This window comes from Bos taurus, chromosome 18 (genome assembly GCF_002263795.3).
Source record: "Bos taurus isolate L1 Dominette 01449 registration number 42190680 breed Hereford chromosome 18, ARS-UCD2.0, whole genome shotgun sequence".
Classification (NCBI taxonomy): Eukaryota; Metazoa; Chordata; class Mammalia; order Artiodactyla; family Bovidae; genus Bos; species Bos taurus.
Window position 1 is genome coordinate 46,161,559 of NC_037345.1, and position 66,991 is coordinate 46,228,549.

Below are 66,991 nucleotides of genomic sequence, written 5' to 3' on the forward strand. Positions count from 1 at the left end.
GTATGGATGTGAGAGTTGGACTATGAAGAAAGCTGAGTGCCGAAGAATTGATGCTTTTGAACTGTGGTGTTGGAGAAGACTCTTGAGAGTCCCTTGGACTGCAAGGAGATCCAACCAGTCCACCCTAAAGGAGATCAGTTCTGGGTGTTCTTTGGAAGGAATGATGCTAAAGCTGAAACTCCAGTACTTTGGCCACCTCATGCGAAGAGTTGACTCACTGGAAAAGACTCTGATGCTGGGAGGGATTGGGGGCAGGAGGAGAAGGGGACGACAGAGGATGAGATGGCTGGATGGCATCACCGACTCGATGGACATGAGTTTGAGTAAACTCTGGGAGTTGGTGTTGGACAGGGAGATCTGGCATGCTTCAGTCCACGGAGTCCCAAAGAGTTGGACACGACTGAATTGACTAACTGAAGCTGTGTTCTTACCAAATGGAAACAGAGAACTAAGAGATTAAATGGTCCTCACTGAGCATATGCCCCAGAATGAACCTGCAATTGCCTCAGATCCAGATGCCTCTTATAGTTTGAGCATCTTGCCACACCAAGGGTGTGTTTAAAGATAGTCTTCTGGTGTTTAAAGATAGATGCTTTTACATAATGCCTCTAAACACACGCCTATTGTTTCATGTGCACAACCCAAGAAATTCTGTTCACATTCTGGAGAAAAACAAACTGGGTGTGCCACAGGCTGCTCAATGTTATGTAGCAGCCTGGACAGGAAGGCAGTTTGGAGGAGAATGGTTACATGTATACATATGGCTGAGTCCCTTTGCTGTCCACTTGAAACTACCACAGTGTTGTTCATTGGCTATACTCCAATATAAAATTAAAAGTTAAAACAAAAACAACTGGCCGTGCCGGGCTTATGATTATTTCCATTTGGCACCTTCCTGATTTTCAAGGGTAATTTTGGCTTTACATGATTTATGCTGTAAATGCTAATCTAGAGTCTACTGTCCCTCTCTCCCAGCTCTCTCCCTTTCCCCCATTTAAACTGCCTTGGTGAGTTTGTGTTTCCCAAGTGTCCAGTGTCCAGTGGTTGGGCAGGTTGGGAAGAGAGGCATAGGAGGATCCTCATTGGCAGAGAGAGTCCCCAAAGTTCAGTTAATGGGACCCTCAGCAGGAGGATCTTCCCAGGTTCAGCCTTGCTTTGACTGCATCCCACAGGGTAAGTGGAGTCAGGCAGAGTCACCGAGCCTGCCTCTGTGTCACCCCAGCCCCAAGTCTGGTTGATCTCCTAGTTCTCACTCCTAGAATACCAGTAAGCCCCTGTTTTCCCACAGGCCATGGCTTCCCACTCCACCCCAAATCTGCCAGAACTTGAGTGCGGGTGGGAAGCGAGGCCCAACCCTGATTGCTACATTACAGACACACCTAGGGGCTGGGAGTCAGCCTCCTTGGGCTCAGGGAAGGGCTGCATGCTAGGGTCTCAGGGTCTTGGTGAACATCGAGGTGAAAAGCCTAGAATCCTTGGAGAGAAAGGGGCCAGGGTATGAGGTATGGGGTATGGAGAGGCAGAGCCCAGGGCATCCCTGTCTCATCCTTTCCTCCCTGGGTCGGTGTTGTGGTCACATCCAAGAACGCAGTCACGTTGCCCAGCAGGTCTGGCTTCTTCCCTTGCCGCCCACCCTCTGCTCTGTGTACACTTTGCTTAAACTTCTCCCAGGAAGACTTCCTAGATGAGCCCACTTAATTCTTTTTTTTTCCTTTTTCAAGAAATAGAGTTTTATTTCATTATGACAGATTCAAACCAAGGTTATAAAAGCCCGAGGATAATGACTAACACATTCCGTGAAAAGATTTTGTTCCTGCTTGACAGTGACCTGTGCCAGACAGATACCAGAATTACTTTTGTCTTTTCAAAAATATCAAACGACGACCGAATTGGAAAATTTTCATGCAGTTCTCGTGGATGAATATTCCCAGAATACAATATAAAAGCTGACCAACTTGGAGATAGACCATCTCATTTACCTACTTTATCTCGATACTTCTTATACCTTATAAACTACGTTCACAAGTGGCTGACAGAGGCTAAGACTTCATTGAACCCACTTAATGCTGACCCCTCTTCCATTCTCTAATTCCCAAATGTTAAACAGCTTTTTGGCTCTTGGTGCTGAGGATTCGAGATGGACAGAAACCTGTCCTGTGAAGCTTCTGTTCCATTAAAGGAGACAGATTATAACCTAACCAAAAAAAGTAAGAAACAAGATCATTTCAGAGGATGACAAGCTCTGTGAAGAAAATAAGATCAGGTGATGTGAGAGTGGTTGGGGAGGTGTCCTTGGTTAAGCTGGCTTGGGGATTTGCATTTAGACCAAAAGTCATTAAAGTTTTAGCCTTTCGATGATCCGGGGTTTCAGGGATAGGTAACAGCAGTGTTCTTTGGGAAACTGTCCAAGCACATCTGGGTTGACATTGGACAGAGAGACCAGAGCCAGAACAAGCTGAGCCGTGCTCAGGGGTTGAAATTTTATTCAACAGTTAATTGAATTTGTGGGCTTTCCTGGTGGCTCAGCAGTAAAGAACCCGCCTGCCAATGCAGGAAACACGGGTTCCATCCCTGAGTCTGGAAGATCCCCTAGAAGGAAACGGCAGCCTACTCCAGTGTTCTGGCCTGGAGAATCCCACGGACAGAGGAGCCTGGCGGGCTACAGTCCATGGGGTGGCAAAAGAGTCAGAAATGATTTAGCCACTAAACAACAACTGTGGGGTTTGTGGGGGATTCTGAGCAGGGGAGCCTCCCTGGCTGCTGTGGGAGAATGGATGTTAGGAGAAACTCAAAAGTCAGAGGCTACATCAAGAAGCTGCTTCAGAGGTCCCGGCAGGAGAAAGGGCTGGCCTGCTGTTTTGAGGATCCTTTACACCAGAGGGCCTCAACCTGCTTTACCCAGTGCTTTAAACTTTAGAGGGTGGCTTTCAGCCCTTTGGACCATGAACGCCCCAAGTCCAGAACTATGTTGACCACCTCGATCCCTCAATCCCCAGCTTCTCCCTCAATCCCTCAGGGATTGGCAGGAGGCAACGTGAGGTCCAGCAATTTCTGTCGCTCACTCACACTCCCTGAAGGAAGCCAGCTGTCAAGTCAGCTGGAGGGACAGAGCGGCAGGCCCGGGACAGACGCGCTCTCCCCCCTGTGGCTGTGAGGAGGTACTGCAAGGCCCTCCCTAACCAGGTGAGATCCGGAAAGTGTCAAAGTGTTCCTGGCTCAGTCGTGTCCGACTCTTTGCGACCCCTGTGGACTGGAGCCCGCCACACTCCTCTGTCCATGAAATTCTTCAAGCAAGAATACTGGAGTGGGTTGCCATTCCCTTTGCCAGGGGATCTTCCTGACCCAGGGATCAAATCCAGGTCTCCTGCACTGCACTCTTTACCCTCTGAGCCACCAGGGAAGCCCCTGAGATTCAGAGATGAATATAAAGCAGGAATCCCGGCTTAAGGACAAACGTGAGAAACGGATGCACGTCAAGTCATTTCCCCTAAGTCCGCTTTGGGCCCGGCTTCTTTCATTTCTTCATCAGCTATTTGGGGCCCACCCTGTGCCAGGCCCTGAGCTAAGCCCTGGGAACTGAACCTCCCCTTACCCCTCATGTCAGTCATTTTGTACACCCCTCTCAGGAGGAAGGGGCTTCTCCAGTGCTGCTGCTGCTGCTGCTGCTGCTGCTAAGTCGCTTCAGTCGTGTCCGACTCTGTGTGACCCCATAGACGGCAGCCCAGTGACTCAATGGTAAAGAATCCGCCTGCAATGCAGGAGATGTGGGTTCGATCCCTGGGTGGGGAAGATCCCCTGGAGGAGGGCATGGCAACTCACTCCAGTATTCTTGCCTGGAGAATTCCATGGACAGAGGAGCCTGGCGGGCTACAGTCCATAGAGTCGCAAAGAGTTGGACCCGACTGAGTGACTGAGCGCACTCAGGAAGAAGGTGAGTTACTCGCCCCAAACCCATCTTCCCTCCTCCCTGACCCAGACCATCAGTGCTGTATTAAAGAATAAAATCTGCCAAAGTATTAGGGATACAAGATTCCTGTTTTATTTCCACAGAGAAACTAAAGTAGGACGCTCCTTCTGAATTTTCGTCACGGTGACTTCAGGTCACAAAATGGAGCTGGTGAAGAAACAGCTGGGGTACCCACTGAGACTGGTGGTCAAGGAGACATCACCACAGTGTGTGGGGGGAGACAAGGGACAGGCAGGCAGGACCCCAAGCTAGAAAAGGCAGGTGTTGGCGCTCAGACCAAGAGCTGGGGCCCGGGCACAGTCTGGTCCCTTGACAACCCATGTTTCTCAGGGCCTCAGTCGCGGTCGGAAGTGCTTGCCTAGAAGAAGAGAACAGAGAAAAGGGTAGAACACCAGCCACTCCCAGATCTGTTGAAACCAGGCGTTCTCTCATCTCCCCCAGCTGCTGCACGCACAGTTCCCTCGTGTCCTGCCCATGCCACCTGCGGTCTCCTCTCTCTCCTCCCTAAAACAAGTATTACCCCTCCCACAGCCCCCTCCCCCTTCCACACACAATTCCTATCCTGTTCCCACTCCTTACTCTAGTGTTCGTTCCTGTCCTTGCCTGGCCCCATGAAATACTCAGAGGGTGCATTCCCAGTGTTCTAGGTCATTTTTAAAAAACTCTTCCAAGTATTTATTTTAACTGAAGTATATTCTTCTTTTAATTTTTAAAAACATTTTTTGGCCAAGCCATGCGGGAATCTTAGTTCCCCAACCAGGGATCAAACCCACACCCCCTGCATTGGAAGCTCAGAGTCTTAACCCCTGGACAACCAGGGAAGTTCCCGGTCACTTTCTTATGAGTCTTTCTCCACACGCCACACTTGGGTGTCTCCTCCTCCTTAATACCTTTAGCATGTTCTTCTAGAACAAAGGGAATGCCCAGCCCCCAGCCCTGACCCCAGGTGACTGTGCCTCAGCTCCTGATACTCACCTACCAAAACTTCACCCACTGCAGCAGGCCAGGGTATGTCCGGGAAGCCTGTGGGGCAAGGAGAAGGTCTGAATGGACAGCGCATCGTCCCCCATGCACCCTCTGGCCTCAGACCCCTTCTCTCGAGAGCCAAATTTTCTCTGGCCCAGAACTTACCGAGGAAGAAACCGTGACTCCCCCCTGTAAAGAGAAGATCAGATGAGGTGAGGTGAGGGCCTCCATGACTGCTCTGTATCAGCCATGTCCTCAGGGCTCAGGAGGGGCCGGTGGCCCCAGCATGTTCAGACCAGAGTCATCCCAGAGATCCTTTGGTCTGACGGCAGCCTTTCGGCCACAGCCAGTTTCTCATCCTGCGTGCATTTTACCCAAGATGATACTGAACGTGGTCTCTGAGCGTGCACTGATCAAGGGGAGTGAGAAGAGGAAAGTTAGGTCTCCCTCTGCCTGCCCGGGGGATGAGCAAAGTGGATACCCACAGGAGTATTAACTGCAGCTTCACCTCCTTTCAATCAGCAGGCAGTTTCTGATCTCTCAGAAGTCCCAGAGAGCAGGGGCTTTATTATTCCAAGAGATGGAGGGCAATACTGGCAGTTCGTTTGTTTGTTAACCAGCCGAATTAGTATTCAGCATATTCCTTTACTGAATTTATAAAATTGTTTCTTTGAGCCTGAATAAAGCAAAATCCTCACTTTTCTTTCCTGTTACTTCCTTTATGAAAAGCTTTCATTTTCCCACCAATCAAGAGTTTCTGGGCCAGCCTCCTCTCCCCCAGAAAGGTCAGCAGTTAGAGATAGAGAGCAGATTTGCCGTGGGTCCTGTAATTTTTGAGAAGGCTTATGTTCCTCACTGAGAGGATCCCAGTTTTCTCCATGGCATGCGATGTAGTCACGGTTCCCCTGTAAACTCTTCTGAGTGGGTGGGCAGTTGCAAGTCTTACCTTAGCGGGTGTCTTGGCTGGGTACTGCCCGCCAAGGGCTGCAGGAGGTCCCTGCTGGTTGTAATTGTAGTTCTGTGGAAGGAAACAGTGGGGGGCGTGGGTGGGTAGGGGGACAGGAGAGACGGGATGAAGGCATTTTACCCCCAACCCCCTGCTCTGGCTGGACCTTTCTCCAAGCCCGTGCCTCCTCCCCTCCTCACGTCATGTGTTTGCTTCTGTAGCATCTCCTTAGCCACACCCATGCCTTCACCTCACTTCACCTCCCAGCCCAGATGGCCTGGCCTCCCTTGTCCTTCTCTGCCTCTCCCAGCATCTCAGGTGTCACTGAGGAGGTGGGCAGAGGAGACCAAGGAAAGAAGGGAAGTCTGAATCAGGTGGTCAGGTGGCAATTAGCTCACCTTAGCAGTCCCAGCTACTGCGTCTTGCCATCCTGTGCCAGGCTGAGAAAATGATAGAACCAGGCGTGAGGAGGGAGAATTTCAGATGGGCCAGACCAAGAGCCAGGTGGGCTTCCCGGTGGTGCTAGTGGTAAAGAACCTGCCTGCCAATGCAGGAGACATAAGAGAGGTGGGTTCGATCCCTGGGTCAGGAAGATCCCCTGGAGGAGGGCATATCAATCTACTCCAGTGTTCCTGCCTGGAGAATCCCATGGACACAGGAGCCTGGTGGGCTGCAGTCCATAGGGTCACAAAAAGTTGGACACAACTGAAGTGACTTAGCATGCACAAGAGCCAGGCGGGAAGGGGCCATGGGCCTTCTAGGGCATTCTGAGGGAGGGACTCACCTGGCCAGCCCCACCTGCCCTCTTCTGAAGTGATGGCAAGTCCTCGCCCTGGAAGGAAGAGGGAGTCAGAACAAGGGCAGCCTCATGGTCCTTCAGGCCTTGCCGGACTCTCACCACCCAGGCTCTGCCCTCCTTCTGGAGGCCAGCATCCCACCCGGCCCACCCACCCCTCTCGGGGTCCGTGATAGGTGCTGCCTATGGTGAAGGCGGCGGGCCGGGAGGAAACTGATGGCCCAGATAGATAGAGGACAGGTTGCCACACTCAGTGGGCAATGAGGAGGAGAGAACAGGTTTGGCAGCCCCACCATCACCCAGGCACCTGCAGTACTGGCCTGAGCCAGAATAACAAGTGAGGGAACCTATGCAAGCTCCCAGGGCGGAGCCCCTGCGTCAGCCCCACCCATCTTCAGCCTGCAACACACCCTGCTCCCCTCACAGGCCTGGTGATCCCTCTTCCCAAATGCTGTTCTCTACCGGGTCTTTGGAAGGCCCGGCTGCTTCCCACGGAGGCCAAGTCAAAGGAGAGAGAGGCAAAGGAGAAATACAGGAAAGCAGACAGAGCCCTTAAGAAGCACTGCAGGGACTTCCCTCGTGGTCCAGTGGCTAAGACTCTGCACTCCCAATGCAGGGGGCCCAGCTTCGATCCCTGATCAGGGAACTAAGATCCCACATGGCTCAACTAAGGGTCCCCATGCCAGAACAAAGATCAAAGGTCCTGCATGCCGCAACTAAGACTCAGCACAGCCAAGGAAATGAGTAAATATTTTTTAAAAAGAAGAAGCACTGCAGATGTGCAGGCCACGTCCCCTCCTCTGATCAAGGCAAGGGGAAATCTTGCCTGTCTCTTTCTCAGGCTCAGGATCTTCTCCCCAAATCTGGCTCAACACTCCACCTTATCTATACCTGCCATTGACTTCTTTTTCGTTCTTTCTGTCACTAACTTCTAACCCCACTACTAGCCCCAAAAACGTGGACACAAACTGGAGGACCTCAGGCCTCCACAGGCATTTTTTGGCTTGGTCCACATGTGTAAATTCAACTAGTTGTGAACAGTTGAAAGCCCTAGCTTTTCTAGAAAAAATCAAGACAACGTGTCCCCATCTGTCCAGCCTCACGTGCCCACATGGACAAGGGAGCCGGCGGCCCTGGCCTCAGTGCCCAAGAGTCCTGATTCCCGAAGGCCACTAGCCCCATGAAACCCAAGTGTGGCCTTCAACAGGACGCTAAGGCCCTGCCCGTCCTTCCCAGAACTCAGATAACCAGACCCCACCACCCCAGCACCTGCCTGCACGCGACCTTGACCCTCCCTCCTCCTCCTCCCCTGATAGATACTACCCTCCTGCTGCCCTTCAGCTTTCCTCCTGAGTGACCCCGTTCCAGCCCTGAGAGTTGAGCTCAGCCCCAGGCCCCTCCATCTCCCCCACCCCATGACCCCTGCCCCCTGCTCCCCCTGCAGTACCCACCCAGCTGTGGCTCCCCCCGAGCCAGGCCACACACAGCAGGAGCAACAGCAGAGATGAGACAGTGGCCGACTTCATGATCTCCCGCCTGTGGAGCCCTTGACTCGCGACCTCGGCTTTTATTCCCGGGAGGACCTCCCACCCAGCTCCTTCTCCATGACTCACAGCTTCCCTTTCCCACCCCACCTCCACTGGGCACACACACAAGGAGGAAAGAAGGGACTGAGGGAGGCACCTTCCCTCAGCAGGGAGGAAGCAGAACCGAATCTCCATGCAGCTGCCCTGGGGCCCCGAACCCCGTGTCCCCAGAGCTGAGCGTCCTGACCCCTAAACCGGGGGTTCTACAGCCCTTACCTCAGTAATGACTTTCCAGTTCAAGAAAGGAGTGTTGTGTTTGAAATCCTGAAGGAAGAAGGAAAGATGAGTGGGCCACAGGGAAAGAGGATTCAGAGGGTGGAGTGTGGCAGCCTGTTGTGAAAGTTTCAAGATCACGTGCAAGAACGAGTTTTGGCGCCTGGGTGTAGTTTGGGGTTAGATGAAGATAATCCTCCAGGAGACTGAGGGTGTTACATTGCTGATGCTACTGGTGATAAGACTTGGGGGAGATGATGCATCTCAGAAGTGGGAAGAGGGGGAATTTTGTGACAGGTAGACTGAGGGGTAGCTGCCTTGACGGAGGGAGGGAAGAGGGACAGGATCACCAGGATTCCCAGTTCTTCAAAGAGTGAGAGTTCTCCTACCTCCCAAAGCCGCCTGAAGTAGAGGAGAGCACGAGTGCTGGGGGGTGGGGCTTGGCCCTGTGGATGGAAGTGGGGAGCGAGCCGGTGAGCAAGGCGCCTGTCCCCAACCCACCCTCACCTGCACCCTGCTCCTGCTTCCCTCAGCCTCCAGAATTCACTGTGACTGAGGTCTGGGGGTAGCTGGTGCCTCTAGGGACACCAGAATACTGTTTTGGGGGACAGGGAGAGGGAGGCTTAGCCACGCCTCCGTCACCCCCACAGCACACGACAGCTTTCTTCTCTAGCCCAGTTCCACCCCCTCCACCCCCAGCCTCAGGGAGAACACAACCTCAGGTCCTGCCCCCTGGACCTTTCCACCTTACTACCTGCCCACCTCCCAGAGATGTGGAGCCGAAGTACCCCCTTCCAACCACCCCGCCCCCTCCCCATCCCCCAGAACAACAGTGGAGACGTTAAGAAAGGAGCAGAGACCAGGAATGTGGGATAGCTGAGATTTATTTTGGAGCAAGCGTTGAGGTTAGTAGGGAGATAGTGGTGTTTAAAGAATGGGTCAGGGTGGGGGCTCCCCTCCATCTGGTAGCTCCGTGTCTGGAAGTCATGGGGTGCGAAAGCTCCTCTGGTCCTGGGCAAAGAAAGAAGTTCCAAGGGGGAGCTCAAGGACTAGGGATTCGGTGAGCAGTGGACTAAGGCAGGGGTAGATGGGACCTCCGCATCAGAAATCTACAGGGACCTTTGCGCCCACGGCTGTCATCCAGTCAAGTCCAGCTCTTGGGCTTGGAAACCCCCATACCTGCCAGGAACGTGTGGTCCCCTGTCCTCACTCCTCATCTGGCTGAGTCCTAGCTCCCTCATTGCCCCTCCCCCTACCATGAAGGAGGTGGATCTCTCCCTCCTCTTCTCTGCCCATCTCTTGTGTCCTGTCCCTTTCCTGGGAGATCTGCTCCTGGGGGAGCCACCCCCAGTGAATCCTGCCTGGCAGCGAGCACTCCCTTTACTGCCGCCCTAGATGTGCAAAAACGTTTGACCCCCTGGGAAGTATCTGTGCATGCCCTGGTTCTCCCATTAAATTCTTAAGTGCCCATGCTCACAGGCTTGAGCATGGTCCACGGCAAGGAGTCTTGCCCTTACCAGAGACCATTCTCTATGAAATAGAAAAGTCTGTTTTGTTCATTTCGTCCCTCCAAGCCAGGACTCTGCTGTAGCCGGGAGCTTCTGCAACTTCCATCTTTCAGTCCCCATCTTACTCCCAGAGGGTGACGTTCCTGAGATGGGGACTGCCTCTCTGTCTCCCCACAGACCATCTACCTCCCCCATGAGTTTTGGAGGGCAAGAATCCTAGTCTGCATTCTTTTACTTGAAGGGTCAGGAACTCTAGTTTCTCCAATCAGGTGGCTAGTAGGACTGGGATGGGCAGGGGGCGTCTGACCGCTGGAGAGCAAGCCCCAGTGGCAAGAGGCAGCTGCTTCTCAGCTCTGGGCTCTCACAGGCCATAGAAAGAGGAGCCCAGTGTTGCCGTATTGTTCTTTGAAAATGAATCAAACAAAAGGATCAGTGGACCACCGATTGCAGCTTCTGCCTTTGGTATTTGAATCATTTATTTGTGCTTCACCCCCCATTCCAGTCCACCCCCTCTGCTCTGGAGATACATCTGCTATTCTGGTGTCAGACCAGCCCGACCAGGGCTTCCCCTGCAAGAGCAAGGAGTAGGCAGGAAAAAAGGACAAGGGGGTTCTGGGCTCCGAGCATCTCCTAAGATTACGTATGTGCAGGGCCCAGACTGATGCCTGGAGCGTTCATTCCCTTTTCCTTTCTCTCTTGACATCAATCCTCAGGTGAACTTTAGCTTCCCGTGATGATTCAGTCCATGCCCTGCCTCTCTCTGCCTCTGCTCCCTCCCTGGTTCCTGGGGATTAGGCCTACTTACTCTCTAGGGAAACTGAGGTTCAGGACTGTTCAGGTCTACATGTTGAGAGGTGAAAGAAACCTGCTCCCTCCTTATCCCCCACTCCCAGCTGTTTTGAAATTCTCCCTCTCTTTTCAGGTCTCTGCTGTCCTTCCTCCTCGTTTTTATCTTTTCTTTTTAAATGGCGGAAATGTCTTCTTAATGACCATCATCACTGTTCCCTGGCTCACCTAGCTAGAGTTTAGCTTTCTTCTCTACATCCCTCTCTTAAAAAGATCAGAATGACGTGGCCTTCCAGCCCTTACCTTGTTTAAGGCATCCCAGTTAATGAAGCCCAGCTTGGATTTAAAATTCTGCAGGAAAAAAAAAAAGAAGAAGAAGAATGGCCAAATTGGACATAGTGTGATTGACTCAGGGCCTCAGGACAAGAGAGGTCAAGGGCCACTGCTGACAATCATTTTATTGGGTTGGCCAGAAGTTTGTTCGGGTTTTCCCAAAGATGGTATGGAAAAACTGGAACGAACATTTTGGCCAACCCAATAGCCCAAAGACTTCAGCCTGTGGGACCAAGAGACACAGGTTTGGTTTCCAAAAAAGAGTGAGCAGAGCACTCGTGCTGAACTCACCTTCCAGAAAGTGTCGAAGTTGAAGGACTCAGAAGATGTCTGAGAGTTCTAAGGGACCAATGAGAAACAGAAGGAGAGTAAGAACCCACTCTGTGGGCTGGAGGCAGGGGTGGGAGGCACGGGTGTCGGGGGGTGGGGAGGGCAGGCAGGGGTGCTTGACACCACGGTCCCGACCCAAGAGGAGTGATGTTCTCACTCACCAAGGTGTTGATTCCACTGACAGCTTCGCCTTCTCCACTGGAGCCCTGCCCCTGGGTGGGGAAAAGGGGACTGATGTTCAAGGCTCCATGCATCCTGTCATGCATGGCGCCTATCACCTCTCTCTTCTCAGCCTTTGTACTGTGTACTCTCTGTCAAGCCATCCACCCCACTTCTTTCCACAGCACTTAAGAGCCGCCACCTCCAGAAAGCCTTCCTGGACTGACTTGCTGCTTGCTCTCCAGACTAACCCTACCCAGTCCCTTGAATCAAATCCATATTCTTTCTTCCCCCCATTCCTTGCTCTCCAAACACCACTAGTAGCCAACATGTAGTCCCACTGTGCACGGGGCACTGTGCCTCTTTCCACCACTTTCCCATGTGGAAACAGCTTTGCTTTACAGAAGGAAACTGAAGCAGAGAGCTGTCCAGCAGCTTTTCTCAGCTCCTGTCTCCGTGTTAGACTCCAGTGCCAGGACTCTGAACCACCTTGGTGTGATTACGATGCAGAAAGCTCTGCAGTAACTGATGGGGGTCAACAAGTTAGCTTCGCTGTCCCTGTTTGACACAAGAGGAAGCCCAGGCTCAGCGAGGTCAACTGACTTGCCTGGAGACACACAGATGACAGGAGATACTGCTGGTGTTCAAACCTCCATCTTTTAACTCAAAATTCACTGCCTTTCCACTTGTCAATTCTGTCTTCTTACATTTGGTTTTAAAAAATATCCCCTTGGGACTTCCCCTGCGGCCCAAAAGACTCCTCCTTGCAATGCAGGGGGTGCAGGTTTGATCCCTGGTCAGGGAACTAAGGGGTTTCCCAGGTGGCGCTAGTGGTAAAGAACCCGCTTGCCAATGCAGGAGACATAAAGGACATGGGTTCAACTCCTGGGTCAGGAAGATCCCCTGGAGGAGGGTATGGCAACCCACTCCAGTATTCTTGCCTGGAGAATCCCCATGGGCAGAGGAGCCTGGTGGACTACAGTCCATAGAACCGAAAAGAGTTGGACACGACTAAAGCAACTTAACATGCATGCACGGGGAACTAAGATCCCACTGTGGGGCAAGTCCAAAAAGTAAATAAAGAAAAGAAAATAAATATCCCCTTGATGACAGAGGATGCGATGGTTGGATGGCATCACCGACTCGATAGACATGAGTTTGAGTGGACTCCGGGAGTTGGTGGACAGGAGGCCTGGCGTGCTGCAGTCCATGGGGTCACAAAGAGTTGGACACAACTGAGCGACTGAACTGAACTGACTGATTATTCTGTTATTTTTGTCTGTTTTTCCACCTCACTACGTATTTAAGATTTTGGTGTGCAAAAAGAAAACTAAAAATAGAATTACAAACTGGGAGGTTTCTTAAAACCTGCCTACCCATAAAAGGTTAGTGTCCCTGACATGTGAGGAGCTCTTCACAGAGCCTTCTCGCTGTAGTGCCCTCCTCCCCACTGGGCATGCTCCTCGTCCTCTCACATAGGCTAGCAGCCTCAGCAGGACGCTTGTTGGAAACCAGAGTCTCAGCCGCACCCCAGTCCTGCTGAATCAGAATCTGCATTTTCACAAGACCTCTGGGCGCTGCCTGTGGACCTTAGCGCAACACCTCCTCTGTCAGCTCAGCAGGTGCTGACAGAGAGCCAGATTTCCAGGATAACTAGGAGGGAAAGGTACGCTTTCAAAATGAGTTTCAAAACTCATCACCGAATTCTGTTCACTGGTCAGGTATAGGACATTTGAAACAATCCTGTTTCTAAAAGGACTGGTTTTCGTTCCATTGTTCACAGCCCCAGTCTGTGGTCTAACGTGAGATAGATCATGTAAGGACCTACAATTAATTATTACTTGGGAGCTAATTAGTCTTTTGAGGAGCACGCCCATGGTTTCCTCCCCCTGGATTGTAAATTCCCCACAGACAGGGTCGAGACAGAGGCTCGCATTAGGAGAGGGGTGAGAGGAGCTGCAGTGAGGAGGGAGCACCACTGCAAGGATGAACTGCAGTTGCTGCGGGTTCAGCTCTCACCTGACCCCCAGATCCCCCGGACACGTGCGGGTTGTCACACTGTGGGAGAGACAAAGAGAAGACTCTTGGTCCCCACCCAGACACCTAGTCCAGCCCTGCAGACTGCAGCCTTCGCACCCCAAGGCTGGCCTGGGTCCATCACCCTGTCAGCATCCGCCCTCGTTCCCTGTGGGGACTGAGGGAGCTGTCCTCTCCCACCATTGCCCACCTTCCATGCCTCTTCACACTCACCTCGGGTTTGTTTCTGACACCACTTCCAACTCTGCTCCCCGAGGAGGGGCTGGGATTGTATCCCTACAAGGGAGAGCAAGAGTCCGTGTGGGGGCTTCAAAGGATTTGGAAGGGCCCAGAGTTCCCGAAGTAGGGATTGTCCCCATCCCCTCACCCTCTCCTGGAACCTAGAGAGGAGAAGGGACCCCTAGAATCCTTACCTGGGAGGAGCCACCATGATCAGAATTTCTAGTGTCCTAGATGGAGGGAAAGCGGGTGGTACAGAGAGCAGTAAGTTATGGCAGCTTACAGCACCTGGCTTGTTCTTGCCTGAGACCTTTCCCAGAACCCCAAAAAAGCCAGCTGTGCCCCCTCTCTGCAGGCCCCCTGGTTGGAGCTCCACCCTCATCCAGCTCCCAGGTCATGGTCCCCGACTGACCCTCTCATCCCTCCTGTGGGGACATTATTATTAGCATCTACACCGAAGTTCTGTAAGTGTCCTTAAGTCTCCACATGTGGTCCTGTCCCCGTCCTCCTGGGAGCTTCCCAAATAAGTGTCATGTTTCCCTGGGCCCACCTCTCTGGCTCCATCCACCACCCCAGCTCTGGTCAGATTCATCAAGTAGACATGCCTGCAGGAGCAGAGGTTAGACAGGAGACAGCATCCCCCATCACCAAGTGGATGGCAAGGGGCTAGGGTAAACGCAGTAAACTAATTCCAGTAAATTCTTCTGGAATTAGAGGGCACGTGTCAGTGGCACCGCCTGGTGGGGCTTGAAGGTGGGCAACATGAGCTGGGGGGCCTGGGATGACAACTCCATTGACGCCAGCTACCCTGGGGCGGGCAGCTTTCAGGAAGACCCTGGAGTGAGTGTCCTCAGCAGGGACCACCAGGGGCCCCATCTCTGCCTTCAACAAAAGAGTAGAACATACCGAGCTGGACCCAGAGCTGCCGCTGCTGCCTGCATTGCTGCCTCCACCGTTACTGCTGCCGCCGCCATTGCTGCCGCCGCCATTGCTGCCTCCACTGTTACTGCTGCCGCCGCCATTGCTGCTTCCACTGTTACTGCTGGTGCTTCCATTGCTGCCGCCATTGCTGCCGCCACTGCTGCCGCCACCATTAGTGCTGGAGCCACTGCTGCTGCTTCCCTGAGGAGCAGGAAGAGACCAGCGTCAGTCACTAAAGTCCTGTCCGACTCGGTGCGACCCCAAGGACTGTAGCCCGCCAAGCTCCTCTGTCCATGGGATTCTCCAGGCAAGAAGACTGGAGTGAATAGCCATTGCCTTCTCCAGGGGATCTTCCCCACCCAGGGATCCAACCCTGATCTCCCTCATTGCAGGCAGATTCTTTACCATCTGAGCCAAGAGACCAGAATGAGGTCTAAAGATGAGAACACCAAGGGAGAAGGCTTTCCTCCCTCTCCCTCCTCCCTCAGGAATATTTCCCGCCCAGTGTGAGCTGAGTAGAGTTTCTCTGTCTCCTCCCCGTGCAAAAATGCTTCAGGTTGCCCCGTCCTCTTACCCCAGAGTTGCCAGAGCTTCCACCTGAGCCAGGGGGGGTGGTGCACTGTGGAGGGAAGGGGACGGGTGGGGTTCCAGCCGAAGCTGTTCCCCGGGGCCAGGCTCTCCTGCATCCTCAGCTTGGCTTCCTGTCCGGGTGCTTGTCTCCCCCCAAGCCTAGCTCACTCTTCTCATCCTAGTCCCCACACCCGTCTCTCCCCAACTAGTCTGCTTCTTCCTTCCATCCCTCCCCTGCCCATCTTTCTCTCCGCTGTGTCTCTCCCAGTTTCTATCACATGCATCCAGACACCTCTGCCTCTCCAGGCTATTCCTCTTACTTCTGTATTTCTGTTGTTGTTGCTTCTCACTGAACCAGGTTGGGGCGAGGTTCCCTGCAGGAAGGGTGAGATGAGCTTGGGATCAGGAAGGACACGGGGGAGGCGCCAAGAGTGTGGGCTTGAGGGCACGGAGGGGGCAAGCATCAGGGTTGATGGTTACTTTACCTGAGAGTTGGCCCCCAAGTTGAATGCCCCTCTGTGGCCTCCCTGGCCCCAGGAGCCTCCCTGAGCATTAGCTCCAAAGCTTCCACCTGAGCCTCCAGAGAACACCTGGTCCTGGGTGTCCCCTGGGCCTCCAGAGCTGCCCTGAGAGCCAGGAATGCCATGGCCTCCGGATGGAGGCTGCCCATTGGTTCCCTGAAAGAATGACATGGCTGTACTGAGTGTGTGTGACCTCCTCACTCTGGGGTGGAGGAGAGCGGGCCGAGCAACTCAGAGAGAGAGGAACCGGAGCAGGACACAGGGGCAGGCAGGTGGAGAGAGACCCAGGGCAGTGGAGGAGGGAGGCCTGACGTGGAAGGATCGCCATCGATGAGGAGGCATCCCTCCTTTCAGCTGCTTCCCGGGATCCTCAGCCCAACTGCCCATAGCCTCCCATTTCCGCAGCGGCCTTCCAGCTACTCACCCAAGCTCCGTTGCTGCCGGGCGTCCCCTGCCAGGACTTGTGGGCAGGGTCCACTCCGTGTCCGATGATATTCTCAGCCTGTCTGTCGGCCTCACTCCCAGTGTTTTTAAGAGCGTGGCTCGCTTCCTTAAGCTTGTGGGCAAGAGCATCCCCCAAGTGGGGGTCCCTGGCCTCCCTGATTCCCAAGCCCTCTGTCTTTCCAGTACCTTGGCCAATGGCCTTCTCGATTCCGTGGATGGCAGCTTCTCCCAGCACGTCTCCCAAGGCCTCTCCCACCCCGTGTCCAATGGCTTCCCCAACTTCTTCTCTGGTGTTCTCCTCTCCACTCTGCAGCGGGCTAGCCTCCCCACTGCCCAGGAGCAGGAACAGCAGGAGGCAGGCCAGAGACCCCTTTAGCTTCATCTCTGCCTCACTTCCTCTCCCTGAGTGTCTTCTTTCCACCCAGGTTCCCTTTCAGGCCCTGTCGCTTCCCTGATGCCTGCCGGCCCTCCTCCCTTCTCTCCTTCCTTCTGGCTTCTTGTTCACCCTCCCTCTGGGTCTGCAGCCTGCTCTCTCCCTCCCCAAATGCCCTTGTCTTCCCAAAGTCCTCCTCCACGCCGCTACTCCTTATAGTGTAGCTTGGGAGAAGGTGGCAGGGCTGGGCGGTTCAGGGTCCCTCCCCACAGTGACTCAGATCCAACTACCCGATAGGGTAATGAGCTGTAATTGTGAGTCTGAGTGTCTGTGTTGAAACAGAGAGGGAGTCTGTGCATCAGGGAGGGAGGGAGAAATGGGATGAGTTCGGTGCCAAAGTGTTCTGATTTCCCAACTCCAGGAATTTGGGGCGCGGGGTGGGGGTGGGGGCATCTGGGGAGCTAGGCTGGTGGTGCCTCCTAAAGGTGATGGGGTGGAGGGGACTTAGGAGGGAGGAATCAGACAGGATGTCAACAGAGGGAGCGAGGGTAAGGAGCCCAGTGGAACAGGACCCATCCTAGGTGTAAGCCAGCCTGGATCCAGGGCACCACGATGGGTGCAGGTGACCTTCGCCAGCCTTCATCTCTCCCATCTCTCTCGCCTCCCATACTGCCACCTACAGGTGAGAGCCTGACACTGCCGTGCCTTCCAGCCACAGAGCCTGGGACCCCAGGCAGCAGTCAGGGAAGGAAGTGGCCGTGACCCTCAGAGTGGTCATCAGGACGTGTCAGTTAGCATCTGGGCTGAGAAATCTGGGTGTGGAGCAGGGGAGCTGGGCGGGCCGGCCACCCCCAGGGAACAAGTGGGAGGGAAAGACCTAGGGAGGGTGCAGCTGACCCAGGCACCTATCCTGTTTACCAGGCCTGACCCAGGCACCTATCCTGTTTGCCAGGCCTGGAGGGGGCATGTGTGTGAGCTCACAGCCTGCTGTGAGGGCTGGGACTACACCAGCTCACCCCACCCCGCCCCTAGCTGCTCCCCAACAAGCCAGAACAGCACTGGCGAGGGAGGAGGGGTCAGCACAGTGGTCGTCTCCCCTGGGCCCAGCTCAGTATGCAGAACTCGAGCATCCTCCAGAGGGCTCATGGCTCGCTGCTCAGCAAGTGTGGCCGCTTCTCCCACTCCCATGAACCCCAGGTCCTCCCATTTGGCACTGCCTGTATTGCTGGGACTCATCGCCCAGTTAGGAGGGGCCAGTTTCCATCTGCCTTTCTCAATGTCTCTCAATCAGTCTCTCTCCACCCCAGCACCCGCACCCCAACTTGTAACATCCATCACCTCTCACAATGTAAACACTGCCTGTCCTCCGCTGCTCCTTCCTACTTCCCTATTTTTCCATCGCTGACTCTTTAATGATAATAATAGTGGCAATGGTAATACAATAGTAATCGTCATCATCTTTGTAGCTGCAGTTGATCTGTGCCCAGCACTGGACTAAGCACTTTAAGGCTCAGACAGCCCTGGAAGAATCGGTCTTATTATTACCCCCATTTAGGGACAGAGAACTTGGTGCTCAGAGAGGATATAGTGGTGGGCTGCCGTCTATGGGGTCGCACAGAGTCGGACACGACTGAAGCGACTTAGCAGCAGCAGCAGCAGCAGCAGTGGCAAAGCCCAGCCCAGGCTGGCTCGCTCCTGAGCCTGGTTCCCAGCGCACTCTGTCTTCTTGGTGCCTGAGACCCTCTCCTGGTTTTCAGAACCTTCATTCTTCTCTGGGTAGAATTGGTTTGCGTTTTGCTCCGGGGCCATGTGAGGGGCAGAGAGCATAAATCTGAGGCCTCCGGGGTTAGTGATGGACACCCCACACCCCCCGGGACTCGCTGCTCCCCACCCACACAGGACCTCAGGGAAGGAGGTGGCACACATGCTCGGCAACTCCAAGACTCCTTCCCACACTTCCCTCATGGGACATCCTCACCACGGCATAGAGCTGCCCTGTTCCTTCTTTCTTCTTTCTCTCTCCTTCTTGGAGCCAGCTTACCTTCTTAAGTATATTTTAAGAGAATACTTTATATCACTAAGTAGAAAGCCAGGATCATTGGCCCATAAACAAAAAGTACAAAAAAGCAAAGTGAGAAGCAAGCAATTGTATCACATTATAGCTGGCGGCAGTTCCTGTATCATTTTTGTTTTAAAAAATAAAGATTAGCACATCTGAGAGAGGTGTTCTGAGCACACAAGCACAGAAATGGAATCTCCTTCTTCACCTAATCAAAAGTTTCTTAAACATTTTAAGAAAACAGTTAAGTTTCTCACTTTTTGATTCAGACTTATTCAAAGCCATGTTCACAAGCCATCTAAATTCTCCCATGCCACCATTTATACCTTCTGGAAAAATACTGCCCTCAGACATCTGTGGACCTGAGGGGTCACTTCAAATCAGTCTGAAGGCATGTTTATTAAATACCTGTTGTGTATTTAATAAACAGAAGACTAAGTGCTTTCACATGAATGATCTCATTTAGTCCTCACTATAATCTCGAGAGATAGATATTATTCCCATTTTACAGATGAGGTAACTGAGGTCGTGAGCTGTTTAACACACATACAAAATCATATACAAGATCATGGCAAAATGGAGCTGTCAGAATCACCTAAATCTGTCTGACTCCAAACAGCCTTTTCTCCTACAGCTCCGTGCCTCTTCTCTTCTTTTATGCATAACAGTATCCACAAATCTGATATGCCCAGACCCTCTGATTTCAGCTTTTCTCTCTAATTCACTACTTCATTCATTCAACAAGTGTTTATTGAGTGCTTACTCTGTGTCATGCCTATTCTAGGCATGGAGTACAGCATGGAACAAGATCATGAAAATCTCCCTCCTTGGGGAGCTCACATTCACTAAGGGGAGATTGGACAATGAACATATCAGGTGATGAAGAGTCTTAAAAAGAAAGATACAAGGGGGTGAGGAAATAGACAAGACGGAGTTTGGGGTTTGCTTTAGTTTTGGGTTTTTTGTTTTCTTGGCTGTGCCTCCTGGCTGGCAGGATCTTAGTTCCCCAACCAGGGATTGAACCCAGGTCACAGCAGTGAAAGCGCAGAGTCCTAACCATTGGACCACCAGGGAACCCCCTCATAGTGTTTTAAATAGCGTGGTCAGGAAAGGGCTCTTTAAGATGTGATCTATGACCCAAGACTGAAAAGAAGTGAGAGTGAGCCATGAGAATATCTGGAGCCCGGAGATTCCAAGCAGAGAAACAGGGCAAAGGCCCTGAGGCAGGAGCCTGCTTATTCTGTTTGAAGATCATTGTGGCTTGTGCAGAGGGGAAATGCGAGCAGTTGAAGTCAGACACAACTAGGCCAGATTGTTGAACTTTGGGGACTGTGGTGAGGACTTTGACTGCTAATGAGGTAGAACCAGCCAAGGGCTGGGAATCAAGGAGGGTTGTGCTAATGAGGTAGAACCAGCCAAGGGCTGGGAACCAAAGAAGGTTGTGACCTGATTCAGATGTTTAACTGACAACAGACGGGGGTGGGGGTGGGCCTGAGGTGTACGGAGGCCAGGGAGGAAGCTTCTGGGGGAGGCCGAAATCAAGGATGGATCGGGCATGGGGCTCAGGGCTCGGTGGCATCTCTGCTCCCCTCTCCGGGGTCCTGGGCCTCAGACTGGCAGCTGCTGGCTCACCTCATCCTTTCCTGGAGCCCATGCTCAAATCCTGACTTGATTACTTACTGCAAGAGGTGTAGATACAAGGATGACACAAGGTAACACACAAAGCAAAGAGCTTAGCACGGTGCCTGGCACATAAGAACACTCGAAATATGTTCTTGCTAGTGTCAGACACATCACCGATGTTGGAATAATTTCCTGGCAGCTGTTTAATTTTGAGACACATACACAGGCACGCAAGTACCCCCTGAATGGGCCAAAGGCAGAAATTTATTTTTAAAGAGGACTTATTTGGGGAATTCCCTAGCAGTCCAGTGGTTAGGACTCCCCACTTCCACTGCGGGGGTGACAGGTTCAATCCCTGGTCTGGGAACTAAGATCCGTAAGCAATGTGCTTCCCACTCCCCTACCCCCGACAAGAAACAACTTGGTACGGGAACTTATTGGAAGTAGCCCTCCCCCAACCCAGGGTCACAAGGAAGCCCGCCGCTGCCCCTCGAGCAGAGATGCCCAGCAGGAAAGTGCTTGGGTTGAGGAGCCAGCCATCACTGCCTACTAGCTGGGTGGCCTCCATCAACTCTGTCCCTTCTCTGAGCCTTGGCTTCATCATCTCTAAGGGGGTGATCATGGGACCCGCCTCAGGGGAGGTTATGAGGGTGACTGAATCATGTCTGTAAGTGCTTAGTCTAGAGTGAACACCCAATAAGTGCTGGTGGTGACGGTCCCACCCAGCCTCCTCTCCCTGTTCTTCCACAGCCTCGGCAACTGGCCTCCTCTCTTTCTGACTCCCTCGCCTGACTGCCTGTCTGGCCCAGCTTCGGGCTTCCTGCTTATACATCCCAGGTCTGCTCCAGCCGGTAGCCTCCTCTCTACTAGTTGCCAGACACCTGTGCCCGGCCTCAACCCCTCTTCCAGAAACTCTTAGTCTAGGAGAAATGGATATGAAACAGGTAAGGAGATAATTGCAGGCTTCCCAGGTGGCTCAGTGGGTAAAGAATCTGCCTGCAATGCAGAAAACATGGGTTCGATCCTTGGGTTGGGAAGATCCCCTGAAGGAGGGCATGGCAACCCACTCCAGTATTCTTGCCTGGAGAATCCCATGGACAGAGGAACCGGGCGGGCTACAGTCCATTTGGTCACAAAGCGTTGGACACGACTGAAGTGACTGAGCATGCACACACACACACAAGTATATAATTACAGTTTGTCACAACACCTTGAAGACCAGGATCAGTGCACTATGGGAGCAGAGATAGACCTTTGTTCAAACCGGGGAGTCAGGAAAGGACAGATAGGCAGGGCAAACGTCCCTAGCAGAGGAAGCAGAGCTCGCCAGGCATCGAGGAAGGACTGAGCCATGCCTCTTGTAACCTTCAGATCTGGCTCAACCCTCCTCTTCCAGAAGCCTCCCAGGACTGACCCCCAGCATTATCCTATATCTCTTTGGCACCGTCAGGAACCCCATTCAAGCCAACCTAGCAAGAAAATGGAGGCAAATAGAATCAATGAAAGCTTTTACTTTCTGAAAGAATGATTCCCCACTCAGAAGGGATTCTTCCAGACCAGATGAAAGGACGTTCAACACAGAGTAGACTCTCTGTTCCCACATGTGTAGGAAACATTCGGCATTGAGTTGGGCAAAAAGTTCATTTGGTTAGTGAACAGTTGTTCAATAAAGTTCTTGTGAAAATGGAAAATATGTGTTTTATTGTTACTTAAAACCAAACGAACTTTTTGGCCAACCCAATAGGAATGAATGCTTCTGTTTATTGAAATGCCAGAAACAAAGCTCTGGGATTTACTTTGAAAAGCATTGAAAATGTATCAGTATACCCAAGCAGAAGAATCAGGGGAGGGGATGGTTAGGGAGTTTGGGATGGACATGTACACACTGCTGTATTTAAAATGTATAACCAACAAGGACCTACTGTATAGCAATAAAAGAAAAAGTATCAGTACATGGCTAGACGGTTTGGTGTGTGTTGAGTGGAAATGTGATAAAGCAAGCATAGTCATATGTTCATGGTGGAATCCAAGTGGTGAGTATGCAGGTATCCACTGTAAAATTCTTTCATTTTTGCAATAAGATACTGCCAGGGAAAAAAAGGAGCATATATTGTTTAAGTAGGGACTTCCCTAGTGGTCCAGTGGTTGGGACTCTGAGCTTCAACTGCTGGGGGCCTGGGTTCTATCTGTGGTTGCGGAGGCAGTGAGGCAAAAAATAAATAAATAATAAAATAAAATAGTGGTATTCTACAAACAAGGAAAAACACAGAGAATATGAAGTGCCCAGAACATTGCCTTTACTGTGCATATCAGGCCCCTCCCCTCCCTGGTGTGTCCTAAATTTAATCTTTATTGATACATCACTTCGTGTTTGTTTTCAAATTCTGTTTGTGCTTAGTCACTCAGTGGTGTCCAGCTCTTTGCGACCCCATGGACTGCAGCCCGCCAGGCTCCTCCATCCATGGGATTCTCCAGGCAAGAGTACTGGAATGGGTTGCCATTTCCTCCTCCAGGAGATCTTCCCGACCCAGGGATCGAACCCACATCTCCCGTGTCTCCTGCTTTGCAGGCAGATTCTTTACCTGCTGAGCCACTGGGGAAGCCTTCCCAGGAAGCCTTTAAATTCCCCAAGGGCAAAAACACTGTCTCTATTTCTGGTCCCACGGTTGATAGAATTTTGGAGCTGGAAGCCATGTTTGTAGTCCTCTCTTGCAGATCCCCGCCCTCCTTTATATGAGAGGAAGTGGTGGCCCCTGGAGGGGAAGGACATGGCCCACAGGCACCTGGTCTCCCAGCACTCCACCCATGCTAGGTGAGTAGTCTACAGACTTTATAGGCAACTGGGCAAGGTCAGGTTCTGGAAATAGACAGGCCTGCTACTTTCTCACAGGTTACCCCAGGCAAGTGGCCTGGCCCCTTGGAGCCTCACCTTCCTCCTCCACACACTGTAGATCACATCCTTTGGGTTGTAGGAAGCTTAAAGGGCTGTAGAGTATCTTTCATATGGTACCCGGAAGCTACTGCATGCTCAGTATATAGTAGTTGCTAGCATCGTTGCTCCGGGCTTTGAGCCATCCACAGATCTGAAAACGGGGCCTCGTGTGTCACCATTCCTCTCATAAAGAGGCCTCCCTCCTGTCCTTCCCCCTGAGCCCTTTGTGGTCCCACCGGAGAGAAGACCTCGCACGTGTGCCTCCTTCCTCTCTCCTTATTCACTGAGTCCCCTCCCTACTGATACTAAACAACAAAAGAGGACTTCCCTGGTGGTACAGTGGATAAGAATCTGCCTGCCAATGCAGGGGATACAGGTTCGATCCCTGGTCCTCGAGAAGGTCCCACAAGCCGCAGAGCAGCCAAGCCCGTGCACCACAACTACTGAGAAGGTGCCCTAGAGCCCGGGAGCCACAACTATTGAACCCATGAACTGCACCTCTGGAAGCTGGCACACCCTAGAGCCTGTGCTCCGCAACAAGAGAAGCCACCGCGATGAGAAGCCCACCCACCATGATGAGCGAGTAGCCTCCACTCTCCACCACGAGAGAGCCTGCTCGCAGCAACAAAGACCCAGCATAACCAAAAATATTTTTTAAATGTTAAAAATAAGTAAATAAACAGCAAAAGACCTCTGGGTTTACAGAATATCCTTTGTGGCTGTTTCTCTCTCCACTTGTTGTGTGACTTTGGTTGTGTTTCTTAACTTGCCTGAACCTCCATGTGATTTTTTATAAAATGGGGCAATAGCAGTACCTCTTACCTAACTGGTCAATTGAGGCGATTCAGCGAGGTCATGCATGTAACGCCCGGGGAGCCTAGCATGCCTTAATTACATGATACACACGGGTTACTATTGGTATTCCTTTGGGTCCACACCCCTGAAGGAGGATGCTAACTTTCTGGGCTCCACCAAGGTTCCTGCCATTTTCCCCCGGGTGCTCCTCCCCGCACTACTGGCCCGGCGGGGCTTTCCCTGCATGGATTTCCTCTCAGTGCCAAGAACGAACTTTGCACTAGTGAAGTATAACCTGTCCCTGTAACCACACTCCTCCATCAGATCAGCCCAAAATCTCCAGCTCCACCCATCCTGTGCATCAGACTCCCGGTTCCTCCAGCAGCAAGAGGAGGAAAGACAAGCCTCCTCCCATGAATCCCCCGCTTAGGGAGAATAATGGACCATGATGTTGTATAGTATATTGTATTTATTCACAAGTCTCAGTATTGACCCCTAAGGGACTCTAGAAATCCTCCCCCTTCCCTTCCCCACGCCCCCCCAACCCCGCCCTGCGTGCCCCAGCTCCTTCAGGTCACTTCAGCGGATATGACAATAGGAATGTCAGTGTCTTCAACCAGGCCAGTTCATCAGCTTAGGGAATGATGCTGGTGACGCTCTGGAGGAGAGAAGGAGAGAGGGAGTGGATACAGAGTCCTGCACCCTCACACCCCCTAAAGAGATGAGAGGGAGACTAGCTACTCCGGCCAGGAGTTGCTTCTGTTCCAGGGACTATCTTAAGGAAGGCGGCACCTAGACTCAGGAAGAACAGGGAGCCGGTCCACCCAGACACAGGTGCCAGGAGCCTCGGTAGAGACTGAGAAGCCTTGTCTGCTTTGCCTGAGAGGATCCTCCACCACCTCCAGAGCCCGGGAATAAACACGGGTGTGTCTCTGAGTTTCTGGCGTAGTCTTAGGGCTGTTCTACACCCTCACCCATTGGATCCAGTTTCAGGCCGCTGAATATACTGAGCACAGACGAGACCCAGGACTTCTCTTTGGGTCTAGAGGGAGGCCCAGGATCCCAGAGGAGCCTTTAGCCTGGTGGGGGGTGGGGGTGGGGAGGGACTTGCTGTCCACCAGGGACAGAGCTGGGGTTCCCGCCACCCAGGATGTTGCCACAAGACAGCAGGAACGAAACAGCCAAGGGAGTCACAGTGAAGAGAGCGGGTGTGATAGGAGATGCCGAGGGGCGTGGTGACAGGCACACGTGGGAAGGTTTCAGCAGCCCCTTCCTCCCTGGCTCCTAGATGCATAGGGACCCCTGGAGGTCTCTTCTGCTTGGATGGGAATAGAAAGAGCCCAAAAGGTGAGTGCAGGATGTGAAGAGCAGAGAGCAGGGAGGCAAGGCAGACCAGAGCTGGGAAACGGGTTGGCTGGCATCTGCAGAGCCTGAGTGTCTGTCCGAAGCACAGCTCTCAATGAACAGGTGATGGAAGAGGGTATGAGAACATCTCCAGAAACCACCTAGGCACTCACCTTCCACAGGACTGACAAGGCCATGAAGGGCTTGTTGACCGAAGCCTGAAATTCAAGGACAAGAGGCTCAGTCCCCAGCATCTGTCCCACCTACCACCCGAGGAAAGCCTCCGCTCCCCGCACCACCACCCTCCGAGTCCATGCTGTGTGCTCGAGACTTACTCCAGATGTTAAGGTTGTGGTTGCGGCCCCTCCGTGCTGGGTGGTGGATCCGCCTGGATGACCGTCCTGTGGACGAAGCCCAGACTGTTGTTACAGCCCCCCAGACCTTGAGGGTCTCCCAACTTCTTTTTTCCCAGTGGCCCGTTTTCCGTAGGGTGACTGGGACTGGGGTGGGAGGCATAAGCTCCCTCGCCGACCCGCACTGTCCAGGAAGAAAACCCAAAGCCCACGTGGCTGTGGGAATTCCATGAGAGGAGAAGCCAGGAACCATGTCTGCCCTTGCTGGTCAGTCTTCCCTCAATTCCCTTTTGTTCTGGTTAATGAGACGTTCTTAGTCACTGAGAAGGGGCCTCACTAGAAAGGGAGCCCAGAGGAGCCACACAAATACCAAGACCATAGTTTAATCTCCGCCCTGACCTCTAATACACTCTTCTACACACACTCCATCCTGATCACTAGTTCGGGCTGATCCCCACCCTGAACCCTCCCCAGACTCTCAGCAGCGCCTCTGCCTCTCACTGATGCTGCTAGCCTTGAGTCCCCAAACAAACCACCCACTCTTGGGCTCTATTCAGTGAATCCTGGCACCTGACTCACAGCCCTCTCCCTTACCCTGCACACTTTCAACATAGTTCTTCTCTCCGCACCCACCCATCCCTGGCTCCGTGGCTGGCAGCTTTCGAGGCCTGGGCCAGTCTGCAAGCTGGTATCCCAAGACTCTGCATGGAGAGTGGGGAGTGGGGAACTGGGGCAGGCAGGAGTCAGCCTTCTCTTGCTCCTCCTTGGTGCCCGTAATGCCGTGTGTGGTGCAGCTTGCATCCCAGTATCTCTCCCCTCTATGTAAGTGGGGATCAGAAATCCCCCAGGAAGTCTCCCTGGTGATCCAGTGGTTAAGACTCTGAACTTCCAATGCAGGAGGTGGGACATGGATCCCCGGTTGGGAACTAAGATCCCATATGCCACATGGCTATGCTCTCTATGCTTAGTTGCTCTGTCATGTCCGACTCTTTGCAACCCCATGGACTGTAGCCCACCAGGCTCCTCTGTCCGTGGGGATTCTCTAGGCAAGAATACTGGAGTGGGTTGCCATGCCCTCCTCCAGGGAATCTTCCCAACCCAGGGATTGAACTCAGGTCTTTGATCTTGCAGGCAAATTCTTTACCATCTGAGCCACCAGGGAAGCCCATGCTACATGGCACGGAGAGAGAAAGAAACAAACAAAGGAAGGAAGAAAGGAAGAAAGATCCTCTGGAAGGCCTCCTCTGACAGGGCAGTGTGGAAGAAGAGAAAAAAGCCTAACTTGCAATTCACCAAAGCTGTGTGCTAGCCATGTGACCTTGGCAAGTCCCTCAAACCTCACTGAGCTTCTGGTTCCTTATCTGAGAATCAGGGAGTCAGCATCCTTACCTGACTACCTCAGAGGCTTGCTATGAAAATTAAACAGAGTGGGCTTATCTCCCAGAGCTAGTCCTAAAGTTCATGCTGACGTTCTGGGTTTTCTCAACACTCATTCTCTTTGCTCCATAATAGATCTTGGCCTCAGTAACTACTTCCTGTTCCCCAGGGGAGGCAGTGCTCCTCCCTACCGATTGCCTTAACTGGGAAGACAGCTCCCTGGAGGTGGGGCTGGGGTCCTGTCCATATAGGGCTTTGCAGATAAGATGGCTTAATCAGTCTGACCTGTTGGCCACCAGCTCCTTTGTAAGGGAGATGGAGAGTGGGAAGCCCAAGCTTCCCCCAAGCTTAGCTGCCCAAACTTCTTTCACCAAATGATGGTGACGTGGGCTCCCCAAAATGTCCCAAGGGTTGAACTTCTCCCTCCCCCAACACCCTTCTCCCCACTTCCCCACCCCTGTTCACCTACATTCAGCAGCTGGTTGGCCTCCTTGCCGGCTTGGTTGACCCCATTATGAACATTCTGCTGCAACCTGTCCTCCTGCTTCCCGGCCTGGCCTGCAGCATGGTGGACACCTTGGCCAAGTTTCTCCGCTTCCTTTCCAGCCTGGCCAGCAGCGTGGTTGACCCCATGGCCCAATTTCTCTGCCTCCTTGCCGGCCTGGTTGACCCCATCATGGACCCCTTGAGCCACTTTACCCGCCTGCTTTCCGGCCTGTTCAGCGGCGTGGTGGGCCCCCTGCCCAAACTTCTCTGCCTCCTTCCCAAACTGCCCAGCGGCATGGTGGACCCCCTGCCCAAACTTCTCTGCCTCCTTCCCAGCCTGATTCACTCCATGTTGGACCCCCTGGACTATTTTTTCTCCCTCTTTCCCAGCCTGCCCGGCAGCATAATGAACATCCTTGCCAAACTTCTCTGCCTCCTTCCCAGCCTGATTCACTCCATGTTGGACCCCCTGGACTATTTTTTCTCCCTCTTTCCCAGCCTGCCCGGCAGCATGGTGGACTCCTTGACCAAACTTCTCTGCCTCATTCCCAAACTGCCCAGCACCATGGTGGACCCCCTGCCCAAACTTCTCTGCCTCCTTCCCAGCCTGATTCACTCCATGTTGGACCCCCTGGACTATTTTTTCTCCCTCTTTCCCAGCCTGCCCGGCAGCATGGTGGACTCCTTGACCAAACTTCTCTGCCTCATTCCCAAACTGCCCAGCACCATGGTGGACCCCCTGCCCAAACTTCTCTGCCTCCTTCCCAGCCTGATTCACTCCATGTTGGACCCCCTGGACTATTTTTTCTCCCTCTTTCCCAGCCTGCCCGGCAGCATGGTGGACCCCCTGCCCAAACTTCTCTGCCTCATTCCCAAACTGCCCAGCCGCATGATGGACCCCCTGCCCAAACTTCTCTGCCTCGTTCCCAAACTGCCCAGCGGCATGGTGGGCCCCCTGACCAAACTTCTCTGCCTCGTTCCCAAACTGCCCAGCGGCATGGTGGGCCCCCTGACCAAACTTCTCTGCCTCTTTCCCAGCCTGCCCAGTGGCATGGTGGGCCCCCTGGCCAAACCTCCCTGCATCACTTCCCGCCTGGTTGACCCCATGAGGGACCCCCTGAATCACTGTGTCTGCCTCCTTCCCAACCTGTCCGGCAGCGTGGTTGACCCCATGGGCAAGCTTCTCTGCTTCCTTTCCTGTATGTCCGACGCCATTGTTGATTCCATGGGCTACCTTGTCCAAGCCACGGTTGAGCCCCTGGACACCCTTCTCCAGCTCCTTGCCGGCCTGGTTCCCCATGCTGCTGAGTCCATTAAAAACTTTCTCCACTTCCCTTCCAGCTTGAGTGATTCCATTGTTGATGCCTTCCAGGGCCTTGCCCACTTCTCTCTCTGCACTGCTCAGCCCTCGGTTGATCCCTTCAATGACCTTCTCAATGGGATCATTGTTGGCCGCCCATCCAGGCAGAGCCCCCAGTAGCAGCAGGAGGGAGCAGGAGCTGAGCAAACTGGCAAGATGCATATTGTTGGGCAAGCGGGGAGGATGCAGAGAAGAGCCAGGGAGGCAAAGCTGCTATTTATCCTCTGCCTCCTTTGCTCTTCTCCACCCCTCATGACTCAATTACCCTGTGAGGTGCTTAGTCCCCGATCAGGGAGGTATTTCCCAGGGAGATCTGGGGTTGAGCAATGAGAAGAGGAGGAAAAGAGGGTGAGTCATGAATGGAGAAGACTCACACGGCATCTTTGCTCCTTGCCCAGCTCTCACCCTCCACCCCTGAGCCCATATGTCTGCCCTTTCAATCACCTGCTTTTTTCATTCCTGTCACTATCCAGGCTTCATCTCTCCCAACCCCATCTTCAGTCACCCTTCATCCCTAGGACCCTGGCTGGTTCTTCAGCATCTTCACTCCTCTCAGGGGATCTAAGGATCCAGCTTCCCCAGAGACAAGGGTCTGAAAAGATGGTGAGCAGGGGCCAGAAGCACCCCCCAGGGAGTGGAAGCAATCATTAGACCTTGCTCTGATTGTTGTTGTTGACCCCCAACCCCAACACTTACTATGCTCCAGCCACACAGGTCTTCTCTCTGGTCCTCAAACACACCGAGCTCATTCCTGCCTCATGCCCTTGGCACTTGCTCTTCTCTCTGCCCAGAATGAAGAACTCAGATTTTCACAGGTTAGGTTCCTCCTCACTCTCTTCTTGCCTCAGATGTCACCTTCTCAAAACACCCTTCCCTGGCCCTCCCCCAGTTATACTCTGTAATGTCATCCTTTACTTTTTATAAGCTCTTACCACAATCTGAAATTATTTTTTATTGTCTGTCTCACCTATCAGATTGTACGCTTCCCAGGTGGCGCAGTGGTAAAGAACCCACCTACCAATGCAGGAGATCTCAGTTCGATCCCTGGGCTGGGAAGATGCCCTGGAGGAGGGCATGGCAACCCACTCACTGGATTCTTGCCTGCAGGATCCCCACAGACAGAGGAGCCTGGGGGGCAACAGTCCATGGGATCACAGAGAGTCAAATATGACTGAGCACGTGCACACACACACACACATCCCTATCAGTTTGTAGACTTCCAGAGGACCTTTGTCTGTGTTGGTCATGCTATATCCTGAGCTTCGAGAACATTCAGTAAACATTTGTAGGTTGAACAATGGATGGCTTAGAAGAGAGTCCAGGCCTGAGCCTGGGTCTCAGAGCATGATGGAGGGAAGTTTGTATGTGTCCCCAGAGCAGCATCAGGTCCCTTGGTGAGGGTGGAAGATTTTGGAACCAGAAACACATTCTTGCCCTACCTCCCAGCCCTTGGGCAAGGGCAGAGGACTGATTGCCACTAGCTGGGACAGGACGTAGTGTCTCCTGAAAAGCCGGTTGAGGCAGCCACAGGGAGGAGCCGAAGACCCAGGGCAGCAGGAGCCAGTCAGCCAGAACCTGGGCTGGGGGCCAGGAGCTCATCCCTTCCTCCCTCCTCCCCCTGAGGCCTCCTAAGTCCCGACCTGAAGTCCCAAGTGTTGACATAATGGCAAGAGCTGGAGACAGAAACAGCTGAGAGTTTGGCCTCAGTGTGGAGTGGGACATCGAGCAAAGGGCAGGGGGCGGTGGTAGGTCTGTCCTTGGTGGGTCTGTAGAGCTGGTTTGGAGGGACTAGAAGGATGATGGCCAGTGGGTGGGTACAGTTGGGTGTCGGGGTGAAAGATATTTGGGTTTTGGTGCCAAGGGGAGAGCCTGGGAGAGGGGGTGAAGGTGGGTTTGCAGGTGGGCAGGCCAGGCACGAAGGAATGTGCTGGGTGTGAGCAGGTGGGGGCGGCGGAGTTATGCGTGTGGGTGCCCAGGTGTGGCGAGAATCTGCACGTGTTTTCAGGCTTTGCTCAACAAGGGTGACAAGATCCACTTCCCCTGGAGGACCCAGGGCTCCATCTCAGATCCAGGGATCCAGATCCAGAAAGCCAGGAGTTTCTGCCTTCTCTTCTCTAGGTTCTGCCCATAGACCATGATTAATTGTGCCACCTCTCCAAGCTTGAGCTTACCAAGTTGGGTTCACAGTCCAAGGATAAAGTCAAATCTCTGGGCAACTTCAGGTGTGGCTTTCCTGCCCTTGTCCCGCACCAGAATGAGGGAGTTCCCCAGGCTGGGAGGTTGCTAGGTGGGGAAGGGTGAGCTTCAGAATCTTAATCTGCCCCGAGACTGAGAGGTGGGGTTTCTCCTTCGGAAATGTACTCCGTTTCTCTCCCCCACCCTCCATCCTACCACCTTCTGTCAGTCTCCATCCTTCTCTTCAGTGCATAGTCCTCATTGTTGTTGTTCAGCCACTCAGTCATGTCCCACTCTTTGCAACCCCATGGACTGCAACACATCAGGCTTCCCTGTGCTTCACTATCTTTGCTCAAACCCACGTCCATTGAGTTGGTGATGCCATCCAACCATCTCGTCCTCTGCCGCCCCCTTCTCCACCTGCCCTCAATCTTCCCCAGCATCAGGGTATTTTCCAATGAGTCGACTCTTTGCATCAGGTGGCCAAAGTATTGGAGCTTCAGCTTCAGCATCAGTCTTTTCAATCAATATTCAGGGTTGATTTCCTTTAGGACTGACTGGTTTGATCTCCTTACGTCCCAAGGGACTCTCAAGAGTCTTCTCCAACATCACAGTTCAAAAGCATCAATTCTTCATGCTCAACCTTCTTTATGGTCCAACTCTCACATCCATACATGATTACTGGAAAAATCATTCATTCTCACTTGCACTATTTAACTCAGGACTTTGGCATCTATCTCCATGTATGAGATTAACCTGGAGTTGTCCTTTCTCTGCTGTTTCCTAGAGTGAGTCGTGGAGGTTTCAGGAGCTGAGCTGTCACAGCACCCCCACAGCACTCCCATGAAGTGTGCAATGTGGGTACACACAGTGTGCCTGCCACTCCATGGGGCCTCAGAGCCCAGGCCCTACCCGGAGTGCCTCAGCACAGGAGCTGCCACTAGGCTTCCCAGCTTCACTTAGGCTCTGCACTAGGTCCTGTAGAATGGCGAATATTTGTTCCCAGGGCCTCAGCACATCTTGCCCATAAAATCATTGGGATCTGAGTCACCCTTTGGGAGGACAGATCTTAACTCCTTGTTTCTTCTCTCGTTATTGGCCTCCGCAGATTTGCCATTTCTTTTTTTTTTGGTGGCACTGGGTCTGTGTTGCTGGGCATGTGTTTTCTCAAGTTGCAGTGTGCAGGCTTCTCATTGTGGTGGCTTCTCTGGTTGTGGAGCTCAATATCCAGGGCTCGTGGGCTTCAAGTTACTGTGCACAGTAGTTGCGTTGCATGGGCTTAATTGTCCCGAGGCTTGTGGGATCTTCCCAGACCACAGAAGTCCCACCATTTCTTTTTGTACCAGTTTTGATTCCTCGTATTTTCTAAGAACATTTTAACTGCATCTAGTTTTTCATATCTATTATTGTAAAGGCATACAAAATCAGTCCCTTTTCAGTCCTGGTTTTATTTGTGCACACTTCCTCCACCTTGACTATACATGTTAAATTTGGTACCCCCCCACCTCTGTTCTCCTTTTTGGTCTGGGTTTGTTGACATCTCCCCAACTGTTCACTCAACTTATTTTCAGTTTCACCTTTCTCATCCAAGCAGGAAGGCCTCACCCTTGCTCTGTCTCATGGCAGATGCTTAGCAAACTGAGTCCTTATGGAGGTTAGGGGAAGGAAGAGGTTATGTCATTCTGCCCTTTCTTGCTTCCACACCTCTCTCTGGGACGATGACTCCCTCCTGGCCCAAATCCCCCCGAAATCTTGGTCACAACTGTGTGTCAACTGGCCCTACAGGTGAAGGTGCCTGCCTGTGAGTCACAGATGAGCAAGCAAGCCCCCACACCCCATGCTTTGGGGGAAGGGAGCCATCAGTCCATGTGTTCTTCCCAGAATGTTTAATGAAAGCCTGCTTTGTGTCAGGCACAGGAGCTGGAGGACCAGTGATGAACAAAACAGAAAACAATGGGCCCAACAGGGAGACAATGAACAAGTAAAGGAGTAACTGCATCATGGGAAACTAAATACATGAAAAGCCATCAGGAAAAGAAGAGCATGTGTGACAGGACAGGACTCAAGATTGGGCATCAGAAGAAACCTCAGGAGGTTACATTTATTCATTCATCCTGGAATTATTTTTTGAGCAAGCACCTTTTAAGTACCATTCTTCTAGTCAATGGGATATAAAAGTTACAAAGGCAGACAAGCCCTCTAATGGGCAGAGACAATTTGTAAGAAAAAAAAAAAAAGGATAAATAAAATGATCTTTAGAGAGAGACATATGCCGGGAGGAAAATAAAATTATAGAGAATAAACCTAGAGCAGATTGGCACATTTTCATATGTAACCCAGGATGGGAAGTCAAACAAAGATTCCTGGATGACAGGAGTAATTAATGGTCATGGCAGGTAGTGACTGAGAAAGGAGAGAACTTTAGATGTGGAGTTAGGAGGAACTCTCTTAGAGCGTAGCACCTGAGGGAAACCAAGAGGCTGCCAAGGGAAGAACTTGAATGAGTACCAGAACGAATGAATAAATACAGGACTTCCAGGCAAAAAGAAATAGCGAGGATAACTATCCAGAGGAGGGTCCAGAAGAGCATACAGCCTGTGTGCCCAAGAAGAAAGAACAGAGAAAGGGCTTTGAAGATCAGTGCAAAATGTTGGATTCCATTCGAGACGCCAGGGATGGTCTTGGAAGGGTGGTACATGGCCGCAGCCACGTGCCTCGACTGGGACTGGGGCTTCGCACCGGCTCCTCTGTGACGTCACAGGACGTCACGGAAAGAAGTTCCGGTCCCTCCAGCCCTGAGCCCCGTCAAGCAGTAACACCGCGGCGAGTGCCAGGGCGGCTGGCTGGGCCATGAAACCTTAGAAGGCCATGTCGAAACGCGACATCGTCCTCACCAATGTCACCGTTGTCCAGCTGCTGCGACAGCCGTGCCCTGGTGAGGGAGGCGGCGGAGCGACCCCCGGGAGGGAAGAAAGGGCGGTGGGTCCGAGCCCCTGCCGGCGGGAGGCGCCCTGGTAGCGTCCACCAGGAGCCGGACAGGGGGTGCGGGGTGAGGGACCACTTGCCGGTCGGGGCTCTTCCATCCGGAGCCGCTGCCCTCGCTCCCCACAGCCCCACCCTCCTCACCACCTAGTTTGCGGGCAAAGTGCGTTCTATGACGGTGGTGGAGGGAAAGGGGACCCCCGCCTCCAGGCTGGGCTTTGCGCCCGTAGCGCCATGGAAGGGTAGAAACCGTCCTGGGTGAAGGCAGGAGCCGGGTCTACGAGGGGGCACCCGGGATCTTCACCCCCTTCCCGCCCCGCCCCCTTACCGACTGAAGGCTAGGCCGCCCGCAGCCTCCGCACCTGAGGGGTGGGCAGGGCCGCGGTGGGTGGGGCTTGGGCGGGGCTCCAGAGTCCTGGAGACCCTGGAACGCGCCTGTAGGCCTTGAACCCCCCTCCCTGCTTATCACTCGCTCAGTGATCTCAGTCGTGGGTTTCCCCTCGGCAAAGTGGATATACAGCGCATACCTCACAGGATTCAGTGAGCTGATGCACGTGAAGAGCTCAGCACAGCACCTAGCCTTGGTGGCACCAGGAAATGGGAGCGTCATTGTAAATAATTGATAGCGCGCCCAGTACCGTGTTTCACCTACGGGGTGAAGCTTCATCACCGAAGCTGCCCCAGGCTCTTCCTTCCCAGCCCATGTACCCGATCCAGGAGCAGAGGGAAGAAGGCAAGCCTGGGGCAGGTTGCAAAAGGACCAGCTAGGGTTTCTCCTGAAAGGTCACAGAGTAGGCTCAAATCCCTACTCTTCACCATATGAAGAAATGCCCCCTTTTCACGAGGGCAGAAACAAAACCCCCAGGAATACCGACATTCTTAAGGTCACCAATAAACACTGACCAATAGTTTTATGAACTTGTAGCGGTACTGGAAACACACACAGCCCAGCCTCAGGTCACAAGGTCTTTGGCAGACTGGAGAGATTAGAAGAGAGGTCAGCTGACCCCCAGCTCCTAATCCCACCCCCTCCAAAGTCCCTTTGATTCTGGTGCCAAACACAACTCCAACCTTCATCCTCCAGGCTCTCTCCAATCCCTTCCCTTCCCTTCCCTCATGAATACACTTAGTGTCAGACGTTCTCCCCTCTATTAAAACCAGCACCGATTGTGCCTTGAGATCTCGCTGAGTCCTCACAGTAGCTCCCAGGCGAAGGGTCAGGTGTGACACCAGGAAACAGGCTAGTTTCATTACCTTGCTCAAGACAACTCAGCTGGCAGGTGGCTGAGCCAGGGCTGACATCCAGGCCTGACCCCCAGCTTGAAACCCTCTGCCAGCCAGGCCCCCTTGACTGCTGTCTCCACCAGGTCCCTCCTCCCCACATCAAACCCTCAAACTGTAGCTCAGACAACACAGCTTCAAGCATGTTTTAAACACAGTATGGATGTGGACATGCATGTTTGGAGAAGCAGAAGCTGATAGGGGTTTCCATTCGCTTCATATGTTACGATGGACTTATGTTTCCGAGGATAAGAATCACCTTGGAAACAGGATTCCTGGGGCTCAGTGCAGACCCGCTGAGTCAGATTTCCCTAGGAAGAGGTCTTCCCATGATCCTTACCAAAACAGTTTGGGGACCACTGGACTAGATCAGTTATCAGATAAGTTTGGGAAACAATCTTCAAAATATTGTGTGTGGCATGTTTCCTAGACTCTCCTGTAAGCACTACTGTGTCACCTCATTTAATCCTTACAGCGATCCTCTGAGAGAAGTACCATTATCATCTCCATTTTACAGAGGAGGAACACGAGGCACACAGACCATCACCCCAAGCAGTTGTTAAAAATACACATCCACTGAGTTAGAATCCCCAGGGAAGAGGCCCTGGCACTGTTATTTTAAAGCAAGCCCACCCCCTATCCTCTCTGTGGATTGGGTAGTTTGAGGAACACTGGGCTCGACAGAAGCCAGCAGCAGATCCTGAGTGGCAAAGATGGCTTGTTCTGTCGCAGTGATGGTACAGCTCATTAGCTCATTGTCCCTCTCCCCTGCTCCCAACAGTAACCAGAGCACCGCCCCCACCAGAGCCCAGGGTTGAAGCAGAGCCTGAGCCCCCGGCCCAGCCCCAGCCCCAGCCGGAGCCAATCAAGGAGGAAGTCCCACCACCTCCACCGCCCCCTCCTGCACCTAAGAAGGTTCGGGAGCTGATAGTTGGCATCAATGGGTGAGTCACCCCTGAGCGGTTCCCAAAGCTTTAGGGCCTACCCCTAAAGCTCTACCCCGTTGGGCTTCCCTGGTGGCTCATCTGCCTGCAATACAGGAGACCTGGGTTTGATCCCTGGGTTGGGAAGATCCCGTGGAGAAGGAAATGGCAACCTATTCCAGTATTCTTGCCTGGGAAATCCCATGGACATGGACAGAGGAGCCTGGTGGGCTACAGTCCATGGGGCCACAGAGTCGGACATGACATAGTGACTAAACAACGACACACTATTACTAAAGGGGGCATTTCCTCACATCTTACCAATGCTTTCATCCTGCCCATCCTGGAGAAACACAGGGATAAAGTCAAGAGGGCTCCACCTTCAGAGAGCTCACATTTGGGTAGAAAGTCAATGAATACGGAACACGGCAGCTCAGTGGTGAACAGTGTGGAACCTGGGGGAAGAGCAAAACTGAAGAGGGCTATGTTAGCCAGGGACTCAAGGAAGGCCTCTGGGAAGTGACACTGGAGTCCGACCATGCTCTGAGTGACAATGGGGCAGCAAGCAATGGCTAAGGGGTGTAGGGGGCAGCTCAGTGTTCTAAGGACAGGCAGGAATTCAGCACAGCTAGTGGGGGGTGGCACAAGCAAGGGAGAAGAGGACGGAGGATGGTGGAAAGCCACACAGGGGCCTGAAGGACCATGGTGAGGCGTTTGGATCTGGTTTTACTGATAGACGGGGATAGAGGTTTTCATTTTTCAGCTCGATAATCTGACCTGAAGTTCTACAGGATGCATCCAGCTATTAAGTGAGGAATAGGGGTGAGAGGACAGAGGGGCAGAGAAACGGTGGAAACGGGCGAGATCGTGTGAGCAAAATGACACTGGCCCGCACAGGGATGGGACCATCTTCCCCAGACTGAGACATCCCACCCAGTCCTCGAGCAGGCCTCTTTAACCCCTCCCTCCCGCCCCCCGCCCCTGCCTGCTAACTGGGGACTCTGAGGACAAACCCCTAACCTTCTCCCTGGCAGATTCGGACGCATCGGTCGTCTAGTGCTGCGTGCCTGCATGGAGAAGGGCGTTAAGGTGGTAGCAGTGAACGACCCATTCATTGACCTGGAATATATGGTGAGCAGCAGACAAAAGGCAGGGTGGGAGACGGTGGGACCGGAGTGGCGAAGGGGTTCGGGGGAGCTCTGTGGAAGGCTCCCAGCTGCCCTGTGGACCCCTCACGGGGGGCGGGGGGTGCTGGTCCCGAGAGATGCTCACTCCCCATCCACCCCAGGACTAGAAGTCCTTCTGTCTCCTGCAGGTGTATATGTTTAAGTATGACTCCACCCATGGTCGATACAAGGGGAACGTGGAACACAAGAAAGGACAACTGGTCGTCGATAACAATGAGATCAGTGTCTTCCAGTGGTAAGGGCAGCTGTCTGATGCCAACCTGCAACATATTAATGCAGGGGTTGTAGAGGTGATTAGAAGGGGATTCCAGCCTCTCATGTAGGGTTCAATTTGTAACCCCCCAAACTACATGTGCATATGCTTCCAGGTACTGGTTTGGAGAGGCGATCTTGGAGAAGCCCCTGACCCCTAGAATGGGGAAGCAGTAATCTAGAAACATGTCCGCCTGTACTCAAAATACTTTTATTTAATACACATGTGTGTGTTTTCTCTGAGGCGTATCAGCTCAACCTGTCTAAAATTCAACTCTTGATTATCCTTCAACCCTTCAATCTATTTATCCCCCTGCCCAGGAAACGGCATCACCATCTAGCCAACTACTTCCATTCAGTTCCTACACAGCAGCCACAGAAGCCTTCTTAAACAGCTGGACTGGTTACCCCCCATCCCCACTTAAATCCTCCAGTGGCTTTCCCGTCACCCCACAAACAAAATCCCAGCTGCTGACGGGGTTCCCCACCAACTATGTGCCCCATGCCCCAGCCCCATGTCACCAAAGACACACTGGCGATCGACCTCTTGGAACCCTGCTCCAGCACCTCTTAGAACCCACTTCACCCAGTTCTCACTGATACAAACACTCATCCTTCATCTAAAGATGTATTTGTGGTTTTTTAAATATTTATTCGGTTACCTCAGGTCTTGGTTGCGGCCCATGGGCTCAGTGGTTGCCATACGCGGGCTTAGTTGCCCTGCTGCGTGTGGGATCTTAGTTCCCTACCTTAGGACTCAAACCCATGTCCCCTGCATTGCAAAGTGGATTCTTAACCACTGGACAACCAGGGAAGTCCCTTAAAGATAATGTTTAGAATCTAGTAAGTCAAAATCAGTAACAACTAGATGTTTACTAAGCTTCAAATACATTTTCAAAATACCAAAAAAAAAAAAAAATTAAAATTTATAAAATGGGAATCAGTAAATCTACTTTATCTAAGGTAAATTAGCCACTGCTGGCCCTATGGCTGCCTTCCATTTTTCACACATGCACACTTGCAAGCCCTCTCCAGCTGCAGGCAAGATCCACGGCCTTCCCAGTGCTCTTCCCAGCAGGTCCACTCTCAGCCCCGCTGTCCATCAGTGGTCAGGTATGGGTGGAGGTGAGGACTGGAAAGTCAGAATGAGAGAGGCTGTCCGACCCCAATTTGAAGTCATGACAACAAAAACAATTCGATTCCAGCAGAGCAGTTGTTGCTCAGACACAGAGTCCTTTCCTTCCTGGGCCCGGGCACCATGATCCCTGTCCCCTAGGGCACCCTCCCAGTGCTGCTCCGCCCCCACACAGCCACCCCGTGTGTGCCCCACTTGGGGGCCGCCTTCTCTGGTGACTGCAGTCCTTTTTCTCCCTTCCCCACTGCTCTGCATCACAGCACCATGGATGCCCTCTGGCATGTCTGCACAAGCAGTGTGGCTTATGTGTGTACTTTATCCTGCTCCCCCACTTCCTGTTGCATGACCCTGGGCAAGGGCATGAAGCTTGGTTTCCTCGTGTATCTGATGGGGATGCTGATCATACCCACCGCAGCCGGAGCAGGGAGAAGGGCCAGAGGTGTGCGGGGAGCACCAGAAAGGTCCTCCTCCCACAAAGCCTCATGCAGCGCTCCCGCAGGGAGGGCCCTGTCAGTCTGCAGTACCACTGTTGCTCTGGCACCTGTGGGCACAGGCCCTGGCCCCCTGGGTAGACTCAGTGCTTCTTGAAGAACGAATGAATAGAATCCTCAAAACAGGCCCCTGGGCAGGAGGGCAGGGCCCATGACAAGCTAGGGGAGGGGGCTGGGGTCTCCAGAGTCACTGACTGCCGCATGCCAGCTTCCCAACTGCTGCAGAGGAAATTTGTTGAAGGGCCCTTTCCCCAACTTGGAAGGCAGAAAAAGGGGAGGGGGATATAAGAGAAGAGCTGCTTGGGTCAGATGATGAAAAGGGGGACCTGCCAGATGACCACAGAGTGAGAGCCATGCGTGGTGCCCAGGGAGACGAGGAAGACACTCATTCCTGCCAGATGGCCTGGCAGGAAGGCCTCGGGTCAGCCTTTCTCAAATGGTGAAGGCCAGGGACTATGAAGGGGAGGTCAGGCAGCGGAGAGACTGACTGATGGCGCTGTCGCCCCTCCACAGCAAGCAGCCCAAAGAAATCCCCTGGAAGTCTGTCGGGAGCCCCTTTGTGGTGGAGGCCACCGGTGTGTACCTGTCCTTAGAGGAAACTAAGGTAAGTTGGGAGGAGACACCTGGGGCTGCCTGGGTGGGGTGGCACTCGAAGTGTCTCATGACTCTCTGCTTCTTCTCTAGGCCCACATCGAGGCAGGTGCCCAGCGTGTGGTCATCTGTGCGCCCTCTCCAGATGCACCCATGTTTGTCATGGGGGTGAACGAAAAGGAATATAACCCCAGCTCCATGAAAATCGTCAGGTAACGACGTATGGGCAGCAATATTCTGCAGGGTGTGCCTGAAGGACAAGCCTGGGGGTGGGGGGTGGGGGAGACAGGAATCCGTCTCACCCTCACCACTGCCCCTCGCCCCCTGGTGCTGTCTTCACTTCACTCCACTTCTCCTTCCCAAGGTCTTAGCAGCCCTCTTGTTCATGTTACCCTAAAGCCATCAGTTAGAAATGTTCTCAGAACATGTTTGGGGAGCTTCCGCTCCCCACTGCTCCCTCATCCCCAGCCCGTTTTCAGCAAACCAAGTCTGTGTGCAAACCCTGAAGGTCAGGTAAGGGGGGAGGGGCAGCTCTGCGGCTCACCTCATGGTGCCCTGGCACTCCTGGCTGTTTCAGCAATGCATCCTGCACCACCAACTGCCTGGCCCCCCTCGCCAAGGTCATCCATGAACGATTTGGGATTCTGGAAGGGCTGATGGTAAGCTGGGGAAAGGGGATGGGGCAGGAGACACAGCTGGGAACCTGTACCTCTTCCTCCCGTACTTGCTTCATGTGTGGAGTTAACAGGGAGAGGCTGGTTTTCTGGGAGGGGAGAAGCCCACCAGTGGTGACATCCTTTGAACTCTGGATCCTGCCTGCATGTGCTCCTCCTGTGGATGGGTGGTTGTGGCCCTGCCAACCTCCACACTTGGACCACTAACCTTGGGCCTGGGAAGAAGAAGCCTAGGAGCCGGGAAGGCCTCACCTTGGCCCTCTTCCTCCCCAAGACCACAGTCCATTCCTACACGGCCACCCAGAAGACAGTGGATGGGCCATCGAAGAAAGCCTGGCGAGACGGACGGGGCGCCCACCAGAACATCATCCCAGCCTCCACGGGGGCTGCTAAGGCCGTGGGCAAAGTCATCCCAGACCTCAAAGGGTATGAGAGCATGAGGCTGCAACTGGGGCGGGGGCCCACCCCAGGAGGACTGGACTGGCCCCCAACCCTGGAGGTGTCCAGTGTGGGGAAAGCAGAGACAAGGGGGAATGGTGGCGGGGCCCCTGGGTTCTGACTCCTGCCCCTGCTGTGGGATTCTTCAGGAAGCTGACAGGAATGGCATTCCGAGTGCCAACCCCAGACGTGTCTGTGGTGGACCTGACCTGCCGCCTGGCCCAGCCTACCCCATACTCAGCCATCAAGGACGCCATCAAAGCAGCAGCCAAGGGGCCCATGGCTGGCATCCTTGCCTACACGGAAGATGAGGTAGGAGCTGAGAAGGGACCCTGGGAAGAGCCCTCTGGGGAGGGGGCATGGTATTCCATTCACCAAGGAGTTGTTTGCAGCGTATTAAGACAGGACCTGCAGGGCTGGGAAGGTCAGCTCTCCCCACCAAATCAGGTCTCTGTACTCGCTCCCCTTTGGTCTGGACTGCTTTTCCCTCAAGTAGCCACACAGGGTGCCTTCACCTTCTCCAAGTCACTACTTAAACCTCTCACCTCTTTTTGTGGCCCTTGTCCTTACCTGAAATGTCATTTCATGGTCACTGTTGGCTCTGCTAGCATGAACACTCCAAGACAGTAGTGACCTTGGGACTCCTTTTTCACTTCCATAGCTCCAGCCATCTTCCAGGGCCTGGCATACAGCAGGTGCTCAACACATGCTTAGTGAACAAGACAAGGATTCCCATTTTTCAACACTTGCTTTGGGCCGGCCACAGCCCATGGCCTTCCCTGTGAGGAATGGGTATCACCTCCCTCTGCTCCATCAGTCCACTTTGGTGCTGTCTCCCTGCTTTAGCTCCTTCAAGTCCACCCTCCCAAAGCTGCCGGGATCTCTTAAAGAAATCAGATCACATCATCCTCAGAGCTGGAAACCTTCCTGTAGCCTTCCACCGTGCTAGGGTCAAACCCCCAAGGGCCCTCCTGCTCCAGTTCCTTCCACCTCAGACCCTACTGAGGGGTGGAACTGACCAGATCCTCCTAGTCCTCCAGAGCCAGGCTCACCACCTTCCCTCAAGGGCCTCTGGCGACTCATCCCCCTTGCAGGATTCCCAGGAAGAGATGTCTATTGGTGCAGCATCAAAGGCTGTTTGCAGTCTATATCCTTTAGCCTGGCCCCTATGAGGCCCCTATGCAATGCCCCCATGAGTCTCCCTCATACCCTGTCCCCAGAACCTGGACAAAGTGGGGCTCCATCAAATACTGTGCGCCCAAGAGACTGAGCTCCTGAAGGTCCTTCTTCTGCGACCCACGCTTATCTTTGAAATTCTGATCTTCAGGTCGTGTCCACGGACTTCCTTAGCGATACCCACTCGTCTATCTTCGATGCTAAGGCCGGCATCGCGCTCAACGACAATTTCGTGAAGCTCATTTCCTGGTAAAGGGGGAAGGTGTCAGAGACCGTGGTGGGCAGAGTGGGAGTGGCCGGAAAGGATCCCCTGAACCCCCTCCATCCCTCCCTCCCCAGGTACGACAATGAATATGGCTACAGTAACCGAGTGGTGGACCTCGTCCGCTACATGTTCAGCAGAGACAAGTGAAGCAGGCTGACCCCCCTCTGCTTCCCAGTGCTCCCGGGCCGGAACCTGTTTCTCCTATCCCCGTCCTCGGCCCCCCGGGGAAAGGTGGGCGTCCCCGCGCGAGGGGCCTGTGCCGCTGGGCCAGTGGTAAAATAAAAACCCAGAGTGCTCACAGCTGCGCGCCATGTCTCTGCGCCGGTCACGACGGGATCGGGTCCGAGATCCAGAGCCGCGCCGCACGCGCTCGCTCGATCCGGGCGACCGGACCCCGAGAGCCGCTCCCGAGAGGCCGGGACGGCGCGGGGTCCAGCTCCGGACTGGGCTCCTTGCTCGTCGCCCCCGGGCGCGGCGGCGGAGCCGGATGACGTCAGCGCGCCGCGCCACGGACTCCGGCTCCCAGAAGGCCGCGCGGGCCGCGGCGGAGGCAGGTGGGCGCCAGGCCCGGGCTCTGGCGCCAGGCCGCCGAGGCAGAGAGGCGCGCTCCGGCGGGCCGGGCGGCCGGCGTCATGACGCTTTTCCACTTCGGGAACTGCTTCGCCCTGGCCTACTTCCCCTACTTCATCACCTACAAGTGCAGCGGCCTGTGAGTGCGGGGAGGCCGCGGGGCGGTGGGAAGGGGGTGCCGCGGGTCGAGCCGACCCCTCAACGCCCACTCTCGCAGGTCGGAGTACAACGCCTTCTGGAAGTGCGTCCAGGCCGGGGTCACCTACCTGTTCGTGCAGCTGTGCAAGGTGAGGGCGCCAGCGGTGCCGCGCTAGGGCTCGGAGGACCCGCGTCTCTGCCCCCGCCCGGACCCCCGAGGTGGGGCCACTCCCGCACCCCAACTGGTTGCTCCAGAATGCCTGGGGAAGCCGGGCTTGGAAAGGCTGGAACCCGAGAAGAGGTCCCCGAGCAACTTTTGTATAGCACTTTTAGTAAAACTGAGAACATTCGATTACATGGCCAAGAGGGTTTTGGATACTAACTACTAAGAGCCACTGACAACCCCAACTCCCACCAACACTGCTACCACTGCCCTGGTGGGTAACCAGCCGCGGCGCCTCAGACCTGACCTCGATCCCCTCTGATCACCACAAAACCCAGACTTCCAAGTCCCTGCCCTCAGTCACCCCAGCTTCTGCCTTCTTGCTGCTCTCTGGTGATCCTTCTTCCACATGGACCCCCACCCCACCCCACCCCCCGCCACCAGAACCCCAATGTACTCCCCTCCACGTACTAACTTCCCACCCAATCCACGTGGTTGCTTTCCCTCACCTTGAGGTGACCTTTCTGTGTTCTGGTCTCAGATGCTGTTCTTGGCCACTTTCTTTCCCACCTGGGAAGGCGGCATCTATGACTTCATTGGGGTGAGTGGGGGCAAGGGAGGGGGAGGGAGTACAGGAGTGGGGGCCCCTGGCACCTGTGCTTACTCAAGCCTCAACCTGACCCACAGGAGTTCATGAAGGCCAGCGTGGACGTGGCAGACCTGATAGGCCTAAACCTTGTCATGTCCCGGAACGCCGGCAAGGGGGAATACAAGATCATGGTTGCTGCCCTGGGCTGGGCCACCGCCGAGCTCATTATGTCCCGGTGTGTGCAGCAGCCTGGAGCCCAGACTCCTGAGAAGGGACACCTGGGTTCCAGGGGGTGCTGGAGGGCGGGGGCTCACTCAGATTCTGGGTGCTGAGGGTGTCTGGGCACTAGAGAATCCCTCCCTTTGCCTTCCTCAGCTGCATCCCCCTTTGGGTTGGAGCTCGGGGCATTGAGTTTGACTGGAAATACATCCAGATGAGCATCGACTCCAACATCAGCCTGGTACGCAGTCCTGCTTACCCCACACACATCTCCTTTGCTGGTGGCTCTACTCCTCTTGAGGCCCAGCCCTGACTGCCCGCTTCCCTCCAGGTCCATTACATCGTCGCCTCTGCCCAGGTGTGGATGATAACTCGCTACGACCTGTACCACACTTACCGGCCAGCAGTCCTCCTCCTGATGTTCCTTAGCGTCTACAAGGCCTTTGTCATGGAGTGAGCGGGGTGGGGTTGGAGGCCGGGTCCAGATGGGCCAGGTTTTCTCTTCTCCCTCCCTCACTGTGCTGTTTCCTCACAGGACCTTCGTCCACCTCTGTTCCCTGGGCAGCTGGACAGCACTGCTGGCCCGAGCGCTGGTGACGGGGCTGCTGGCCCTCAGCACCTTGGCCCTGTATGTCGCCGTTGTCAACGTGCACTCCTAGGCTTGGCATCCCAGACTCTCACATACCTTCTCCCCATCCCCAGGTTCAGTGAAGTAAACAGTATTTGGAAAGTTGTTTCTGCCTCCATTTCTCTCTGGAACTGTCTACTAATACTGTGCTCACCTGGGTCCCAGCGGCCCTCGTTTTGGTTTCGGAGCCAGGTAGACAAGCCGGGAGACTAGGCAGCATTGATTTGTCCTATGTTCCTGGACCAGCTCCTCTGCTCACTGTTTCCCTGAGTTGGCTGAGGGCTTGTAGACAGTCTTTGAGCAGTGGCATAGCCTGGGCCCTCAGGGAACAGGTGACAGAGGGGAGCTAGAATCCAAGAGGTGGTTCTTGAGGGCTTCTCCTCACTGCCATAACCTGGCCCTCTCCCACGTGGCCCTTCCCTGGCTCGTCACCTCCTCAGCTCCTGGTCCCAAACCATCCCCCCATCCACCTTTTGTATGGGAACTAAGGGAATCTATCTGAAACCCCCGTCTTACAGTTTGCCTTTCTCTGCTTACAACCATCGAGGGCTCCTCACACTGGAGCAGTCCACTGGACCCTTGGTTTTGTCTTTGAGCATCTGTTTTGTGATTCTGAGGTTCTCAGTGCGCTGACTCGTTTCTCTGGCCCTCAGATTAAACCCTGGCCTGAGTCTTCTTAGGGTGGAGAACAGAGACAGCTGCAGCCCAGGAGCAGAGCCCACCAATGTGGCTGTTACCCTGAATACCACCCTGCTCATCCCAGTCCTTCCCTGGTCTAGTGAGGCCAGCTTTCTGCCGCTTTCTCTCCCTTCCCTAAGGGGGATTGATTAGAAGCAAGGCGTTGAATGGCTTCCGCAACATCCACCCAGCTGCAAACCCTGACCACGTGGGAAGGTGCACCCCAGCCCTGCTGTTATCAGTGGGATCCCCCAGGACATGAGATAGAGCACGTGCCCCTTCCCTCCCTCCCTTCCTGCCTCCCTCCCTCCACTAGGCTCTCCAAGTCCTGCCATAATGTTACTTGACCCAGGGCCTAGAAAAGCACCAAACACAGATCTGTTCAGCTCTACTCTGAGTCTTGGTGTTTCCAGAGGCAGCATTTGCCTTCAGATGGAGCAACCACCATGTAGCCCACCTCCTCCTCATTGCTCATAGTCAAGACAGGGTTCCCAGGGGCCTTGGGATGGGGTGGGGAGGTGAGTGAGAGGTCACCATGAGTTTGATATGAAAAGGGAGTGGATGGGGGGCTCCCCAAAACCACATACATGGATATATAAGGGCATTGCTTTCTCCCGTATCCCCCTCCCATGCCCCACCTGGCCCTGAGCACATAGAGGGAAGGTTGCAGAAATGACTATTCAACCTATCTGCTGAGCAGGGATCTGGTCCAGGCCTCCTACTGGTGGCCATCTGTCTGTGAAGTAGTCCCAGCTTTCATGGGGTTCAGGGACTGAATAGGGGCACTCAAGCCAGACGGATCAGGACTGATGGTGAACCCTGGCCGGGATGGTGGCCCTGGTGGGCTAGACTACAGTGATAAGGGCTGGGAAGGGAAAAGGTGGCTATCTGTCTCCTGGAGGAGAAAGTGTGTGAACTGAGACTTAAGAGGATGATTTCATGGGGCAAAGAGGAGAAAGTAGGTGTCAAGGCCCTGCTTTTCAAGGAGCAAAGTCCTTGAAGTTAAGAGAGAGCGCCTGGCCTTTCCAGTGAAACAAGAACTGGTTGGAATGAGTTCAGGGAGCTGTGTGTGTTTATCTTGCCAAGTGGGCTGGGGGTGGGGAGTAGGGAGATGACCTGTGAGAAAGGAAGGAGTCCAGGGTAATAGAAGTGTGGTGTTTGTGAGCACCCCTGAGGGCTCACGACGTTTCCAGGGAGAAGGAGCCAGAATGATGGGAGCAGGTTTGGAGGATGATGCAGAGGCCAGTGTAGGCCCCTTGGACATGCCAGGGGAGGCTGGGGGCAGATGTGGGCATCACTGTAGAGACAGCTGAGGCCGGTAGGGGTGTGGGGACTGCCGATGAGGAAGGAGAAGCCTGGGGTCCAGCCAGAGAGACTTGTCAAAGAACAGGGAAGAGAGACAGGAGAGGACTGGGGAAAGGAGTGGCAAAAGTAGGGGGGCAGACTGTGGACAAGGGAGTTTCCAACAGTAGGAGGATTCACTTTTCAGGTGATAGGGGTGTGAGAAGGGGACCTGTGACTTTTAGCCTCCAGGAGTCGGTTGGGACTAAGCAGCGATAGGGTGCCCATTGCAGCTGCAAAGGTATAAGTGCGATCAGGAAACTCCTGTGAACTGGGAGGGGCTGCTTCAGGCAGAAACGATTCTGACACCTGTTGAGGAGCCTCCAGAGATGGAAAGGGGTACTGAGAAAGGAGAACCCAGAGGTGGTGGTTAGCTAGTGGTACAGTTAAAAGGCACTACTCTGGAGCGTGCCCACAGTCACACCAGCTTGCCCAGAAATGCTGTCACTCTCGGCAAAGAACTGGGAATTCCTTCTCCCAGGCAACGTTTACTGAGTACCTACTATGTGCCAGGCTGTGTTCTAGAAACTGGAGATAATATCCTGGAACAAACAGCCCCTGAGTTGTAGGCAACAAAGGGGCTCATGAAAAAAAAAAAAAAAAACAAGATGACAATGCCCAGCACCGAATAAAAGCACAGTCAGTGTGAGCTGGTTTATTACTATCATGCAGACACAAGTGTTTTTAAAGAAGACTCTTGTTGGCCTGGAGTCCTAAGGAGAGACCCACCTCATAGGAGCTGTGAACTCCCACTTCCCTTCAAAGCGCCCCCTACCCTTCAGGTGGGGGCTTCCCTGAGGCCAGCTCAGAGAACTGGGCCTAGGGAGGGTGAGTGGGGAAGGGGAGTGGGGAAGGCCTCTCCGAGGTTGAGTTGTTGCGGGCTACAAGAACAGACACAGATGGGGCTGGAACTCAACTGTGCACATGTTTTGGCGGCTGTTCAGAGGGTCCCCGGTGTCCCCCACCTCCACCCCTGTTGTAGCAGGTGCAAGGATGACTTGAAGGCAGTGGTCCTTCTAATAGTAGAGTTCCTGGTCCCACCAGCCTAGGGGAGAGAGAGAGAGAAAGGAGACTCAGTGCTGGGGGTTTCGGGTGAGTATGTGGGAGCCAGGGGCTCAAAGGCGATAGCTCAGTGGTGGTTTCATACGGCAGGTCAAGGGCTTAGAGGTCAAGTACTGGAAATCAAACGTCAAGGCAGCAGCTCTAAGAAAGTTTCAGCCTTCCATCCCCCGGCTTCCAGGCTCCACACTCACTTCCTGGGCAACAGCGAACTCCAAGTTTCCGGATCTCATCATAGACAAAAATGAGGAGGCCAAAGGGCATGGGGACCAGCCACCACTGGTACCTGAAGGCACAGGTGAGATGGCAAGGTCAAGGCTACCCCCAGGTCTGTGTCCCACAGGCCCACCTGATGCCCACAGCTCACAGCCCCTCACCGAATGGGCATGAAGTTGAAGATGTTGGGCATGCCAGGGCAGTAGCACAGGAAGCAGCCAATGCAGACCTGGAACACGATGGCAATCACCAGGATCCTGTTCCTGCGGGTGGGGTGGGGTGGGACAGACTCAGACGGGTGGACTCGGGACAAAGACAGGCCAGGAGGAGATGGGGACTGGATGGACATCAGGGTGCTGGGTCAGAGGGCATCAGATAGAAGCTGAAGGGAGATGTTCTAAACACCGAACCCTGGCGTAGCTCACACCTCTCCCCCAATGGACGCTGGCCCTACACCAGGAGTGGTCAGTATCACCCCTTTAGCTGATGAAACATGGAGGGGCCAATTGAGATGCACGGGGTAGGAGCTCTTGGCCAGCTGTTAATCAGGAACATTAGCACCTGGCCCTGGCACATCCAGTGTTGGGGTCTGCTGGCTGCAGTAAGCCCTGGTCAAGACCTGCTGGGGCTCGGAGGGCAGGGTAGGGGTGGGGCTTCGGCCGGCTGGGAACACCTGAAGAAGCCCTGCTGGAAGGCAGAGAGGCGGCGTGTCTTGCGGATGAGCACGTCGGCAATCTGGCACATCTCGATGCTGATGAAGAACACAGTGTAGCAGGTGTACTGCTGGTACAGGCGCTGCCCAAACGTCTGTGGACCCAGAGGGAACAAAAGCAGCCTGAGCCCAGGCGGAGAGCCTCTGCAGCCAGCTGGGCACACAGGGCCTGGGGCCACGAGCCCCTCAATACTCTATCCCTTGTGTCAGACGCCGGGGCGGGGACAAAGGGAGTTGCACGGTCTGCCAGGTTTGCAGGACCCCAGAGTGCAGGGCCTAGAAACCTAGTCCAGTGAGCTTAGATGTCAGTGCCTGGCCAATCAGTAGGTCAGGTCAATTGCCTTCATAATGAAAGGAGGGATGCAGGATTTCCTGGGCACCCTAAAGGGAGCACCTGGGCAAAGGGAATTCGAATCCTGAGGCAGTGTATACAAAGTTCGGTGACTCCAGGACCCGAGAAGATGGCAAACATGAGCCAGATGGGCCTTTGAGGAATGCGGCACAAACCACATTTACAGGGGGCAGCCACTGTTCAATCCGTGTCTGCAGTATAACTATTTCTATACATACCATTAATTGTGTAAGGAACACTATGCTCCAGGTACCAACTGTTTTGCATGTACTCTCTCATTAAATCCTCCCAATAATCCTATGAGGTAGATTGGTGGTATTCAAACTTTGACATACATCAGAATCCCCGGAAGAATTGGTTAAAATGCAGGTCCCACCCCTAGAGTTTCTGACCCCAGAGGTCTGAGGGGAAAACTGAGATTTTCAAACAAGTTCCCAGGTGTTGCCGAAGCTGCTGGTCTAGGGACCACACTGTAAAAATCAATAAGGTGAAAGTCACCAAGATAAGACGTGAGTATGCTATCCACTTTAAAGGTGGGAAAACTGAGGCACAGAGAGGCAAATGACTTCACCCAGTATCACACAGCTGTGAGGAGCAGTGGCAGACAATGAACCCAAGCAGTCTGGTTCCAAGATCTATTTTCTTAACACAACAGTAAATGTTCAAGGGGAATGTCCCGATCTGTCACTCCACAGGGCAAACTAAACACACCTGCCAGCCAGATCTAGCCTCTCTGTGCACCAGCTTTCACCTGAGTCAGACACACATGCAAATACTCCGTGTAAGTCATGCTGCTGCAGGGAAAATAACAGGATACTGGGGAGCGGGGCAGGATTCTGATTCCACACCTGAGATGATGTCTTGCTGTCAAGGTGGAGAGAGGACCCATCTATAGCTAGGGTCATCAGAAACGAGACTTTGGAGCTCGAGACTGTGGTGGGAAAGACCCCTTACCACAGAACTGGCAGAGAGCTTGGGTGTCCAGGAGGCTCTGGCTCAGCTCAGTCATGCATGGAGGAGTGAGTGTGGGCCACACTCAAGGAAGGTGGCGCTGGAAACTCAAGGGATGGGGGCAGGGACTCACCCACTCCTGGCCATAGCTGTCCTGCAGATCTTGTATGTGGTGGTCCTCCCACTGCGGCCGCAGTCCCACACACAGCAAAGGGAACCAGCCCTCCTGGGCCATGGCTGTGAAGTAGTCAGTGAAGCCAGCAAATGACTGGATGGCACCTGGGTGAGAAGACAGGGAGACAGAGATGGACAGACAGAGAGAGTCAGGAACACACAGAAATAGTAGCATGGAGACAGACAGGAACACAAACAGTGGACAGACAGAGAAAAGACTCCAAGAGAGATCGACAGTGACACGAGACAGGACACAGGGAGAGGCAGGGACAGACACACACCCAGAGGACCCAAAAAAGACAAGAGGCAATGACCCAGAGGCAGGGTCAAGGAGAAAGAGGCCAGAGACAGAGGAGGGACCCAGGGGCCCACAGAGGCCATCGTGTGCAGACAGACTCAGAGAACAACAGACACCCAGGATCAAAGGCAGACACCAAGATCCAGAACAAGGCAAAGTCCCAGGGAGAGACCCCACAGTGGGCGAGCAGTCCTGCAGGACAGCCCTGCACCGCCCCACCCCACGCCCACAGGCGCGCACCGATCTGGAAGTAGGAGTAGGCAGCCAGGGGCTCGTTGACCAGTCGGTCCCGCTTTGGGTTCCGTGGGCGCAAGTGCATGATGTCACTCTCAGCCTTCTCATATGCCAGGGACACCGACGGGAACTGGCCAGGAGTGGAAGGAACCAGGGTTGGCAGTTGGCCCAGGCCCCTGTCCCTGACTCTTTGGCCCCCCTCCACCTCTGCAGTGGACGGGGACAGAACTGAGGTAAGGAGGTGAGACCCACAATGGTCACACAGTCACACCTGCCTGGACAGCCTGAGGCCAGCTGGCCCTTTCCACGTGTGTGTCCACATCTGTGCCGGTGTCCATCTCCACGGGAACGTCTGTGTTTATCTCTGCTATTGTGTGTTCTCTCGGCCTCTGTCTTTCTCCCTTACTCTTCCTCTCTGTTTCTCCTCTGGGCTCCTCTGGTCTTGACAGCTTTCCCTGTTGCATGTTCTGTCTCTCTCTGCCCCTTTCTTTCTTTGTTTCTTTCTTATTGTTGTTGTTCCTGTCTCTTGTCTCATGCTGTGATTATGTCTCTACTGTTGCATCTCTGTGTTCCTGTCTCTTTATCTCTCTTTGTCACTATCTCTGCATCTCTTCTGTCTCTCTGGGTACCTGTGGTCTCCGCCCTGTCCCCTACCTGTCTGTTTGTGGCGGCAGAGTGTACTGACCGAGGACAGAGATTCTGGGCACCAGCCTGCCTGGGCTTGAATTAGCTCTGTGACCTGGGGCAAGCCAGTCAAGTTGTCTAAGCTGCAATTAGCTCATCGGTAAAATGGGGGTGATGAAATAAAACTCATCTCACAGAGTACTTATGAGGACAAAATGAAGTAATTAACATATACCTGGCCCAGAGCAGACATTGTGTAAGTGCTGTTGACTAAATCTGTGACATGACCATGCATCTGGCTGTATTCGTTGGCTGTATCTGAGGCTCTTTTCTGTCTGTCTGCATTGAGGCCTATCTGACTCTGTTTATCTGTCCATGTCTGTTGGAGAATGTCTGCAATCCAAGCTTAGCCAGATAGCTGTGTCTGTTAAAATCTGTTTGTCTGAGTGTCCATATCTGAGTCCCTGCATATCCTCGAGTCTAACTGTGCCTACCTGAGTGTCCACCTGTGTGTCCATGTCTGTAATTCTGTCCGTGGCTAGCTTCCAGCCTGCCTGTGTGTCCAAATCTGGCTGTCTGTTGTACACACATCTGTATCACTCTGAGTCTAAGACTGTCCGTGATGGTTTCTGTCTATCATGCCTGCCTGTGGGCATATGTCTCTGGGCACTATATGGGTGGGGGCACTGGGGCCGTAGACTCACGATGTCAGTACAGAGTTCTATGAAGAGGATAGTGATGCATCCGAGAGGCAGGGGCACACTGACAGTGATATAAATGAGATACGGTGTCAGCTCAGGGATGTTCTTGGTCAGCGTATAGGCGATGGACTTCTTCAGATTGTCAAAGATCAGTCGGCCTGTGGGGGGACAGCAGGCACCTCAGTGTTTCCCTAGCACATTTCCTCCCCCACCCACACTGCTGGCCCCCATCTCAGATCTGGCCCGGACCCTGCTCCACGCCCGTCACAATGGAGGCGAAGTTGTCATCAAGCAGGATCATATCCGCTGCATTCTTGGCAGCATCCGAGCCAGCAATGCCCATGGCCACGCCGATGTCTGCCTTCTTCAGGGCTGGGGAGTCATTCACACCATCACCTGTCACGGCCACGATGGCGCCCTGCAGGCAGTGAGTACAGGTGAAAGGGTGGTCAGTGACAGGGCAGCCCAGGGCCAGCCCAGCCCATCTGCCCGCCAGCATCATCAGGGTCGCACCAGTCGCTGGCAGCTCTCCACAATCACCAGCTTCTGCTGGGGACTGGTACGAGCAAACACCATCTCAGGGTGGGTCCGCAGTGCCTCGACCAGATCTGATGGGTCCATGTCCTTCAGCTGCATGCCATTAATCACACAGGCACGGGCATCCCTAGACAGGGACGTGGGAGGACATCACTGGGGCCTCAGTCCATGTGGGGTGTGGGAAGAACTACAAGGAGGACATAAGGGCACTTACTTCCGGTTAACCTGGTCCACGGGCACACGGAGGCGGGCAGCGATGTCCTCCACTGTCTCACTGCCTTCTGAAATGATGCCCACGCTGGCTGCAATGGCCTTGGCTGTGATGGGGTGGTCACCTGTCACCATGATCACCTGAAGGAGGAACCAGCAGACCCCTGACCCCTTCAGATTAACCCACCTGTCCCTGTCTGCCCCAGTGGACATTCCTCAGCCACAGTGATCAGTTTAAGGATGAACATGTAACCGAATGTGGAATAACGGCCAAAGATGCATTCTTTTTTTGGTGTGATGGCTAAACAGGTGGGATGTTATTTAGTTGGAGCTGCTGGGTGGTGGTCATCTTTGTCCACCAAAATGGAGGACTGCTTGAGAATAAAGCCAGCAGAGAGAAAAGTAGAGCTGAGACGTGGAGAAAGGCAAATTCCTAAAGACACTGAACTCCTGGATCCAGCTTTACCCAAACCTTCATTCCCCAGAACTTTTCAGTTCTTGAACCAATGTGTTCCTTTGTGCTTCAAGCTGTTTTCAGGTGAGTTTCTGTCACAGGGTGGCTCATCCTCAAATACTGTCATCCTCTGTTCTCACCCCTGCCTGATACTCTCCCCAGGGGCATACCCGGATGCCTGCTGTGCGGCACTTGAGCACAGCATCAGGAACGGTGGCCCGGGGTGGGTCTATCATGGATACGAGTCCCGCAAAGCACAGGCCACTGGTTGGAAAGTTCATGGCCTCCACATCGAAGGCGTAGCCATGTGGGTAGTCCTTCTCACTCAGGTAGAGCTGGCAGAAGCCTGACCAAAAAACAAGGAAGTCAAACAGGAGGCCTGGGTGAACCCTTCCGTAGCAAAACCAAATGATGAGTAAAATAACCACATCTTGCACCAAGAATCCGTGAATGCCTGACCCTGTGCTGAATCCTTCATTATTACACTTAGCCCTCTGTATCCACAACTTCCACATTCACAGATTTAACCAACTGCAGATCAAACATATTCCCAAAAAAATCTCCAGAAAATTCCAGAAACACCTGAGTTTGCCACACAATGACAACTACCTGCATAGGTACATCTTACCTAGTGCATTAGGCACGCCAAGTAATCTGGAGATGATTTTAAGTATACAAAAGGAAGTGCACAGGTTATATGCAAATACTACACCATTTTACATGAGGGATTTGAACGCCTGCAGATTTTGGTATCTGTGGGGTAATAAGGGTGTGGGGGGAATGTGGTGGGTGTCTTGGAAGCCGTCCCCTATGGACACTGAAAGACGACTGTGTTGGAATTTATCCCCACAACCACTCTGGGAGTTACTAGCATCCTCATATTCCAAATGAGGAAACAGGTTTGGAGAAGGGACACTTCTTGCCAGAGGTCACACACCAAGCAAAGTGGAAGATCGAGGCAAGGGTTATGGAAGCTTAAGGAAGCAAGACAACACTTGGGAGGGGGTCAGAGGTCAGAACAAGGATTGGGGAAAACCTTGAGTTGAGGCAGAGACTGGAGGAAGTCGAAAAGTCTGGAGGAGGATGCTGAAAGGCAGACGAGGAAGAAAACAAGGACTGGGCATTGGGGTGGGGGTGGGGGCAAGAGTTGGGGAAAATCAAGGGATCACAGGTTGAGTCAGGTGAGGTAAGATCCAGGTAACGACAGGTTGGGTGGAGGTAGGCATTGACGGCAGGGATCAGGACTGAGACAGGGAAAGTCAAAGTTGAGTGTGTAGATTGGGGCAGGTCAACTGTCGAACAAGGATGGGAAAGGTCAGGTTGGGGCTGGCCCAGAAGGTTGGGCAGGGTATGGGGTCTCACCCAAGACGCGTTCGCCCAGGCCTCCCAGGCTGAGGTAGGCAGTCTGGAAGGCCTCGCGCCATTGCTCATCCAGTGGCAGCTCCTGGCCCTTGATGAGGATGGAGCTACAGCGCTCCAGCACGCGCTCGGGGGCACCCTTCATGACAAGCACGTGTCTCGGGTCTCGCGGGTCCTCCAGCGTGTGGATGGACAGCTGTGGGCCGAGGAAGAGGCGGGGTTGTGAGCGAGATCAAGGGGGAGAGGCGGGGCTTGGGGAACTGAGGGGCTGACAGCGCCCAGGCGCTGCGGGAGCAGCCTTGGGTGGGTCAGGGAGGGACTGAGCGTGAGGGGCTTGCTTACTGGGCAGGTCCTTGGTAGAGGCTGAGGCGTTGGGGAGGACCTATCGGCCTGGATAAGGGCCTGGGCGTGGGGAACGGGAAGAATTTAGGTCGGAGTTGGACTGGGGCGGGATTTGGATTGACAGCTTCTCCCCACCGAGGGCCTGACAGCTGAGAGCGGGCGGAGTGCCGGGGCCCACGCTGGGCTTTGGCTGTGTGGAGGGAGGGGCCTGAGAGTGAAGGCCGGCCGCACGCCAGCCCGGAATGTGGGTGGGGCCTTCGGTGGGCGGGACTTGTGGTGGGCGGGACTGGACCGTGGGCGGGGCCGGCCGCGGCGGGTGCGCACCTGGAACTTGTTTGTAGAGTTGAAGGGGATCTCGCAGACTTTGGGGAAGCGCTCGCGGTAGCCCATGGCATTGCCCAGCGTCAGTTCGGAGAACTTGAGCAGCGCTGTCTCCGACGCGTCCCCGATCACGATGCGCTGGGAACGCGGGAGGTGTCAGGGGCGAGCCGGGCTGCACCACCAGGCTCCCGGGATCCCCAGGCTTCGTCCCCCGACTCCCCTGAACGCCCGCTGCTCTCACCTTGGGCACCGGCACTGCGTCCTGGCCCGACTTGAAGGCAGCACGGTTACACAGGGTGAGCACGCGGCACAACGCCCGCCACGTCTCCGAGGATTGGTCAAATGTCTGCCCTGGAAGCCGGGCATCCAGGCTGGGGCTGCGAAGGGGCTCTCCGGTACCAGAATCGAGTCCCCCAACCCCCTAGATTCAAGACTGAATCCCGGCCTGGGTGGGACCCACACACCTCCACATACCCCGGGGCAGAGCTTTCTCTCCAGACCCAGTATCAAGTCTCTTCGGAGACCCAGTAAATATCAAACCCCTTCACAGACCCGGAGCTTAGCCACCCAGGACCTAGCCTTTGCCTGATGACTGCTGGAGCCCCTTCTCCATTAATGCAAAGCCTTCCCCAGACTTCATTCATTAACTTCAGAGCTCCCTTCTAGATCTCCACCATCTACCAGATTCCGCCCAGCCACTGTCCCCCACCCCCACCCCCACACCTGACTGGTCTTCTGTAGTGTCCGCCGAGTGGATGTGGTTGTCGAACCACAGATGGGACACAGTCATGCGGTTCTGAGTGAGGGTCCCCGTCTTGTCAGAGCAGATCACCGAGGTGGAGCCTAGTGTCTCCACTGCTTCCAGGTTCTTGACTACACAGTTCTTGCTGGCCAGCCGCTTGGCTGTCAGGGACAGGCACACCTGGGGGAAGGGTGGGGAATGTAGGCATGGGGATCAAGCCTTGCTCCCCACCCCCCCCCCACCTCCCTCCTTTCTCAGCACTGGGGATCCTTTACCCCAGCCACAATATGCAGCATTAAGCTGCCACAGAACTGCGTGCACAGCACCCCCCTGCAAAGACTAGGCTTTTTCTTGCCTCCAAACTCTAGTCCACTCTGCTTTCCACTTGGGATGCCTCCCCAATCTGTCCAGATAAATGTAGTCAGGCCCCTCTCTTAGCTGTCCTAGCTGAGATTCTGTAATTTCTTATCAGCACAATCAAAGTAAGAAAACTAACATTCCCTAAGTCTCCTCTTGGACTGGCCCAGGACTGGGTGCTCACTATGGAAGGCTGCCCACAGCAGCCTTCAACACCCAACCTCAGCCTCCTCCTGCCAAAGCCCTTCCCTGTTCATCTCTGAGTGTTGGATGTGTGGCACAGGACCCAGCCCAGAGCAGCCCCAGTGGGTGTTTGCTCAATGGATGGGATAGGTGGAGAGATGGGGGTGGGGAGGAGGAGAAAAGGTGATGGAGGATGGATGGACAGATAGGGAGAGGATACAGGGAAGCCTGGATGATCGGAAAGACGGATGGACAGGCCTCTCAGCTCACTGCACGGTTCTTCTGTGTCCCCAGCTCACCGTGACAGTGGCCAGCAGCCCTTCAGGTACATAGGCTACCACGATGGCCATGAAGAAGACCATGGCCCGCAGGAAGGTGTAGCCGATGCACATGGCCACTATGAAAAATGTGGCACCAAAGAGGATGGCCAGGCCTGCGATGATGTCCACAAAATGTTCAATTTCGATGGCGATGGGCGTCTTCTCATTTTCTACTCCTGAGGCCAGTGATGCGATTCGTCCGATGATGGTGCGGTCGCCCGTGTTCACCACCAGGCCCTGGGCGGTGCCTGCAGTGGGACCAAGAGGGTAACTCAGCATCAGGTGAGCGGCACTGGCGGGGGCGGTGGGGGTGGCGGGCGGCTTGCACAGCAGCAGCGTGAACCAGAGGAGGGACAGTCATGGAAGGCACTGGAGGCAGTAGGGGGAGCTAGAGAGGCGGCGTGACCCAGAGAGGCAGCGATCACCTCAAGTGGGGGAGTCAGTGGGTCTCAGAATGAAGCAGAAGGGGGCAGTGGAGGCAGCAAAGAGCAGCGCGGAGGCAGCGTAGTCATCTGGACGGGTGGGTGGGGACCTCACAGACCCTCGAGGCACATGGTGGAGAAGAAGGCGATGTTGCGGGTCTCCAAGGGGCTCTCATGGGTGCACTCGGGTGAGCGGGTCTGCGGCTCAGACTCTCCAGTCAGCGAGGAGTTGTCCACCTTGCAGCCCTGGGCCTGGAGGATGCGGATGTCGGCCGGCACTCGATCCCCACCTTTCATCTCCACCAGGTCGCCCACCACCAGCTGATCTGCGTTGATCTGGAACTTGTCCCCGTCTCGGATGACAGTTGCTTGCTGTGGAACCAGAGCACTAGAATTGAGGGGGGCAGGGAGCAGGGGTGGAAGTTGCCGCGTGCAGTGGGAAGGTGGGGAGGTGAAAGCAGGGAGAGGTGAGGACCTGTGGGGAGAGCTGGGGCCAGGGGATGAAGGGCTGGCTGGGCCTGATGGGAGGAGCCACAGAAAATGCCAGTGGCTGGGGGCTGGGGGCTGGTGACCCACCTGGGGGACGAGGTTCTTAAAGCTGGCAATGATGTTGGTGCTCTTAAACTCCTGGTAGTAGCCAAAGCATCCGGTGACCACGACCACGGCAATGAGGGCCAGCGCCAGGTACAGCTAGGGGAGGCAGAGAGGGGTGGGGAATGACCAGGGGCTGGAAGCTCCCTGCCTGAGGCCACTGCCCGCTTTCTGGTCCCCCTGGTGATTTCCTCCAGGGTCACCTCCATGGTTTTCCCTACTCTACTAGGAAGCCTCAGGCACTATGCCCTGTGACCTGTGTCCCTGTCCCCATGAGCGTCACATCCCACATCCAACTGCCTGTGCTCGCTGTGGGCACAGATCCACTTCCCTGGCCCTGTGGCCCCATGCCCTGTGACCGTGCCGCACATCACTGTGCAGCTTGGTGGCACGTGTCCCCTTTTCCTGTGCCCCCCAAGTCTTGCGTTCTGCACTGTCCTCTGCCCCATGTTTCCATGTCCTATGTTCTCTGTGTTCCAAGGCTCATAGTCCGTATTTTCAAAATCTGTGTGCTCCTCCTTGTCCCCTGTGCCCAACAGTCTTGTGCCCTCCTGTCGCCACTTCCACGTGTGCTGTCGATCTCATGCTCCATGTTCTGTGTCGCCCACAGTGTCCCAGGTCCCAAATTCCAGGTCCCTCCACACATCTATGTACCTTTGAGTTCCCATCCTGTGTCACATGCCCTATGACTTTCAATCCTCTGTCCAATGTCACATGTCCCAGGGCCCCCATGTCCCTTGTCCTGACCCTGTCATGTATCCAGTGTTCTCTTGTCCTGCATCTCAATATCCTTCATGTTTGGGTGCTCTGTGGCTAATAGCTTGCGTGCCTCCATGCGCCGTGTCCTGAGTCTTGTGTCCTCATGCCCTTGTGTCCCCATGTCTGAGTCCCAGTGTCCCCTGTGCCCTCTGTCCTTGGTCTGTCTCATGTCCTCATGACCTCTGTTTTCCAAGGACTGTGTTTTGTTTTGTTTTTCATTTTAAAGTCTTCATTGAATTTGTTACAATATTGCTTCTGTTTTATGTTTGCGATTTTTGGCCCTGAGGCATGTGGGATCTTAGCTCCCCAACCAGCAATCGAACCTGCACCCCTGGAATTAGAAGGTGAAGTCTTAACCACTGGACTGTCAGGGAAGTCCCTTCCCAGGACCATATCTTAAGTGTTGCATGTCTATGTCTTCCTCCCTATGTCCTCCATCTCTGCAACACAGACTCCCCTGCATCCCCTGTGATCTTGGGTCTGTCTCTTAGCCCAGTGTCCTTCAGCCCACATGACCCACGTCTTAAAGCTGTTTTTCCACGTCTGTAGATCTCCATCCTACATCACTCATATCCAGAGTTGCATGCTTAATGTCCTCTGTCCCCCAGGTCTCTGTGTCCCAGATCTGGCTCCCAGCACCCGTCACTCACATTGTCGTCTGTGGTGAGGTCGCCCTCGCTGGCCTGGATGGCAAAGGCGATGAGGCAGATGGCAGCGGCCACCCACATGAGGCACTGCAGACCACCCGCCAGCTGCCGCGCGAATTTGACGTACTCGGGGGTGCCCCTCGGCGGCCTCAGAGCATTGGGCCCATCCCTCAACAGCAGCTCAGCAGCCAGGCTGGCAGACAGGCCCTGGGGATGGGCGGGGTGGGGTCGTGGTGGTCACCAAGGGCTCTCCTCTCATTAACAAGAGCTCTTCTGCCTCTGTCTCTTTCACCCGCCTCCTGCCCCCTCTCTGTCTCTTCTTGCTGTCTCTGTCTCTCTGTTTCTTTTTATCTGCCTCTCTTACTTGTCCCTTTCTGTTTGGCCTTTTCTTTTCTTCTTTTGTCTGCACTTTGTAGCATGTGGGATCTTAGTTCCTCAACCAGGGATCAAACCCATGCCTCCTGCATTGGGAAAACAGAGTCTTAGCCACTGGATTGCCAGGGAAGCCCCTGTTTGGCCCTTTCTAATGTTTTTATCTCTCTCCCCCTCTCCTTCCCTGCACCCACCTCTCTGTCTGCCCCAGCTCACCTTGGTCGCACTGGTTTGGTATTTCTGTTCCAGCTCCGGCACTGACAGCTGGTGGTCATTCTGCATGGATGGAGCACCACACTCACTTTCTGTCTCCTGGGCCCCTACCCTTGCCCTCGCCCAGCCCCGCCCAGGCCCGCCCAGCCCCTGCTCACAATCTCCATCTCCTTCTTCATGTTCTCCAGCTTTTCCTTCCTCTTGCCCCCTCCACTGGCCGCCTTCTTCTTGCTCATCTTGGCCACCATGTCCCCACCAGGGCCAGGACCCAGCTCTACCTGGTGCAGCTCATAATTCTCCTGGGGGCGGGGGGGACAGAGAAGGCATCAGATCCCACTAGAGCCCCTGCCTCCAACCTCCACCCCCCTCCCCAATCCCTGACCGCACTCACTGCCTTCCCCATGGTGCCCAGTGCAGTGCCCTCCTTTGTTGAGACCGAGCCCAGGGTCTGGACCAGCCCTGATATACCCAGGGAGGTAGGAGGGTGGAGCAGGACAGGCTTGATTACAGCTGATTACGGGGCTCCTTGGAGTGACCTCCAGGCCTGGGCAGCTCGGGCCTTTCCTACTAGGCTGCTCTACCAGCCCAGACCCCATTGCAACCTGTTCCTGAGATCAGGGGCCCACTGGGAAAAGCCGTCCTGACAAAAAGAGGAATAGTAAGAACATAAGGTGCTCATTATGTGCCCAGCACTGTGCTAAGGGCTTTCACATATTAGCTTGTTTAACCTCACAACTACCCTTTGAGGTGAGTGCCATTCTCACCTGCCCCCACCCCCCTTTACAGATGGGGAGACAGGCACGGGAGGTGAAGTCACATGTCCCCACATCCCACAGGATGTGAGACATAGGACTCAGAAGCAGGCAGCTTGACTGCAGAGTGTCTGTCCTATTTGAAACCAAATAGCAGGCGCTGGACCCCTGGGTGTGTGGGGGTCACAACAGTGGCTGTAATGGCTGTCATTCAGGGAGCACTTATCCTGTGTATATCGAATGTTTCCTTAGCTCCTCACAACTGCCCCATGAAGCTATGTTCTCTTATTAGCCCTCATTGTACCGGTGGGGAAACTGAGCCACAGAGAGATCAAGGACTTTGCCTGAGGTTGCAATGACTGAGTAACAGGAACCGGATTCCAGCCCAAGCTTGACCCTGGAGCCTGGCTCTCATAAGTGCTCACCAGTGAAAACACCCCAACTTCACAGCAGCAGTGCTAAGCATGGGCCAGTATTGAGCACATGGGTCCCTGCGAGAAATTCCTGTGAAAGCGATAGTATTATTCCCATCATACAGAGGGGGAAACTGAGGCTCAGAGGACCCCAGAGGCATGCCACCCTCCAGCTACAGCCATCACAGCCCTCAATCATTGCCCTGTCTCCACCCCAGCCTGCCCAGGTGGGAACCACAGTGCAAAGTGGGGAAGGGATTTTTTGAACTTGGTGCTTGGTACCAAGTGTGAGGTTTGGAGACCCCCATCGAAACCTCCCTAGGCAGGGACTTCCATGGGAAGCCATGATGGCTGCCCTGGTAGGATGGCGGGTCCTTGATATTCTCCTGCTTGAGCCTCACAGTGTCTCCAGGGGCATGTGTGGGTATATCTGATAACTGCCTTGGTGATGTCCTTCTCTTCTGGGGCGGGTCACCTGGGAGCAGTAGGAGCCCCTCACCGCCACTCCCCCCACCTGGCTGCAGGAAACCCCAAGAGAGGAGGCAAGGCCAAAGTCACACTCACTAACCGGGTACTTTTCTCTCTGAGTCACACGTATAAAATGGCTTATGTTACTACTCCCCTGCTTACAACCTGCCATGGGCTTCCCTTCACACTCAGACTAAACTCTGAAATCATTCCTGTAATACCTAGCCCCAGATCACCTCCCCCAGTTCAGTCTCTACTGCTGAGCCGTTGACACTGGCCTTGCTGTGCTTTGTACAGGCCAAGGTAATTTCTGCCCCCGGGCCTTTGCACTTGCAGTTCCTTCTCCCTGGTACTCTCTTTCAATCAGTCAGTCAGTCAGGTCTGACTCTTTGCAATTGCATGGACTGTAGCCCACCAGGCTCCTCTGTCCATGGGATTCTCCAGGCAAGAATGCTGGAGTGAGTAGCTGTTCCTTCTCCAGGGGATCTTCCCGACCCAGGGATCAAACCTGGGTCTCCTGCATTGCAGGCAGATTCTTTACCATCTGAGCCACCAGAGAAGCCCTCCTTTTCCTCAAGTATCAGTTGGCTTTTTTTCCCCTCCAGGTCTCAAATCATATGTCTCCTCTTCAGAGAGTCCTCACATGTTAACACGGCATCCCCACCAGACTCCACCTCCTTACCCTGTTTACTCACACGTTTAACCCAACCTGACCTTGTATCTTATTTGTTTGGTGTCATTAGTGTCCCAGTGGAAGGAAGACTGGGACTTGGCCATGTTTGCTGCTGTATGCACAGCACCCAGAAAGGTGATCTCAGACACCATGTAGATGCTCAATAGACACTGTTGGATACTGAACAGGATTTCTCTCTTTGAGTGGTTGGGAACATTCACTAACAAACCTGGAGCACCAGCCAGGCTCTCAGGAAGTCTCGTCATTGGGAACTCCTTTGGTGTCCCCTCGCTGTGTGCAGAGCTGGGAGCAGGTAGGCAGGCTCGTCTGTATAGATTAGGGAAGCCCACAACCTAAGTCACAGGTGAAGAGACAAGGCGCCATCACTGGCAGCAGAGGGCTGAGCCGAGATACAGTGCAGACCCCCATCAAAACTCAGGGACTGCCTTTCTCTGGTCCCTACCTCATTTGTATTCCTCATTTCTTAGTTGTATTATGTTCATTTTCAATGATTTTAAATATTTTAGACTTAACAAGTCACAGGGATAGTAAAATGAATTTCTTACATTTCCCCTAAATTTAATGACTTGACCATATCTGCGCTAGACAGATGATATAGATAGATAGATAGATAGATAGATTTGTTATTGCTGTTCAGTTGCTAAGTTATGTCTGACTCTCCACAACCCCATGGACTCCAGCACAACAGGCTTCCCTGTCCTTCACCATCTCCCAGAGTTTGCTCAAATTCATGTCCACTGAGTCGGTGATGCTATCTAACCATTTCATCCTCTGCTGCCCTTTTCTCCTTTTGCTTTGGTCTTTCCAAACCATAGATATTAATAAATAGATAGCCACCTCATGCGAAGAACTAACTCATTAGAAAAGACCTTGATGCTGGGATAGATTGAAGGCAGGAGGAGAAGGGGACAACAGAGGACGAGATGGTTGGATAGCATCACTGACTCAATGGACATGAGTTTGAACAAGCTCCTGGAGATGGTGAAGGACAGGGAAGCCTGGCATGCTGCAGGCCATGGGATCGCAAAGAGTCGGACACGACTGAGCAACTGAACAACAAGATAGATGATAGGTTTTTTTTAAAGTTTTGGCTGAATCACTGACTCATTTGAGAGTAAGTTGGAAACAGGATGCTTGTTTATCTATAAATACTTGGGCATGCGTCTTCTATGAACAAGGGCACTTTCTTACATAACCACAGTCCCCAGTCAAATTCAGAAACTAATATGGATATAACATTATTAACCGATTTAGAGAATTTATTTGAATTTCCTCAGTTTTCCCGCTGATGTCTCTTTCTTGGTCTAGGACCCAATCCAGAATCAGGCTTTGCATTTAGCAGTCCTGGCTCCCCACTCTCCTTCAGTCTGTGACATTCCCCCAGTCTTTCCTCGCCTTTCGTGACCTTCACATTTTGGAAGAGCAACTCTGTTATTCTGCAGAATTTCCCTTGGTTTGGGTCGGCCGATGGTTCCTCGTGGTTGGCAGGAGCACCGCAGCTGCGTTTGTGTTCTCTGAGTATCATGTTAGGGCGGGCTTTATTTTGGAGTTTTCAAGCAGCCTGGAACAAGTCAGACATTTGGGGGATATCAGAGGCTTAGGGAATGACCAGAGGGCTGTTCTATGGTCTTTTTATTTTCTCTTTAAAACACTGTGGCAGTCGCGGGCTGGCACTCAGCTGGACCAGTGACTCAAGTAATGGAAACAGCCACTCTCTGAGCCCCCAGACCTCCCACACCCATCCCAGCCTGACCTTGCTCCAGCCCCATGGCTTTGTGCATTCTGACTAGTCAGTGCCCCGTTAAATTTTTTTTCCCCACAAGCTCCCTGCTTACACAGTCTTCAGCTGGTACTCAAGTTCTGCATCTGTGCGTTTATTCTTTCCTTGTGTGTTCAAGCAATCCTAACCCTATCTCCAGGGTGGACAGGCGGGTGCCCCAGGCAGGATCTGGATAAAGTGGGAAGTGTACCAACGTTGGCACCTGGAGCAGCGCCCAGGCAGATTGTGCCATGTGGGGAGGGGACAGGCAACTCCCAGCACCACTCAGGGGCAAAGACTTCTCTCAAGAATGTCACAAAGCGTGACAATCCATCTAGCACAGGGAGCAAGATTTCCCTGAACCTGGGGCACACGGGGCAATAGAGACTTTTTGAGAATGATTGACGTTCAGAATTGAACATTTTTTCCTATCTATCAGAGAAGACAGACTGCTAAATGAATGGCAGACATTTGAATGGGTTTTTATGGGCTTCCATGGTGGTTCGGATGGTAAAGAAACCGTCTGCAAAGCAGGAGACCTGAGTTAGATCCCTGGGTTGGGAAGGTATGCTGGAGGAGGGCATGGCAGCCACTACATATTCTTGCCTGGAGAACGTCATGAACAGAGGAGCCTGGTGGGCAACAGTCCACGGGGTTGCAAAGAGTGGACATGACTGTGCAGCTTTCACTTTCAGGGGAATTTGAACAAGAGTCTCCTAGAACTGTGACCGCACACACTCTTAGGGACTCTGCATCCTACAAGACCTGCTGGGAGCAGACCTCTGGCTGTCCCTTCTTCGTCCCATGTGCCACTTCTGCTTCATGTTTTAAGATGTCTGCTTATCAAATTTGTTATTTCAAGGGAATTCCCTGGCAGTCCAGTGGTTATGACTCCACACTTTCACTACAGATTCGATCCCTGGTCAGAGAACTAAGGTCCTGCACGCCAAAAGAAAAAAAGATCATTTCAAGACCTTGAAACATACAGTTTTCTCTGCCTGAGACACTCACCTTTCATCCTACCCACATTCAACTACCCCTCATCTATCCTGCTCCAGCACAGATGCCCCTTCCTCCAGGAAGTCTTCTGGGACCTCCCACCAGGCTGGATCAGGTATCCACCCTGGGCTCCCACAGACCTCTAGGTTTCCCTATACTAGCCCAAGACCAATCTGATGCTTAATTCCTTCTTCACAAGCCTGACCACCCTGGGCTGTCCCTGTCTGGTGACATTTCCTCTCCCCTCCTCCTCCAGAGGATAGAGTCCCAGATGTCTCGGTCACCACTGTATGCCTGCACCACCCAGCCCAGAGTCACCCCGGCTGGCCTCAGAGAGTGTTTGTGGAGTGAAAAAGTTCATTGTGACCTTGGTTTTCTGTGTTTGGTCTCCGATAAGATAGTGGACTCAGCAATGCCCTTTGCTTCCTGGGCAGGTCACCCTTCCCCCACCTGCACCTCCGCCTCCAGCTGGATGTTAGGGGCCTAGCAGGCAGGGACCTGGCTTCCCCTTCTTCTTGCAGCTGGCAGAGGAGTATGCAGTAGGTCAGCGAGGGAAGGACAAGGTCACCCCAGCCCAGCTGAGCCACCAGCCTGGTCTCCTGGGTTCTGCTCCCCTCCCACCTTTGTACAGATGTGTGAAGGTCAGATGTCCTCAAATCCAGCCATCTCTCCCATCTCTGCTCCCTCTCGGGTTCAACCTCCATCCCTTCCTGCCTGGGTTCTCAGCCTCTGTCTCCCTGCTTTCATCCCCCTGCTCCCATCCCTGTCCCCATACATGCAGCCAGAGGGAGCCGGTGAACCCCTGAGTCAGAGCAGGGCCATCCTGGCTCAGAGCCCTCCCGGGGCTCTACCTCACTCCAGCTGAAAACAAAGTCCTCACGCTGGGGCCTGAGGTCCTGGTGAGCTGTCCTGTTGCCTCCCTGTGCTCATCTCTTCTCCCCCGCCCCACTCCCCACACCACTCTCCTGACCCCAGCCACACGGTACCTCAAGCACAATGAGCAGAGTCCTGCCTCCTGGCCTTTGTATTTGCTGTTTCCTCATCCTGGAATTGGAGGAAGGCATGGCAACCCACTCCAGTATTCTTGCCTGGAGAATCCCATGGACAGAGGTGTCTACCGGGGTGCAGTCCATGGGGTTGCAAAGAGTTGGACACGACTGAGCAACTTAGCATGTACGCATGCATGTCCTGGAATGATTTTCTCCCAGATCCTGCATGGCTCCCTCTCTCCCTCCACTGGATCTTTCTCTCTTTTTTAGTATTTATTTATTCTTGGCTGTGTTGGATCTTCGTTGTGTCATGTTTATTGTGTTTGTGGTGTTGGGTCTTTGGTTGTGGTGCACATATTCTCTAGTTGTAGTGCGTGGGCTCTGGAGCATGTGAGCTCAGTAGTCGCAGCTCACAGGTTAGCTGCTGCGAGGCATGTGGGATCCTAGCTTTCCCACCAGGGATCAAACCTAAGTCCCCTGCATTGGAAGGTGGATTCTTAACCACAGGACCACCAGGGAAGTCCCTGAGGGGCTAGGATTTTGGAGGCATCTGAGGTTTGATCAAGAGAGGGGCTCCATCAGCACTGAGTTTTAGGAAGCTGCCCCTGGCTGCTACGTAGAGAGTGAATCAGAGGAGACTAAGATTAGAAGCCAAGGGAGAAGGCTGAGGAAGGAGCCTGGGGGAAAGGAGAAGGGGGAAGCCAGGAGGAGGGGTGCTCAGGAGGTCCCCTGTGGGGATAGGGACTGGAGAAGGCAGTGTCCAGGTGAGGCCCAGGGTGATGAGGCCGCCCCGGAGATGAGGCCTGGGAGGAGAGGCAGACTTGAGGAAGTGCTCAGACATTGTAGGAGCCAGGGACATACAGGGGA

At 53.8% G+C, this 66,991-nt stretch overlaps 5 protein-coding genes across 10 annotated transcripts; 2 read left to right on the forward strand and 3 right to left on the reverse strand.

Moving 5' to 3' along the window:
- Positions 1-4,016: 4,016 nt before the first annotated feature.
- DMKN (dermokine) lies at positions 4,017-16,893 on the reverse strand. 3 transcript variants are annotated; one of them, NM_001082463.1, is made up of 19 exons: positions 16,283-16,837; positions 15,823-16,014; positions 15,658-15,711; positions 15,342-15,386; positions 14,753-14,968; positions 14,041-14,076; positions 13,841-13,903; positions 13,610-13,648; positions 11,593-11,643; positions 11,393-11,440; positions 11,072-11,119; positions 8,864-8,920; positions 8,478-8,525; positions 6,664-6,711; positions 6,278-6,319; positions 5,880-5,951; positions 5,099-5,122; positions 4,943-4,990; positions 4,017-4,325 (listed from the first exon to the last, which is right to left on the reverse strand). In NM_001082463.1, exons 1-18 carry the CDS (start codon positions 16,682-16,684, stop codon positions 4,943-4,945), a joined length of 1,533 nt encoding a protein of 510 aa, NP_001075932.1. In that variant the 5' UTR covers positions 16,685-16,837; the 3' UTR covers positions 4,017-4,325. The 3 variants fall into 3 exon arrangements, with proteins under 3 accessions (NP_001075932.1, XP_024834316.1, XP_024834315.1); XM_024978548.2 differs by lacking the exon at positions 15,823-16,014 and having other exon boundaries at positions 16,283-16,893; XM_024978547.1 differs by lacking the exon at positions 6,278-6,319 and having other exon boundaries at positions 16,283-16,891.
- A 7,642-nt stretch (positions 16,894-24,535) lies between these two features.
- Positions 24,536-29,187, reverse strand: SBSN (suprabasin). Its single transcript, NM_001104997.1, has 4 exons — positions 27,628-29,187; positions 25,764-25,829; positions 25,602-25,646; positions 24,536-24,742 (listed from the first exon to the last, which is right to left on the reverse strand). Exons 1-4 carry the CDS (start codon positions 29,164-29,166, stop codon positions 24,719-24,721), a joined length of 1,674 nt encoding a protein of 557 aa, NP_001098467.1. The 5' UTR covers positions 29,167-29,187; the 3' UTR covers positions 24,536-24,718.
- Positions 29,188-33,936: 4,749 nt separating this feature from the next.
- On the forward strand, positions 33,937-42,874 carry GAPDHS (glyceraldehyde-3-phosphate dehydrogenase, spermatogenic). 2 transcript variants are annotated; one of them, XM_005218971.5, is made up of 11 exons: positions 33,937-34,114; positions 36,224-36,386; positions 37,400-37,496; positions 37,681-37,787; positions 39,944-40,034; positions 40,115-40,233; positions 40,599-40,680; positions 40,970-41,121; positions 41,283-41,445; positions 42,461-42,558; positions 42,649-42,874. In XM_005218971.5, exons 1-11 carry the CDS (start codon positions 34,048-34,050, stop codon positions 42,719-42,721), a joined length of 1,212 nt encoding a protein of 403 aa, XP_005219028.1. In that variant the 5' UTR covers positions 33,937-34,047; the 3' UTR covers positions 42,722-42,874. The 2 variants fall into 2 exon arrangements, with proteins under 2 accessions (XP_005219028.1, NP_001035642.1); NM_001040552.2 differs by having other exon boundaries at positions 33,991-34,114; positions 36,248-36,386.
- A 10-nt stretch (positions 42,875-42,884) lies between these two features.
- TMEM147 (transmembrane protein 147) lies at positions 42,885-44,986 on the forward strand. 2 transcript variants are annotated; one of them, NM_001034624.1, is made up of 7 exons: positions 43,099-43,283; positions 43,362-43,431; positions 43,987-44,046; positions 44,133-44,269; positions 44,410-44,494; positions 44,585-44,706; positions 44,789-44,986. In NM_001034624.1, the coding sequence occupies exons 1-7, from the start codon at positions 43,207-43,209 to the stop codon at positions 44,910-44,912; spliced, it is 675 nt and encodes a 224-aa protein (NP_001029796.1). In that variant the 5' UTR covers positions 43,099-43,206; the 3' UTR covers positions 44,913-44,986. The 2 variants fall into 2 exon arrangements, with proteins under 2 accessions (XP_024834164.1, NP_001029796.1); XM_024978396.2 differs by lacking the exons at positions 43,987-44,046; positions 44,133-44,269; positions 44,410-44,494; positions 44,585-44,706; positions 44,789-44,986 and having other exon boundaries at positions 42,885-43,283; positions 43,362-43,885.
- A 2,535-nt stretch (positions 44,987-47,521) lies between these two features.
- On the reverse strand, positions 47,522-60,468 carry ATP4A (ATPase H+/K+ transporting subunit alpha). 2 transcript variants are annotated; one of them, NM_001144089.1, is made up of 22 exons: positions 60,442-60,468; positions 60,209-60,349; positions 60,054-60,113; positions 59,469-59,672; positions 58,045-58,158; positions 57,588-57,840; positions 57,026-57,294; positions 56,168-56,366; positions 55,686-55,795; positions 55,448-55,582; positions 54,785-54,977; positions 53,593-53,768; positions 52,973-53,109; positions 52,735-52,885; positions 52,471-52,639; positions 52,225-52,379; positions 50,903-51,026; positions 50,324-50,469; positions 48,849-48,982; positions 48,337-48,438; positions 48,154-48,245; positions 47,522-47,945 (listed from the first exon to the last, which is right to left on the reverse strand). In NM_001144089.1, exons 1-22 carry the CDS (start codon positions 60,451-60,453, stop codon positions 47,917-47,919), a joined length of 3,105 nt encoding a protein of 1,034 aa, NP_001137561.1. In that variant the 5' UTR covers positions 60,454-60,468; the 3' UTR covers positions 47,522-47,916. The 2 variants fall into 2 exon arrangements, with proteins under 2 accessions (NP_001137561.1, XP_059732728.1); XM_059876745.1 differs by lacking the exon at positions 60,442-60,468 and having other exon boundaries at positions 57,588-58,158; positions 60,209-60,319.
- Positions 60,469-66,991: the final 6,523 nt, after the last annotated feature.

What these genes read in the sequence shown, in the direction of transcription:
- DMKN (NM_001082463.1), bottom strand. Translation starts at nt 16,684, where the DNA reads ATGAAGCTAAAGGGGTCTCTGGCCTGCCTCCTGCTGTTCCTGCTCCTG. An exon ending in CCGGCAGCAACGGAGCTTGG is followed by an intron (nt 16,015 to 16,282) that starts GTGAGTAGCTGG and finishes TCATTCTTTCAG; the next exon opens with GGAACCAATGGGCAGCCTCC. An exon ending in CAGTAGCTGGGACTGCTAAG is followed by an intron (nt 5,952 to 6,277) that starts GTGAGCTAATTG and finishes TTCCTTCCACAG; the next exon opens with AACTACAATTACAACCAGCA.
- SBSN (NM_001104997.1), bottom strand. Translation starts at nt 29,166, where the DNA reads ATGCATCTTGCCAGTTTGCTCAGCTCCTGCTCCCTCCTGCTGCTACTG. An exon ending in CCACAACCTTAACATCTGGA is followed by an intron (nt 25,647 to 25,763) that starts GTAAGTCTCGAG and finishes CTTGAATTTCAG; the next exon opens with GCTTCGGTCAACAAGCCCTT. An exon ending in CCTTGTCAGTCCTGTGGAAG is followed by an intron (nt 24,743 to 25,601) that starts GTGAGTGCCTAG and finishes TCTCTCCTCCAG; the next exon opens with AGCGTCACCAGCATCATTCC.
- GAPDHS (XM_005218971.5), top strand. Translation starts at nt 34,048, where the DNA reads ATGTCGAAACGCGACATCGTCCTCACCAATGTCACCGTTGTCCAGCTG. An exon ending in TCATTGACCTGGAATATATG is followed by an intron (nt 37,497 to 37,680) that starts GTGAGCAGCAGA and finishes TGTCTCCTGCAG; the next exon opens with GTGTATATGTTTAAGTATGA. An exon ending in TTGCCTACACGGAAGATGAG is followed by an intron (nt 41,446 to 42,460) that starts GTAGGAGCTGAG and finishes TCTGATCTTCAG; the next exon opens with GTCGTGTCCACGGACTTCCT.
- TMEM147 (XM_024978396.2), top strand. Translation starts at nt 42,885, where the DNA reads ATGTCTCTGCGCCGGTCACGACGGGATCGGGTCCGAGATCCAGAGCCG. An exon ending in ACCTACAAGTGCAGCGGCCT is followed by an intron (nt 43,284 to 43,361) that starts GTGAGTGCGGGG and finishes CCACTCTCGCAG; the next exon opens with GTCGGAGTACAACGCCTTCT.
- ATP4A (XM_059876745.1), bottom strand. Translation starts at nt 60,298, where the DNA reads ATGGTGGCCAAGATGAGCAAGAAGAAGGCGGCCAGTGGAGGGGGCAAG. An exon ending in CACTACAGAAGACCAGTCAG is followed by an intron (nt 55,796 to 56,167) that starts GTGTGGGGGTGG and finishes CCCGGCTTCCAG; the next exon opens with GGCAGACATTTGACCAATCC. An exon ending in CTACTCCTACTTCCAGATCG is followed by an intron (nt 50,470 to 50,902) that starts GTGCGCGCCTGT and finishes CTTCTCACCCAG; the next exon opens with GTGCCATCCAGTCATTTGCT.